Source organism: Delphinus delphis, chromosome 5 (assembly GCF_949987515.2).
Source record: "Delphinus delphis chromosome 5, mDelDel1.2, whole genome shotgun sequence".
Classification (NCBI taxonomy): domain Eukaryota; kingdom Metazoa; phylum Chordata; class Mammalia; order Artiodactyla; family Delphinidae; genus Delphinus; species Delphinus delphis.
Genome location: NC_082687.1, coordinates 134614473 through 134686561, shown reverse-complemented (window position 1 = coordinate 134686561; position 72089 = coordinate 134614473). Strand labels below are relative to the sequence as shown.

Sequence of the window (72089 nt, the reverse complement as noted above, 5' to 3'; positions counted from 1 at the left end):
TCTAGTTGCGGCGAGAGGGGGTCACTTTTTGTTGTGGTGCGTAGGCTTCTCATTGCGGTGGCTTCTCTTGTTGCGGAGCATGGGCTCTAGGGGCATGGGCTTCGGTAGTTGTGGCACATGGGCTCAGTAGTTTTCGCTCAAGAGCGCAGGCTCCGTAGTTGTGAGCCACCAAGAAAGTCCCATCTTCAATGTACCTTTTTGTGGATAAATGTGCTCACAACTACGGAGCCTGCGCTCTAGAGCCCGCGAGCCACAACTACTGAGCCCGTGCGGCCACAACTACTGAAGCCCATGCACCTAGAGCCTTGCTCTGCAACAAGAGAAGCCACTGCAATGAGAAACTCGCGCACAGCAACGAAAAGTAGACCCCGCTCGCCGCAACTAGAGAAAGCCCGTGCGCAGCAACGAAGACCCAAGGCAGCCAAAAATAAATTCTTTTAAAAAAAGGTCTTTAAAAACAAACAAACAAAAACCTGACAGACCTTGCACTTCTCTGATGACACAGTGGTTAAGAATCCGCCTGCCAGTGCAGGGGACACGGGTTCGAGCCCTGGTCCAGGAAGATCCCACATGCCGTGCAGCAACTAAGCCCGTGCACCACAACTACTGAGCCTGAACTCTAGAGCCCGCGAGCCACAACTACTGAAGCCCGTGCGCCACAACTACTGAAGCCCGCGCGCCTAGACCCTATGCTCTGCAACAAGAAGCCACCGCAATGAGTAGCTCCAGCTCACCGCAACTAGAGAAAGCCTGCGCGCAGCAATGAAGACCCAACGCAGCCAAAAAAATAAATATAAAAACTAAAAAAAAACCCAAAAAAACACTGACAGACCTACAATGAGAGATGGACAAATCCACCACTATAGCAGGTGACCACCACAAAGCCTCTCCCTGCATGACTGACTGCTCAGGCAGGTAAGAAGACTTGGGACATCAGACAGGGATGATTTAAGGGGCCACATTAAGGAACTCTCATCCATTCTTCTCTGAGTATTTATGCAACTATGGCTGTGGGAGGTAAGGAATGTGGGTGAAATGGGTGTGACGTACAGGACACTGAATAAATGGTAAGAATGACTGTGCAGCCCGCCCCAAGTTCAGGATGCCTTTAACTAACCAAGAATGATGTCACCCCAGATGACCGTGGGGTGGCATTTGTCCAGTAGCCTTTTTCCAGTTGGAGAGAATGTCTCAGGGTCTCCCAGGCATCAGGGACCCAGGCATCTTCTGCCACCTAACGAAACTCTCAGTCCAAATACAGAACCTATTTGGAAGTCCCAGTGTAGCTGGACCATAAAAATAAATTCCCGAGAGACTACGAAAGGGCCTGAGACACCTGTTCTCCAAGCTCCGCCTCAAGGGGAAGGGCTAACATTGTCCACGAGGTGGCTGGTTACTTTACAGGAATCTCGAACAAATGGAATGCCAACTCCCCAAGAAAGCTCAAAGACAAGACGTGCAAAACCATCATTTTTTTTGGCTCAGAAAGAGACGGTCACTTGTCCAAGGTGGCACATTAATAAGCAAGGGGCAGAGCCGAGAGCGGAACTGGCCCTCCGACCCCAACCCATGCCGTCTGCGCCACCCACTGTCTGCTGTACCGTCAGCTGAGTCGGGAGCTCGTCCCCCGAGCATCTTCCCTCCTGCTGGGCTCAGACAGCAGATACTGCCCTTGGGTCCCAAGGTGCAAATTTCATGCACCTAGTTGTCGCCAGTTCACCATCATGGTGCCCAAGACCCAAAATGCCTTTGTCCAAGGGACTAGCTTAGCTGAGGAAACACCCAGATGCAGAGGCCTCAGCAGTTCTGTACTAAGAGGATGGGGGCCAGTCAGATTGGAACCTTCCACACACCTCCTCCTCTCCCCTGCCCACCTCTCCATACAGCTTGCATCATCTAGAGCCTTCCCCACGCCCTGGCTGGGTTAAATGCTGCCTTCCTGTTTCCCACCCGCTCCACTTCCTCAGTCTCAGCACTTCTCGCTCACTGTGGCAGGGTCTGTTACACTGGCCATCTCACCCACTACGGTACAAGCCCTCTGAAGGCGGCAGCTGTGGAAGAGCTGGGGCTACAATGTCTAGCACATATTAGCTCTCCCATGTATATTCCAGTGTGCGAATGAACAGGTCAGTGACTCTCACCAGGGAACCAACTGCTTGGCGGTGTCCCGGGGACCCAGTACATCGCCAGCAAAATATTCGCTGAATGAACAACTGAACAAATACATAAGCGAACGCACTCTATGAAACGAGCTGGTCAGTGTCTGCTGGAGACTCAACAGACACCTGGAACGTGGGACCTCAGTAGAAGGAGGGACGCCTGCATTTGGGCTCCCTAATCCCACCGAGCCCCAGGGATTCCTCACACTTCTCCTCAGCCTAGACGGGGTCCATCACAGCCTATTCCCAACATCCTCGAGGCCAACCCGTGCTCACTGCTGCATCCCTCTATAGAGCGCTCAGCATCGTGGACTGCCGTTTAGAAAACTGCTGAAGACCAGGTTGCTGAGACAAGAGGCAGAGGTACGCCAGGTGCCAGCTGATGTTATGGAAATAGCTCTGGCGTCAGTCAGTTCAATGCTCCTAGGCAAGTTCCTGAGAGTTTTTTCAGCCCAAGTTTCCCCACCCGAACAATGATAATAAAATGACACCTGAAATGTGTGAAAATGAGGTAAGTGTGTTACGTGCCTGATCCCAAGTAGATTCTTGTTAATACAGACTTTTGCTTCTCATTTCACACACCCGATATCCTGTTATTGGCCAGCAGGTATAGGAACTCAGCTCGGGGGGTAACAGCAGAAACACGATCAATGCTGTTTTCACTTTTGGCCCCTTGAGTGACCTTTGAATTTGACCTATCCCATGCCACTCATATCCTAAGACTGATTTCCCCCTTCATGAGTTTGCTGAAAGCAAAGGTAACAATCCCAATTACCACTTATTAAAGAAAGGAAATGGGGCTTCCCTGGTGGCGCAGTGGTTGAGAGTCCGCCTGCCGATGCAGGGGACACGGATTCGTGCCCCGGTCCGGGAAGATCCCACATGCCACGGAGCGGCTGGGCCCGTGAGCCATGGCCGCTGAGCCTGCGTGTCCGGAGCCTGTGCTCCGCAACGGGAGAGGCCACAACAGTGAGAGGCCCGCGTACCGCACAAAAAAAAAAAAGAAAAAAGAAAAGAAAAGATATGTATTTCTTTGAATTAAAAGCATGTTTGCCTCAACAGACACCATATCAAATATAGGGACTCACAAAGAATTCCCCGTATTTCCACCAGCTGCCGTTTTCCACTTGACACTGCTGCACTGTCATCCACTGTCTGGCCAGGACAGGGACCATGGAGGGTAGGGTCCCCCCCTAGAGAGGGCACGTGCAGACCATCAGTCCTCAACTCTAGCAACCCCCGCCCTGTTTGGCTGCGTTCACAATGGTCCCGGGTATTATTCACCGGGTAACCCATGGCACCAGACACAATCACCCTTTCACTAAGCAAGAATGACAGACTTGGGGGGCGGGATGGATCTGAAACTGGTGGCTGCAGTTCCAATTCTGACAGACATCACAAGCAGGCACAGGAAGTTAGGGCAGGGAAGTGGGTCAGGCCCTCATTCCCCTTCTGTGCGATTACCGCAGTGACACCTCCACCTTCACTGCACACCCCTGCCCTGTCCATTTTCTGCGACCATATTTGCATTTTCTAAACCACAAACAGGGAAGTGTTGTTGACCTACTCAAACCTTTCCATGGGTCTCCATTACTCTGCTTCTTAAAAGTTTTCAGCAAACCACCCTTAACTTCAGAAGGCCTTGCTACCCGAAGCATGGTACCTGAACCAGCAGCAATGCCATTACTTGGGAGCTTGTGAGAAATGCCTAAGTCAGGTCCTTAACCATAGGATTAGAATCTGCATTTTAACAAGGCCCCAGGGGTTCAGATGCACTTTAAGTTTGAATATCAGCATTGCTCCAGAGGCTCAGGACAGGGCAAGAAGCAGCTCCGAGTAGGAAATGTCTTTAGCCAGTGGTGTGTCATTTTAAAAATTAAAAAAATACTTTTTCTGTCAAACATTCAAGTAAGTTGACTATTCAGAATGCATCAATACATTCCTTGGCAACAGGTACCCTACAGCGCATCCAGGTACAGCGCAGAACACAAGACCCCAGGTGGAGAAGCATGGACACACACAGAATCAAGTTTAAACTCTTCAAAGCCGTATGAAGACCTCCACAGCCACGCTTCCTATGTCCCTCATTGCCTCCCTGTTCTCTCACTGCACCCCAAAGCCCTCCCCACCATGCCACGCTTCTACCTGCCTATGGACCCCAGGGTCAGTACTGTACCCTTAGTCCCTGGGCCTGGGCAGTTGTGCCTATGCTTCCAGGCCCAGACCAAGAGTCCTTGGGTCTGAAAGCTTTTTCCCTCAGACTCCCCGATGCTCAGGTGACTCTCTCCTCAGTGCTCCCACCGCAGCATAAACACGGGGTATCCAAACCTCTTCGATGCCTTCAGCTGTCCTGGTTTACACTTATGATCCCACACTAATTACTACTAGGGCCACCCTTCACTCTCTTTTGTTTTCTTTTCTTTTTTCCCCATTTTTCACCGTGCCTCGCGGCCTGTGGGGTCTTAGTTCCCCAACCAGGGATCAAACCCACGCTTTCTGCAGTGAAAGCTCGGAGCCCTAACCACTGGCCTGCCAGGGAGTTCCCAACACCTTTCACTTTCAAAACTACCTCGGTTTGACAAATGACACGACCGCCCTAAACAGGCGCTCAGGCCTTGAGGCCCAGAACCATGGTCGAATCCTCGCACATCCACACCTAGGCCCTCAGCGTATCCCATCTGCACCGCCTTCGGGATGCAGTCCACACACGTGCCCGCGCCACAGCGACCACTCAGCCCCCAAGTGCCCCAGCTCTCCGCGGGCTGCTTCCCTCACTCTCATCCTTGCTCTACTCACAGTGATCAATTTTCAACACGGCAGCCGGACAGCCTCTGCGTATGTGGTCAGATCCTGTCACTCCTCTGGTTAAACCCTCAAACTGCTTCCCAAAGTGCTCCTTCTGCCCACCGTCTACTGCCTTGTCCCACAGCACTCGGGGCTCAGGCTGTTCCTCTCCTCTCTGCCCTGCTTGTCCGCCTGCCTGGAGTGTCCTTTCCCTAGATAGCCCTGTGTGTATTCCACACACCCATCTTTGCCCAGATGTCACTATATCAGAGATGTCACCTGACCATCCTCTATAGGACAGCAGTGCGGCCCCAGCACCCTATCTTCCAGAGCCCCCTTCTTGCTTTTTCTACAGAACTTACCACTATCGGTGTTATTTCTCCCCCTGCCTTACTACAGTCAGGCACTGTTCTAAGTTTCTTATGAATGTGAGATCCAAGGGTACAAGCACGTTGTTCCCTGATGTTCCCCAGTACCTGGGGACACTCAATCTGAACACATTTCCCAAATCAGAAGTATCTGACCTCCTTTTGACAATGACAACAATCAAGGAGACACTTTCATTCTGAAAAAAGTTTATATATCTCAACTTTTCTTGACCAACTCAGTGGCTTTGGTCATTTGCACAAAGACTCTAAAAACTGGCTTTCAGCGTTTGTTTTTCCGAGCCAATGAACTTCATCATGACAAGCTAGAGCTCTGACCTCAATCCCTGTGACGTCTGCTCTGATGACCTAGCCTAGACATCACCTAAACCTGGAAGATGCCTCCTACTATCAGTTTGGGGCCTACCGTGGCCAGCTGCATGCTTTCCTCCTCAACCCTGCCAGGCTTCTGCAGAGGAGCCCCTCAAACCATAATTATACTATATGAAATAATTTTAGCCCCAAGTCAGCAAACACATGTAGTACCTAGAACTCATCCCCCATTTCAGGTTACTCACCAGACAGGTTACAAGATGTACACCAGTTAACATGCCACAGAAAAATTATAATTCTGAAAAACCAAACAAACAAAACCAAAGCAACACAGCTCCCCTCCACTGATGTGCTGGACTGCAAAATCCCAAAATTCACATGCCACCACTCGACGTGCCCAACAGCCCTCTGGGCCTTCTCAATCTTATCCGAAGTAGCGGCATCCACACCCTTGATTGGGGTTTGGGTTCTTGCTTCGGCAGCTGCAGCCAAGTAGTGTCTTCCTTCCTTTTTCTTTTTTTTTTTTTTTTGCGGTACCTGGGCCTCTCACTGCTGTGGCCTCTCCTGCTGCGGAGCACAGGCTCCGGACGCGCAGGCTCAGCTGCCATGGCTCACGGGCCCAGCCCCTCCGCGGCATGTGGGATCTTCCCGGACCGGGGCACGAACCCGCGTCCTCTGCCTCGGCAGGCGGACTCTCAACCACTGCACCACCAGGGAAGCCCCATTCTTTCTTGCAGAACTCTGACTTCAAGTCTCTTTCTTGGCTCCCAAATTCCAGGAAGCATTAAAAAATAGCAAAGCACAACAGTACACTTTCAAACTTTAAAAATACAATAAAATCACAGTAACAAAAATAGGACCACACAGCAGTTTACAATCTAGGCCCTGTTCCTGTTCCTTTACGTAACGGCATTTACTTAAAAGCTGTCTTTTCCAAGCTGAATGCACCTGTCACAATCCACATATGACAATATAATACTGAAACCATCTACCATACTGGTACTGGAGATTTAGTGTCCAACAGGGCGAAAACGCAGAAAGAAACGTAGGGAGAGAAAACGAAAGACTCTTGGTTTCGGCCTCTCCAAGCAGTCATCCTCCTTACCAGCTGAACGGAGTCCATCAGCTGATAATCGAGAGTACGAGCGGGGGAAGTTCATCAACACGACGTAAATTCTAAGACTCTCATACCGAGGAGGCAAACAAGAAACCGCGACCACCCGTGCAAAATGCGACCACTTGCCCTAAGGTCATCTGAGACGGTGCAGGCGCATCGCAGCCGGTCTCTAAGGCGTCCCCTCTTCTTTTTTTGGCCCTACGGCCGGAGTTTTCACCCCAGCGACTGAGCTGGTCCACATTCTGCAAATATTTTACTAGAAGGGATATTTACGGTTCACAACAACATATCAAATCATTTTCTTCTAACTGCCAACGTTAAAAAAATAAAACGATATCTAAGCGAGAAGCTGAGCGGGGTATTATCCTCGTTCTGCCCCCGCCGCCCAGCGCGGAGGCTGCGATGCCGGGCTAGCCGGGCTCCCCTCCCCCCGCGGGCCGGGGCCCACCCGCCCCCGCGTCGTCAGTCACACCCGCTCCCGTGCATCCGCCGGTGCAGTCCGCGGCCCTCCTCGCCGTCAGCGCGGCCTCCGCCTCCTCCACCTCCTCGCACAGGATTATCACCCTCTCTTCCGCCGTGGCGCCGCACTGCGGGCGGGTCCCGGGCGCGGGCCTCCGAGACCCCCACCTCCCTCTCCCGCAGCCGGCGCGCCTTCAGATGCGCGCGCACGTGCTCGCGCTCGCGAACGGCAACGCCCCGGCGGGCAGGCGGGAGGCGTGGAGCGCGGGGCCTGGGAACCTCTCCCAGGCGTCGTCGGGCGCACGTTCCAGCTTCGCGTCTACGGGCCGCCTCGCGCCGCCACCGCCCCGCTGCCTCGGGGCCCGCTCACCGCCCCCGGGAAGGCGGCCGGCCGACAGCGAGCTCTGGGCGCGGGGTTGAGCTCCGCGAAGCGCCGCTGTAGCGGGCAACAGGTTTTTGAGTTTTGCTTGTTTTGATAAAGCTTTGCTTTTCGCCTGAAAGCCGCGAAAGCCACACCCAAAATGGCCCCCGCCCCGTGTACCGACGCTCTGTTGCTTTGCAGCCCCTTTCACGACACGCCGGGACCCCTTTACGGCCACGCCCCGGGTGGAAACACTGAGCTGGCGCGTGCCCGCGGGAGGGGGCGGTTGTGCTGTTGTCGCAGCCCTTCCCGTTCCCCGGTCACGGCCTTTCCCTTGCGTCTTGAGGGCATGGGTTTTAACTCTTGAGTTGTGATAGTGATTTTTCCACACCGGAAGTACTGAGTTACACCAGACACTGTGACCAGGGGCTGCGAAGGCCCCGGCTACCCGCCTTCCCCACCTCCCTGAACTCCCCAAAGCAAAGGTTGATTTGGCGCCTCAGCCCTAGCCACCTGGCACGGAGCGGGTCCTCAGGGAGAGTTTATTAAAACGAAATCGTTACCAAACTGATGTCTGCGAGGAGAGCTCTAAGCACCCTGTGTGTCAGGGATGAGTGATAAGTTCGTGTTCTCGCCCCGTGGCCCCTAGACACGGTAAGACTAAAGATCGTGTGCCCACGCATTCCCTGTCGGGGACACAGGACGCCTGGAGGCCGGCGGGGCCGCACGAGCAGCTTTCTCCCAGGGCTCGGGCCGTCTTCCTAGTGACGTGGCGACAGGCTGCTGCACGTGCTCGTTTGGGAACCAAGCTGAATGCCTGCCGGGCAACCACAGATCTGGGTGGAGGCCGTCTCTCCCACTCAGCCCTGGGGCACCTGTCCCAGGCCGTACCCCTCCCTCCCTAGCCTGCCCTCCTGGGGCCACTTCCCAGTGTGGCTCAGACACCCGGGGGCAGGCGTCCATTCCTGGGTCCGGGTGCCCGTCTGGGTGTGTGGGTGGGAGGCTTTGCTCCCTCGCCTCGCCTCGCCTTGGGGAGTCCCTTGCGCCAAGTGCCCAGGACCCTGAGGGGTGGAGGCGTCACTGTCCTGAGCAGCTGGGGGTTGTCGGGCGCGGGCCGCTGTGGCTCCTGGGGGGCCGGGGATGGCTGTGTGCGTGGGCTGGGTGCACGCGGGGTCTCGGCCGCCCCAGGACTCTGCACAAAGGGCCCCTCCTCCTCTCAAAGCCATTGATGGAGCTTCTCTGGAATTGTTTGCCAAAATCCCAAGGTAGAATCCAAGGGTCCAAGACCATTTGCATCCAGCACACGTTTTCCTTTTCTGTAGGAACTTTTTGTTGTTGTTTTTTAACCAGCACCACACCATGCTTCAGAAGGCCATGTTTCGTCTATCCTGGATCTCTACAGTGAAGTATTACAGTTGTACTATTCCCAGTCTGGCCTTGGCTTGCTCGGATAAAACTTTGTATGTATTTTGTAAGGCATAGATTCTAAATTGTAATGATGTCCTGTGCAAAAAGAAAAAATATTAACTAAATTGTAAATTTTATTGTTTTAACGTATATGCGTGTTTAGCGACGTTTACATTTTGAAATAAAATTTATGATCCATTAAAAAAAAAGATTCTGTGTGTGTGTGTGTGTGTGTGTGTGTGTGTGTGTGCCCTGCTTGCACAAGTGCTGTGGACTTGGGCCTCAGTTTTCCAGTGGATCATGTAAACAAAAAAAAATATTGTCTGCCATTCCAGTTCTGTTAATACAAGGATCAAGTCATTAGCCACTGTGGTTGCCCCCTCACCTCACTGTGGTGTGCCCTGAGAGGAATTCGGGATGGAACAATAGAAAGGATTTTGTGCTTTGGACATACCAGCCCCGAGATAGTTCAGATACGTATCTAAGGAAAAATTTCATTCACCTCAGATTCTTGCATCTTCCCATGCACAGAAAAGCACTGAAGTCATTAACTTGAGATGTCTCTTTCTTTGTGATTAGTGGTAATCTTTTGATATTTGAAACATGTTTTTTTTCCAGGAAAATAATTCGTATATAGCCTGGCTCCTCTGTTGCCTCTTTGGAGCAGATCCTTAAGAGCCATCTGAGAGACTGTTTCCCAGGCTATAGTCTTCAGTAAGGTCCCCAAATAAAACTGAACTCACAACTCTTTTTTTTTTTTTTTGAATTTTTTAGTTTTATTTAATTAATTTTTTTATACAGCAGGTTCTTACTAGTTATCCATTTTATACATATTAGTGTATACATGTCAATCCCAATCTCCCAATTCATCCCACCACCACCACCACCCCCTGCCACTTCCCCCTTTGGTGTCCATACGTTTGTTCTCTACATCTGTGTCTCTATTTCTGCCCTGGAAACAGGTTCATCTGTACCATTTTTCTAGGTTCCACATATATGTGTTAATATACAATATTTGTTTTTCTCTTCCTGACTTAACTTTACTCGGCATGACAGTCTATAGATCCATCCACGTGTCTAAAAATGACCCAATTTCGTTCCTTTTTATAGCTGAGTAATATTCCATTGTATATATGTACCACATCTTCTTTATCCATTCGTCTGCCAAAGGGCATTTAGGTTGCCTCCATGACCTGGCTATTGTAAATAGTGCTGCAGTGAACATTGGGGTGCATGTGTCTTTTTGTTTTTTTGTTTTTTTTGGCTGTGTTGGGTCTTTGCTGCTGTGCACGGGCTTTCTCTAGTTGTGGTAAGCGGGGGCTACTGTTCATTGTGGTGCGTGGGCTTCTCATTGCGGTGGCTTCTCTTGTTGTGGAGCACGGGCTCTAGGCGCGCAGGCTTCAGTAGTTGTGGCACGTGGGCTCAGTAGTTGTGGCTCTCGGGCTCTAGAGCACAGGCTCAGTAGTTGCGGTGCACAGGCTTAATTGCTCTGTGGCATGTGGGATCTTCCAGGACTAGGGATCGAACCCGTGTCCCCTGCATTTGCAGGCAGATTCTTAACCACTTGGCCAGCAGGGAAGTCCCAAAATGCCCATTACTGAAAATCTGAGAGTTTAAAAAGGACAAGAGAGGGGCCTCTAGGAACTGAGGGTGACCCCCAGCTGACAGCCAGCAAAGACATGGGGACCTCAGTCCTACATCCCCTAGGAACTAGATTCTGCCAACACCCTGAATGAGCCTGGAAGCAAAATCTTCCCAGAGCCTCCTGATAAGATGCCAGTCAGCAAACACTTTGCTTTTGACCTTGTCAGACCCAAAGCAGAAAAACCTGCTAAGCTGAATGAGACTCCTGGCTTTCAGAACTGTGATAATAAACGTTGTTGTTTTGAACTGCTAAAATTGTGGTAGTTTGTTACAGTAGCAATAGAAAACCAGTGCAGGAGGGGTCTGGTTGGAAGTGGGGCTTGAAGTTTAGTCTGCAGAACATTGATAGAAAGTTAGAAGAAAGTTGATCGTGAGCCTAAGGGTGGGGGAAAGTGAATACAGACCCACCCCCATGCCTTATTCTCCTCTGACCTCTCTCTCTTTTTTCTTTCTTCTTCTTTTTTTTTGGCTGCACTGAGTGGCTTGTGGGATCATAGTTCCCCAACCAGAGATTGAACTCAGGCCCACAGCAATGGAAGTGCTGAGTCCTAACCACTGGACCACCAGGGAATTCCCCTCTGACCTCTCTTTTCATTCATTTTGAACTCTCTCTGTGTCTCTCTTTGTCTGTGTGTGTCTCTCTCTTTTTATTTATTTATTTAGTTAGTTGCACCAGGTCCTCGTTGTGGCAGGCAGGCTCCTTAGTTGTGGTGTGTGAACTCTCAGTTGAGGCTTGCATGTGGGATCTAGTTCCCTGACCAGGTATTAAACCTGGACCCCTGCATTGGGAGTGTGGGATTTTATCCACTGCATCACCAGGGAAGTCCCTCTCTCTTTTTTTGCTAAGATGTGTGTTGCAAGTATCTTCACCCAATTGAGACTTGACTGTTTTTTCAAAATAGACTTTATTTTTTAGAACACTTTGTTTTACAGAAAAGTTGAGAAGATAGTAGAGAGTATGTGGTTCAACTTTTCACTTTGATGAAGGTTTCTTTGATAAACACAAGATTGTAGTTTAACATTAGAAAACAATTATGGTAAAGTATGGATACCATAAAATCTACCATTTTAACCATTTAAAAGTGTGCAGTTCAGTGGCATTTAGTATATTCACATTGTTGTGCAACCATTACTACCGTCAATCTCCAGAACTTTTCATCTTTCCAAATTGAAACTCTGCCCGTCAACCAATAACGCCCCATTCCCCTCCCCCAATCACTGGCAGCCACCATTCTGCTTTCTGTGTCTGTGAATTTTTTTTAATTAATTAATTAATTTTTGGCTGCGTTGGGTCTTCGTTGCTGCACGCGGGCTTTCTCTAGTTGCCGCGAGCGGAGGCTACTCTTCGTTGCGGTGTGCGGGCCTCTCATTGCAGTGGCTTCTCTTGTTGCAGAGCATGGGCTCTAGGCGCGCGGGCTCAGTAGTTGTGGCTCGCGGGCTTAGTTTCGCCGCGGCATGTGGGATCTTCCCGGACCAGGGCTCGAACCCGTGTCCCCTGCATTGGCAGGCGGATCCTTAACCACTGCGCCACCAGTAAAGTCTGTGAATTTTAATGCTTTAGCTTTAAAAAAACTTGAGGTGAAATTCATGTAACATGCAATTAATCACTTTAAAGTGTGGAATTCAGTGACGTTTAGTGTATCCACAATGTTGTGTGACCAACAGCTCTCTAGTTTTAAAGCTTTTTCATCACCCCAGAAAAACACCCATTACCCATTAAGTAATCACTCCACACTCCCCTTCCCCTCATCCCCTGGAAGTCACTAATTTGTTTTCTGTCACTATCGATTTACCTATTCTGGATATATTGTGTGTATTAGTCTGCTGGGGCTGCCACGATGGAATAGTACAGAACGGATGGTTTAAATGGCAGAAATTTATGTTCTCACAGTTCTGGCAGCTGGCAGTCCAAGATCAAGGTGAGGACAGGTTGGTTTCTCTGGGTCCTCTCTCCTCGGCTTGTAGATGGCCGTCTTCTCCCTGTGTCCTCACATGGCCTTTCTCTGTGCATGACCATCCTTGGTATCTCTTCTTCTTCTTATGAGGACACCAGTCATGTTTGATTAGGATCCCACCCTTACAACCTCATTTAACCTCAGTTACCTCTTTAAAGGCTACTATGGTCTGAATGTTTGTGTCTTCCTCAAAATTCATATGTTGAAATCTTAACTTCCAACGTGATGGTGTTAGGAGGTGGGCCTTTGGGAGGTAATGAGGGTTGTGGAATTCATTAAAGAACCCTCAGCTGAAATTGGAGTCAGGACAGGCCATGCATTGCCAACAACTCCAAACAGGAAGAGACCAATGCCTACATCTCAGACAGGAAGGTGTTGCCTACTTTACTATCCAGCAGGAAGAAAACTTCTCTCCACCAGATGACAGCCCAGCCAACCAGAGACTATAGCAGCCCAACCAATGAGAAGCCTCCATACTTTGGACTGGACTCCCAACTCCTCCGCTGGACTCTTTAGTTATTATAGCCCCTTCCAAATATCCCTCTTTCCCTATAAAAGCAATTTCCTCTTCCTTGTTCTCTGGATTTGCCTGTGGTACACCAAATGCAATTCCTCTGGTTATTCCTCAATAAACTCAGTTTTGCTCATAAAATAACTGGCTGTTATATTGTTAAAGTTGGCAGGGTGGAGTCCCCATAAATGGGATTAATGCTATTATCAATGAGAGCCCTCAGAACTCTCTAGCCCTTTCCACCATGTGAGGACTCAGTGAGAAGACATTGGCTATACACTAGGAAGAGAGCTCTCAGCAGAACTTGACCATGCTAGCACCTTGATCTTGGACTTTGATCCAATTTTATTTCTAGAACCCTAGATAAACTCTGCTACTGATGCTGAAAATTTAGCTTTAGATTCTTTCAAATCTATGAACTGTGAGAAATAAACTTCTGCTGTTTATAAGCTACCCAGTCTGTGGTATTTTGTTATAACAGCCCAAATGTTAGACAAAGTCTTAGTCACATTTGGGATTACAGTTTCAACATATGAATTTTATTTATTTATTTATTTTTCAGATTCTTTTCCATTATAGTTTATTACAAGATATTGCATATATTTCCCTGTGCTATACAGTAGGACCTTGTTGTTTTTCTATTTTATATAAAACAGTTTGTACTTGTTAATCCCAAACTCCTAATTTATCCCTCCCCCCTTTTCCCCTCAGGTAACCATAAATTGGTTTTCTATGTCTGTGAGTTTGTTTCTGGTTTTTTTTTGGCCATGCCACGTGGCATGTGGGATCTTAGTTCCCCCTCTAGGGATCGAAACTGTGCCCCTTGAGGTGGAAGCACGGAGTCTTAACCACTGGACCACCAGGGAAGTCCCTGTTTCTGTTTTGTAAATATGTTCATTTGTATCATTTTTTTAGATTTCATATATAAATGATATCACATGATATTTGTCTTTCTCTGTCTGACTTACTTCACTCAGTATGATAATCTCTAGGTCCATCCATGTTGCTGCAAATGGCATTATTTCATTCTTTTTTATGGCTGAGTAATATTCCATTGTATATATGTACCACACCTTCTTTATCCATTCATCTGTCAATGGACATTTAGGTTGTTTCCATGTCGTGGCTATTGTAAATAGTGCTGCTATGAACATTGGGGTGAATGTATTTTTTGAATTAGAGTTTTCTCTGGATATATGCCTAGGAGTGGGATTGCTGGATCATATGGTAGCTCTATTTTTTGTGTTTTTAAGAAACCTCCATACCATTTTCCATAGTGGCTGAACCAATTTACATTCCCACTAACAGTGTAGGAGGGTCCCTTTTTCTCCACAGCCTCTTCAGCATTTTTTTTTTAAATTTTTTAATTTTTTATTTTTTTTAACATCTTTATTGGGGTATAATTGCTTTACAATGGTGTGTTAGTTTCTGCTTTATAGCAAAGTGAATCAGTTATACATATACATATGTTCCCATATCTCTTCCCTCTTGCGTCTCCCTCCCTCCCACCCAGCATTTTTTATTTGTAGACTTTTTATGATGCCATTCTGACCAGTGTGAGGTGATAACCTCATTGTAGTTTTGAATAGCTTTTCTCTAATAATTAGTGATGTTAAGCATTTTTTCATGTGCCTGTTGGCCATCTGTATGTCTTCTTTGGAGAAATGTCTATTTAGGTCTTCTGTCCATTTTTCATTTGGGTTTTTTTTTTTTGATATTGAGTTGTATAAGCTATTTGTATATTTTAGAAATTAGCCCCTTGTCAGTTACAGTGTTTGCAAATATTTTCTCCCAGTCTGTAGGTTGTTTTTGTTTTGTGTATGGTTTCCTTTGCTGTGCATAAGCTTTTAAGTTTCATAAGGTCCCATTTGTTTATTTTTACTTTTATTTCTATTGCCTTGGGAGACTGACCTAAGAAAACATTGCTATGATTTATGTCAGAGAATGTTTTCCCTATGTTGTCTTCTAGGATTTTTATGGTATCATGTCTCATATTTAAGCCTTTAAGCCATTTTGAGTTTATTTTTGTGTATGGTGTGAGGGAGTGTTCTAACTTCATTGATTTACATGTAGCTGTTCAGCTTTCTCAACACCACTTGCTGAAGAGACTGTCTTTTCTCCATTGTATATTCTTGCCACCTTTGTCTAAGATTAATTGACTGTAGGTGTGTGGGTTTATTTCTGGTCTCTCTATTCTGTTCCATTGATCCACATGTCTGTTCTGGTGCCAATGCCATGCTGTTTTGATTACTGTAGCTTTGTAGTATTGTCTGAAGTCTGGGAGGGTTATACCTCCAGCTTTGTTCTTTTTCCTCACTATTGCTGGGTCTTCTGTGGTTCCATATAAATTTTAGGATTATTTGTTCTAGTTCTGTGAAATATGTCATGGGTAATTTGATAGGGATCACATTAACTCTGTAAATTGTTTTGGGTAGTATGGCTATTTTAATAATATTAAATCTTGCAGTCCAAGAGCATGGGATATCTTTCCATTTCTTTCAGTCATCTTCAATTTCCTTTATCAATGTTGATCAATCCTTTACCAAGTTCTCAGCATCTTTCCCCTCTTTGGTTAGGTTTATTCCTAAGTATTTTACTTTTTTGATGCAATTTTAAAAGGGATTTTTTTTTTTTTACTTTCCCTTTCTGATATTTCATTGTTAGTGTAAAGAAGTGCAACAGATTTATGTATAAACATATGAATTTTAGGGGACACAATTCAGTCTACTTTGGTCATTTCATATAAAAGGAATCATACAATATGTGGCCTTTTGTGGCTGTCTTCTTTCAGTTAAGATAATATTTTCGAGTTTCATCCAAGTTATCGCATGTATCAGTACTTCATTCCTTCTTATGGCTGAATAATATTTCATGGATATACCACAATTTGTTTATCCATTCCCCCATTGATGGCCATTTGGGTTGTTTCCATCTTTTGGCTATTATGAATAATGCTGCCCTAAACATTCTTGTAGAAGTTAATATTTTAATTTTGATGAAGACAAAATATAAAGCTTTCCTTTTATGCTTTCTTTGGGTCTTATTTTAAGAAATCCTTCTCTACCCTGAAGTCATAAAAATGTTCCTTTATATTTTCTTCTAAAATATTTAGTGTTTGGTTTTTCTTATTTATGGATAATCCATCTGGAAATGAGGTTTGAGGCAGGAATCTAATTGCAATTTTCTCCACATGTATAGCTAGTTAGCCTAGCCCTGTTTACTGAATATCCATTCCCTCTGGTCTGCATTGTAACATCTGTCATGTATCAAGTCTCTATTTTTCCTTGTGTCTGTATTTGTTCCATTGGTCTTTATCTCTGGGCTATGATCACACTGACAATTACTAAATTAGCTTTATAGTAAGTATTGATATCTGGTTAAATATGGCAGATTCCCTTCCTGGATCTTCTTCAGAAATGTCCTGACTTTTTTGCTTGTCGTTCATCTAAAATTTGAATCAATTTTTGAATTTTGACCCAAATGATCAAACAGACTCACCTGATGAGATTTTTGGGGGATTGAATTGATTTATTGGACCAATTTCGAGAAGAAGTACAATACTAATTCAGTCTACTTAGTTGTTCCTCATTGTGTTTTAATAGAATTTTATAATTTTATGCATAAAGATTTTACATCCGTTTTGTTAAAATTTCATACTTACCATTTGTATTGGATTGAATAGTGATCTTTCCCCAAATACATGTCCACTCTGACCCTCAGAATGTGACCTTATTGAAAATAGGTCTTTGCAGGTGTAATTAGTTAAGATGAGATCATACTGGATTAGGGTGGGCTCTAAATCCATGATGGGTGTCCTTACGTGAAGGCCAAGCAAAGATGCAGAAACACAGGGAAGATGGTCGTGTGACAACAGAGACAAAGATTGGACTGATGTAGCCACAAGTCAAGGAAGGCCAAGGACTGCCAACAATCACCAGAAGCTGGAAGAGGCAAGAAAAGATTCTCTCCTAGAGGCTTCAGAAGGAACATGGTCCTGCCAACACCTTTATTTCTGACTAGTACCTTGCAGGACTGTGAGAGAATCAATTTCTATTATTCTAAGGCACCCAGTTTGTGGCAATTATGGTATCCATAGGAAAATCATCCACCATTAAAAAATTTTTTTTGAATAAAGAAATGGGACCTTATCAACCTTAGAAGCTTTTGCACAGCAAAGGAAACCATAAGCAAAACTAAAAGACAACCTACAGAATGGGAGAAAATATTTGCAAATGAAGCAACCGTCAAGGTATTAATTTCCAAAATATACAAACAGCTCATACAGCTCAACATCAAAAAACCAAACAACCCAATCAAAAAATGGGTAGAAGACATAGATAGACATTTCTCCGAAGAAGGCATACAGATGGCCAACACTCACATGAAAAGATGGTCAACATTGCTAATTATTAGAGAAATGCAAATCAAAACTACAATGAGGTATCACTTCACACCAGTCAGAATGGCCATCATCAAGAAGTCTACAAATAACAAATGCTGGAGAGGGTGTGGAGAAAAAGGACCCCTCCTACACTGTTAGTGGGAATGTAAATTAGTATAGCCACTATGGAGAACAGTATGGAGGTTCCTTAAAAAACTAAAACTAGAGTTACCATATGACCCAGCAATCCCATTCCTGGGCATATATAAGGAGAAAAACTCTAATACGAAAAAGGTACATGCACCCCAATGTTCATAGCAGCACTATTTACAATAGCCAAGACGAGGAAGCAACCTAAATGTCCATCGACGGAAGAATGGATACAGAAGATGTGGTACATATACACAATGGAATACTACTCAGCCAGACTTACTCAGAAGTAAGTCAGACAGAGAAAGGCAAATACCGAATGATATCACTTATATGTGGAATGTAAAAAATAATATAAGTGAATTTATTTACAAAACAGAAATAGACCCACAGACATAGAAAACCAACATATGGTTACCAAAGGGGAAAAGTGGGGTTGGGGGATAAATTAGGAGTATGGGATTAACAGATACACACCACTATATATTATATAAAATAGATAAGCAACAAGGATTTACTGTATAGCACAGGGAACGCTATTTAATGTTTTAATCACCTATAATGAAAAAGAATCTGAAAAATATATATGTAACCGAATCACTTGGCTATACACCTGAAACGAACACAGTATTATACATCAACTCTACCTCAGTGAAAAAATAAAAAAAATCTTTTTGCGTATTACAAGTGATAGCTTTTAGAAAATATATTTCTTTGGGGAATTCCCTGGCAGTCCAGTGGTTAGAACTCCAAGGCTTCACTGACGACGGCCCGGGTTAAATCCCTGGTAAGGGAACTACGATCCCTGCGCGGTGCAGCCAAAAAAAAAGAAAAGAAAAGAAAAAGAAAAAGAAAAAAAAAGAAAATATATTTCCTCTGGTGAATAGAAACACTACTGACTTTTAGGTATTGATTTTGTTTCTAGAAAACTTGCTAACCTCTACTAGTAATGCTGATAATTTATCTTTAGATTCTTTCAAATCTATGATGTTTCAAAAACATTTCATTGGAATGTAATGATAATATCAGTGGTGGTTTTAAATATATGTCCGCAAATTCTTTGCTACTTCCCTTGTCCAGAGGTGGAACTTTTTTTTTTTTTTTTTGGCCATGCAGCATGCGGGATCTTAGTTCCCTGACCAGGGATGGAAACCACACCCCCTGAAGTGGAAGCGTCCAGTCCTAACCAATGGACTGCCAGGGAAGTCCCAGGTGGGGGAACTTGATTCCCCTTCCTTGGAGCGTGGGCCCAACGTGCTGAAGGAATACAGAAGAAGTGATGGTACATTTCACTTGTAATATCCAGTTGTCAAAAGACTGCAGCTTTTCAGGAATTCCCTGGCGGTCCAGTGGTTAGACTCTGCGCTCTCACTGCCCAGGGCGCGGGTTCAATCCCTGGTCGGGGAACTAAAATCCCACAAGCCCCTTGGTGCAATTAAAAAAAAAAAAAAGACTGCAGCTTTCACCTGTGCTTTCTCTGTCTCTCTTTGATCGCTCCCTTTAGGGGAAACCACCTGCCTAGGAGTTGGTACAAGACATCTGTATACGACTTGCATTCAGAAAAGGGAAGAATGGGAGGCACATGGCACCTCTAGCTGACAGGAGCCCTTAAAGTCCACAGGCGGGAGGGCAAAGCCCCAGCTCAGCCCATGCAGCACCTCCTGCTTTTGCTCTCTAAGGGGAACTACTCAGGGAGGCTCTTCCTTTTTTTTTTTTTTTTTCATTCTCCAAATATTTATTGAGCATCTAATATAAACCAGACAATGTGCTTGAAATACACTGTTAACAAGACAAAGAAGCTCCTTAACCCAAGGAACTCACAGTCTAGCATAAAGGCAAATAATAATCAAATAATCCCACAAATAAATCATCATAGACCATGATAAATGCTGTTTATCGTAAAAAGTCATGACAATCTGTGAGAGGATATACCCTGGGGGCTTGATGTTCTCAGACAGTAGGAGGTGACGTTTCTCCATGAAGAGACATTTACGTTCTGAAGCATGAACAGGAGTCGCCTAGGACAGGGGTAGGGGTAGGGGAAGGGGAAGGATGGCGTGGAGCCGTCCAAGCAGAGGCACAGCGTGTGCAAAGACCCCAGGGCGGGAGAGGGCACAGAGCACCTGAGGGCCTGAACTAGACCGGAGTGGCTGACAGCAGAGAAGAAACAGGAGAGTGGCCCGAGATGAGAAGGGAGCAGGGTAAGGACCTCGGCCTTTATCCCAAGAGAAATGGGGGCCACTGAGGTTTTTAAGCAGGGGACTGACATGCTAAGATGTGTACTTCATGATCACTCAGCCGCTCTGTGGAGAATGAACTGGAGAGGGCCAGAGGGGAAGTGCAGAGGCCAACGTGGGAGATAAACAGAAGGAAAAGAGAAAATGAGAGGGTGTGAGCAAGCCCATGTCGGTTGGGAGGCAAACCGGTAGAGATTAAGGACTTGGGCTCGGACTCGAGTTGCCCAGTTGTGTCCTGGCTTTGTCACTTACTCTGTGATCGTGAGCAAATTACCTGAGCTCACCTCTAAAACAGGGATACTATCTGTCTACCTCCTAGATTGTGTGAGGATTAAATGACCAATACATCTCAAGAACTTGTGGTATCTGGCACACAGGAACGTGCTGTGGCCCCAGGCCACACAGCTACTACCTAGAAACAGATAAATACTGGACTGCTCTGATTAAAGCTGGGGGTGGGCGGACCGGGCCCCGAGCCTTGTCCACCTGTCCACCCCTAACCACCACCTTGTCCCAGTCCCACCCACGCAGCCCTAAATGCCTGGGACTTCACAGACTCCCTGCCTGCCAAAGAAGGTTGGCTTCAGAGTGGCCTGTTGGAAGCCTGTCTCCTGGGCACTGTGTGAAAAAATGGGGTGACGGCAGCTGACCTGTTTAAGCGTTCCAGCACACAGGGCCACTCTCAACTTTATAACATAACTAGACTAAGAACCTCAGAAGGCTTTTGCTTCCCATACTTCATCTAAGGGAGTCTCTTCCTTCTCTCATCTTCCCAGGCCATGTATGAAATATGCCCTGGGAAGTGCACCCTTTTGGGGGTAACGCAGCTTTTTTTTTTTTTAGAAGACTTTTTTATTTATTCATTTTATTTATTTAATTTTGGGGGCTGCGTTGGGTCTTTGTTGCTGCGCGTGGGCTTTCTCTAGTTGCAGCCAGCGGGGGGTTACTCTTCATTGCGGTGCGCTGGCTTCTCATTGTGGTGGCTTCTCTTGTTGCGGAGCACGGGCTCTAGGTGCACAGGCTTCAGTAGTTGCAGCACATGGGCTCAGTAGTTGTGGCTCACGGGCTTAGTTGCTCCGTGGCACGTGGGACCTTCCTGAACCAGGGGTTGAACCCGTGTCCTCTGCACTGGCAGGCGGATTCCTAACCACTGCACCACCAAGGAAGTCCCGGTAATGCAGCTCTGGAAGCCTGCTTCCTGCTGCTGCAAGCGCCAGACTCAGGAGTTCCTCCAGACGCTGGACAACTGCAGGATTTGCCACACCTGGCCTGGAATTCCTTTGGCAATGTCATTTCTTCAATACCCTACGATGCTTCCTGTCTGTTTACTGTCAGTCAGCTCCAATGCGTGGTAATCACAGACAAAAATCTCATGAAGACTCTGGTTTTCTGTTCAGTGGTCTCTGTGCCCTGTCCTTCCTGGTCCTTTCAGCTCAGTGGTGTCCATGTGAACAAGTGGCTTTGATAGGAAGGTGACAGTTATCATCTGGTCTTTGTACTTGGCTGGCATTCACTGTCTGGGAAAGAACCTTTAAAGGAGATGCTTGAAAAAGATCTTGGGGCCTCGGTCTCATCTCATCTGGAAGACAGTTTCTTCTGGAGCCGTCTCTTATAACTGTTTCAGGTTGGGGTGCAGACATCCTTGCCATTTTCAACCCCAAATGACCAGTAGTGGCGGCCTCTTTGACCTCCTTCAAAGAAGCTACTCAGGAAGCACAGTTGAGTGACGACCTTCAGCTGCTGCTTCTTTGGCTCAATCATGGTGTTCATGCCAAGGCCATGCCCATCCTCCTTCAGAGACTAAGGTCAGGACTAAACTTACAGTGCGTGTCACTCCTGTTTCTCCCGTGGATGAAGCAAGTAAGAGCCTCGGGTGCTAAATTTCACGACAAGTTTCCATAACGCTCTCCACCCCCAAGCCCTCTCCTGGGCCTGTAGGAGCTAGTGAGCCATTGCTAGCATGTGCCCGGCTTCCCGCCCTCCACCCGACCTTGCTGCTTGCTGGACTGTCCACGGAGAATTAGGCAAACTTTGTACTCAGGCCTGTGGAGGGAAAGCTGCTCATTTCCCTGCGTTCCTCACGTATGCTCAGGAGTCGGGGCCAGCCTCCTCCCCTGGCAGTGGCTACACTACCTTGTCCTCCCTCTTGTCTAATGTGACATGCCTTTGGAGCCTTGCTGCTCATCTGAACGCCCTCTTCCTTTGTCGTCCTCCAACCCCCCTCCCCCAACCCACTGGATTCCCCTCGTTCATTGCAGGCTTTCCCAGCTGGCTCCTGGCTCTCCTCCCGCCCCATATCCTGCCGCCATCATCCTAGGTGAGTTCCACGCTCACACGGCCACCATTCCACACCTGGGCCCCCAGGTCCTTGGCCTCTTCATATCCAATAAGCAACTCCATGCCCCTTGGCCACTCATTCCCAAGGGTGACTTAGGGCTTGTTACTGCCCCCAATCTGCTCGGTACCTGCTCGGCCCTCCTCTTTTCTGACCCCATCCTTCCATCGCTTTCACTACAGTCGCAACCACCCTTTTTATTTTTTAAATAAGTATATTTATTTATAAATTTATTTATTTATTTTTGGCTGTGCGGGGTCTTTGTTGCCGCGCGCAGGCTTTCTCTAGTTGCGGCGAGCGGCAGCTACTCTTCGTTGTGGTGCACGTGCTTCTCAGCGCAGTGGCTTCTCTTGTTGCGGAGCACGGGCTCTAGGTGCGCGGGCTTCAGTAGTTGTGGCACGTGGGCTCGGTAGTTGTGGCTCGCGGGCTTTAGAGCGCAGGTTCAGTAGTTGTGGTGCACAGACTTAGTTGCTCCGCGGCATGTGGGTTCTTCCCAGACCAGGGCTCGAACCCGTGTCCCCTGCATTGGCAGGTGGATTCTTAACCACTGCACCACCAGGGCAGCCCCTGGCACCCTTTGTAAATTTATTTATTTTTGGCTGTGTTGGGTCTTTGTTTCTGTGCGTGGGCTTTCTCCAGTCGTGGCGAGCGGGGCCACGCTTCATCGCGGTGTGCGGGCCTCTCACTGTCACGGCCTCTCCCATTGCGGAGCACAGGCTCCAGACGCGCAGACTCAGTAGTTGTGGCTCCCAGGCCTAGCCGCTCCGCGGCATGTGGAATCCTCCCAGACCGGGGCACGAATCCGTGTCCCCTGCACTGGCAGGCGGACTCTTAACCACTGCGCCACCAGGGAAGCCCGGCACCCTTTTTAAAACCTCACTGGGCCCTCAGCTCCCTTGAACGGCTTTCTTCTGCAGCTCCCCTGCTCTGCACTTCCCCAGCATCCACTTACTGTGCACGGTCATGGCTGCAATAACGCCCTCAACACAACCCCAACCTCTTACTCCTGTTTCCTTTTATTTCCCCTCCACTCCTCTCTGTCAAAAATGCAGCCCTTACAAAAATAAACAAATGGGACCTAATGAAATTTAAAAGCTTTTGCACAGCAAAGGAGGCCATAAACAAGATGAAAAGACAACCCTCAGAATAGGAGAAAATATTTGCAAACAAATCAACTGACAAAGGATTAATCTCCAAAATATACAAGCAGCTCATGCAACTCAATATCAAAAAAACAAACAACCCAATCCAAAAATGGGCAGAACACCTAAGTAGACATTTCTCCAAAGAAGATATACAGATTGCCAACAAACACACGAAAGGATGCTCAACATCACTAATCATTAGTGAAATGAAAATCAAAACTACAATGAGAGGGCTTCCCTGGTGGCGCAGTGGTTGAGAGTCCACCTGCCGATGCAGGGGACATGGGTTCGTGCCCCGGTCTGGGAAGACCCCACATGCCGCGGAGCGGCTGGGCCCGTGAGCCATGGTGGCTGAGCCATGTGCGTCCAGAGCCAGTGCTCCGCAATGGGAGAGGCCACAACAGTGAGGCCACAACAGTGCGTACCGCAGAAAAAAACAAAAAACAAAAAACTACAATAAGGTATCACCTCACACCTGTCAGAATGGCCATCATCAAAAAATCTACAAACAATAAATGCTGGAGAGGGTGTGGAGAAAAGGGAACCCTCTTGCACCGTTGGTGGGAATGTAAATTGATACAGCCACTATGGAGAACAGTATGGAGGTTCCTTAAAAAACTACAAATAGAACTACCATACGACCCAGCAATCCCACTACTGGGCATATACCCTGAGAAAACCATAATTCAAAAAGAGTCATGTACCACAATGTTCATCGCAGCTCTATTTACAATAGCCAGGACATGGAAGCAACCTAAGTGTCCATCGACAGACGAATGGATAAAGAAGATGTGGCACATAGATACAATGGAATATTACTCAGCCATAAAACGAAACGAAATTGAGTTATTTGTAGTGAGGTGGATGGACCTAGAGTCTGTCATACAGAGTGAAGTAAGAAAGAGAAAAACAAATATCGTATGCTAACACATATATATGGAATCTAAAAAAAAAACCAAGTGGTTCTGAAGAACCTAGGGGCAGGACAGGAATAAAGATGCAGACGTAGGGAATGGACTTGAGGACACGGGGAGGGGGAAGGGTAAGCTGGGACGAAGTGAGAGAGTGGCATGGACATTTATACACTACCAAATGTAAAATAGATAGCTAGTGGGAAGCAGCCGCATAGCACAGGGAGATCAGCTCGGTGCTTTGTGACCACCTAGAGGGGCCGGATAGGGAGGGTGGGAGGGAGGGAGACGCAAGAGGGAGGAGATATGGGGATACATGTATATGTATAACTGATTCACTTTGTTGTAAAGCAGAAACTAACACACCATTGTAAAGCAATTATACTCCAATAAAGATGTTAAAAAAAATGCAGCCCTTGATCATTTGGGAGTTGCTAGGGACCATCACCAGTGAGGCTGCAGGAAAGTCCAAGGCTTGGGGGAGTCCAGTCTCAACTGTTATAGGTGGTAAAGAAACGTTCTTTGAAGAGGCAAAAAATACAGGTGAGTTTGGGAATAACAGAATGGGAGGATTTGTGAATCACAGAGAGTTTGAAGGAAGGAGGAATAGGGATATAAATCAGGAGAAAGGAACTACAGAGCATTACGGGGATCAGAGAAGGGGAAAATAGAAGTGACCGGGGGAGGGTCTTACTTTGGGCAGCGACTGAAGCAAGCCCTGTTTGCATTTATAGTTATCTGGCTACAGCGTTAAGCAGATAACAAATCCCCCCTTATCTCTGGAAGATGGTGGAATCTCGTGTTTATCGGCTGCCTGGAAGGGGGAGGGTGAAGTTGGGCTTTCTTTTGCCTTGGAGTCATTAGAGGGCAGAGGAGGGGCTTCCCTGGGGGTCCTCCGTACTTCCAATGCAAGGGGCTCGGGTTTGATCCCTGGTCGGGGAACTAAGATCCCACTTGCCATGCGGCGCGGCCACAAAAAAAAAAAAAAAAAAAAAAAGAGGGCAGAGGAGAGCAAACAGCTACGAATGAATGAGTAAGAAAGATCATTTTTCAGACAATGCCCTGAGCTAGTGGGACGTGTGATGAAAAGTGAGGATATAGGCCTCAGAGAGAAGGACAAGCCTTTCACCCAACACAGGATAGGAAAAGGATGAAAGTACCAGTCATCTCAGTCTCGGTTGTGTCATCCTAACAAAAAATACCCAGATCTCAGGGACTTAAAACAACGCAGGTTCTTCCTTGTTGGTGCTGCCTGTTCATCACTGGTTGGCAAGGAGCACCACCATCTTGAAGGTTGTTGGTCCCTGTGTCAGAAGAGAACCTTGGAGGGTCTCATGTTGGAGGCTGTGGCTTGGATGTGACTGTATGTTACTTTCCCTCACAATTCACGGCTAGAATGACTGACACACACACACACACACACACACACACACACACCACCACCACCACCACCACCACCACCACCACCACCGGGGGGCAAGGGAGTACAATCTGACTAGACGCGTGAAAGACGAGGAATTGGAATTTATTTGGTGAACAGCACTCACGATACCTCCGGCATTTTTACCGCAGATGAGCTTTATCTAGAAGTCATACAGAATGCCAGGGATGGAAATGAACCTCAGAGACAAGCCAGTACCTGCCCAAGATCACACAGAGAGCAGGCTGCCTGGGGGCCAGGTCTCCTGTTTCCCAGTCCCCTGGACTCCCGAGGTTTTATCTCTGGCAAGGTTAGAAACACTTTAGACTCACCTCCCTTCACCTGGAGTCAGACTTTCACTAATGCTGCCCACGCCCCCGGCCCCAGAGGTGAATGTGTCCGTGGCTGTTGCCAGTCCTACTGTAGTGTCCACTAGAGTTAAATCGGCTTTCTTCCCAGGGGTCATCTCAGCTGATGAAACCAGACGCAGAAGCCTCTTTAGCACTACTTTGTGATCTCCCGGGCCTGATTCTGATCAAGGGGGGGGGGGGGACCGGCAGATTTTGAGCATTCTGCACATTTTGCCTCCATCCGTATCTCTTCAGAGGTTGTTACATAATACCTGGTTTCTCTCTTCCTGAGTGCCTCTCCAGACCTCCACGCTCCCACAGCCCCCGTGCTTCTTTCTGTAATAGCGCTTTGATACAAGAGGACACTTGTCACATCGGAGCAAAGATAGACCTCAGCTTCATGGGGCCTCTGCTGTGTCAGGAACCTGTCCAAGAACCGCAACAGGCCTTTCTGCACAGCTTTCCATGACCTACCTCTGAACAGCCAGGACACGGAGAGAGCCTGGGGCCCATGAGGGACATATGGGTCTGTAATAAAAATTCTGGCAACTCTAGCTAGACTCAATTTAATATTATACAGCCCGGTAAGACTGCCTCTCAGAATGGATCCTTACCACATTCTTTGCTTAGAAAACACAAGATTCAGTCGCTCCTCCAGCTGCTAGCAAGCCGAGACTGATTTCAGGAGCTGGGGAAATTGGGCATTGTTGGCTGCATTGCAATTGTTACTGAAATCACAAGGAAGAGGAATTAAGGAGTGAAAATAATCTAGGACGATAGTTCTCAAACACTTCTGGGTGTGTAAGAATCACCTCTGAATACTTATAGTACAATGAAGGACATGCAGCCAGTAAAAAAAGAATGCGGGTCTGGATGTTCAGCTAGGGTTAACTTGCAAACTACAGTTTTAAGTGGGGGAAAAAAAAAACATTCACAGGTGTGTTTCTACTTACGTACAAAAAAGATCGGAGAGTTATATATGTACATGTGCAAACACACAGTATTTGCAAGGATATACAAGACACTGGTGAATGGCTGTCTTCCCAGGATGCTAGGGAGAAGAGGGGATCACTTTTTTTTTTTAAGAAGATGTTGGGGGTAGTTTATTAATTAATTTTTGCTGTGTTGGGTCTTCGTTTCTGTGCGAGGGCTTTCTCTAGTTGCGGCGAGCGGGGGCCACTCTTCATCGCGGTGCGCGGGCCTCTCACTGTCGCGGCCCTCTCACTGTCGCGGCCTCTCTTGTTGCGGAGCACAGGCTCCAGACGCGCAGGCTCAGTACTTGTGGCTCACAGGCCTAGTTGCTCCGCGGCATGTGGGATCCTCCCAGACCAGGGCTCAAACCCGTGTGCCCTGCATGAGCAGGCGGATTCTCAACCACTGCGCCACCAGGGAAGCCCGGGATCACTTTTTTTCTTTTGAATTCTGTGCCATTTGTATTACCTCTTTTAAAAATAAATTACCAAATGAAATGTGGTATCCTGAGACAGAAAAGAAGAATTACTGGAAAACTAGTGAAATAAGAACGAAGTGTAGTCTACTTAGCACAGGTCCTACTTTTGGCAAATGTAGCTTTTGGTGGCTGTTTTTCCTGGTTCTTCATTCATCATATCCACTCCTCCCCACTGCTGGCTTTTTCTCCTAGTGTTCCCTATGTGTGGGATGTCCCCCATTCTCTCCTCCTCCTTGGAAGCTGTACCCATCCTTCAAGGCCAAGGTCACCAGTTACTTGCTCTGAAATACTTTCCTTGCCTTCCCCCACTCAGTGCTCTAAGACATGGTATCCAGCTTGGGACAGACACATGGTTACTACTGTGTCACACTTGCTAGCAGCTGGATTCCCAGGAAGCAGACTTTACGGTGAAAACTAGCATACAGGTTAAGTTCTGAGGGATGCTCAACTGTAGACACAGAGGACTGGAGGACCGACTGTACTATGTCATCTGACATAACGAACTTGAGCAGCCCTGGATTTTGGTATCTGTGGGAAGCGGGGGGGGTCCTGGAACCAACCCACTGCTGATAGGAGGGACAACTGCATGCTCTTTCCTCAGCCAGTTTCCACAGCAGCACGAGAGATGAACCTTCCCTATGATCAAGGCTTACTGAGAGCCTCCAAAACCATAAGAAATTCACCCCCCATTTAACGAAGATAACATTCAACGAGAAAAATTTCATTTTTAAAGAACAATATTTCTCAGTCAATAATCTTTTAAGCCTTGTCTTTTCAAGCAAATGAATACTTTTATTAACATGGTAAAATTTTTTTTAAACACACGGTAGGGTTTTGACCTCAAATACTTGTCAGGTCTGCTACTGAAATGAACTTACAGCTAGACAACTTATGAATCTTGAAGACACCTAGTCCCTGTGCAGTTTAGGGTCCAAAACAGACAGCCCTTGCTTTTCTTCCCCAGACCCTCAAGGGCCTTTGCAAATATCGCTTTTATTTTATGTCCAGAATCCCCTGAAATGCATCAGGATATTACATCGATTACACAGAATACCAAGACCTATCTCGTCTCCTAGTCTAGGTTCCATGTCACATAAAGCTGAGTTACGTTGTCCAAACAATCTGACCAGACAAGTTACATCAGTGTGCCGCATAAAACCTAAAATTTGAACAAAATACATCTCTCCTCCTTTGGTCTCACATAGAAATTAAAGTCCCCAAACACACCACCATCCCGCAGCCCTTCTTTTGGTTCATCAGTCCCAGCCAGATCAGCCCCCTCCTCATTCCCAATTGAAGTCTGGTCCGTTCTTCAGCTTCGTTGGCAATCGCTGCATGGAGTCGTCTTCCAGAAATAATGCATTTCCTTCAACACCTTCAGAGCCGGAGAACTCCAACTGAGTCTCATCTGTTACACACAGACCCAAAGTTCCAGGGAGCTATCAGGTCACACAAGAAAGAGCAAAGCACCTCAAAAATTTAGAAATAACGAAAGCCCAGGAACAAATGTGACTGCTGCAACAGCTTACAATCTAGGCCCTAATTCTTGTGAGAGCATTTTCCAAATCAAAGGTACCTCCCCAAACAAAAACAATTAACAGTCAAAACTCATACTGAGGTCATTAACCACAGACCATAGCAGAAACGTAGTGTGAGGACAGAGTGTAGACAGAGAAAAAAAGAGAAAACAAAAGGCTCTCTGGTTTCAGCTTCTCCAGGGTGTCAGCCAATCTCCATCAGTTGACCAGAATCCACTGGCTGTAAACCTGAAGTGCAATTGGGAGAAACTCATCATTAGGAAGTGAGAAAACCCTCACAAACTCAGCCTCGCAGGACACCACCTCTTCTGCATGCCACCTGACCCCTTCCAGTCTTCCAGCAAAGTCTGGAAGCGTCCAATAATGGCCTTCCCTCTGACAATTCTGTATTTCTACCCCCCTTTGCTCAATGGCCTGTACCGTGATTTTCTTATTACCCTACAGTTATCCTACTGATCGTGACCTTTGGTTTCAACCAAACACGTACAAGTCAAAACCAACCAACCAACCAATGTGTTCCCCCAAATTACCAGAGACGTAACAAAAATAAATAAACGGTACCCACTAACACCTCCTAAAATGAAAATTGAGCACGCTTTTATTCTCTTCTCCCAACTCCCATCCCCCGCGAATCCTTAGTAAATAAACGTCCCCGAAGCTGACCCAAGCGTCGGGCGACGCCTGCGACCTCCGTGCGGCTCCCGCCGGTCCCCGCCTTACCGCCGACCCTCCTTCAGGACGACTCGCTCTTCTCTATCCGCCGGACCAGCTCCACCAGCATCTCTGCCATCTTCGCGATCTCCTTGGCCTTCTCCTCCGCCTTCTCGCACCGTTTGGTCCCTCTGCCCTCGACTCCGTCGTCCGCGTTCTGCAGATGGTTGAGCGCGCTCTCCTCCGAGGCCTCCACCTGCGTCTTGATCTGGATGAGCATACTATCCATCTCCCACAGCTTGCTCCGGTTCCGCAGGTAGGCTCTCCCGTGCTCGCGGCTCAGCGCCGCGATGTCCTCGCGCATCTCGTTGATGACCGGGAGCAGGAACTGCTCGAAGTCCTCCTCGGGCTCCAGCACCTCCACCTCCTCCGGCTCTGCCAGCTCCACGATGTCCAAGGGCCGCATCTTCCCCCGCTATTCCGGAACCGCAGGACACAAGTCGGCTGCAGAGAGAAAATGGAGACTCGCTATGCTTACCAACACACTTCCAGAATATTCTTTAAAACTTTTACCCCTTTTAAACTTTTAGCCTCACAGAAGCCACGGAATCAAGCGACTTACGAGCAAAGAACCGGAGGACAAAATGGAGTCGCGGCCGTCAACCAGCGCCCTGCGTGTTGCGGCCCCTTTCACGACACGGCCGTGCCTCTTTACGGTCACGCCGCTGGTAGAACTAGGTGCGGGCGCGCGCACGTCAATAGAGGGCGACGCAATCCGCTCTACCACGGCCGCGCGCGCACACACCCACGCGCGCGCGCACGCTCTCCCTTTTCCTCCCCTCCTCCTACTCCTCCGCGCTGCGCCCCTCCGCTACTCACCCCCGCGCGGACGTGAATGCACGAGCTCTCTTATCCCCCTCCCCCTTCACCCCGTGCTGCTCGCCTCCGCTACCCACGCACGCGCGGACGCGCACGCACGAACTCCCTTATCCCCCTCCCCTTTCACCCTTGTGGTGCGCCTAACGGCTACCCCACGCGCGTACGCGCGCACTCTCATGTTGCCCCTCCCGCTTCACCCTCGTCCTGAGCCTGGCCGCTACCCTGGCTTTGGAGGTGAGCCCTTCTGGTGCTCCCTCCTCCTAAAGGGTTTCTCTTAAAGGGTTTCCATCTTTTGAAGATGTCAACGCTGTCTTCCTACAGTAAACGGGGACAGCCCTACGTAATAATGTACTCAAAGTATGTGACATTCCTGGTCCATCGCTGATAGCCCCATCCTGTTTACTACCACGACTGGACCCCTCCCTAATGTCTTACTGGCTTATTTTCTTTTCTCTTTTTTTTTAAAAAAATATATTTTTATTTTATTTTAGGCTGCGTTGGGTTTCCATTGCTGCGTGCAGGTCTTTCTCTAGTTGAGGCGAGCGGGGGCTATTTGTTGCGGTTGCGCGGGCTTCTCATTGCGGTGGCTTCTCTTGTTGCGGAGAACGGGCTCTAGGCACACGGGCTTCAGTAGTTGTGGCACGCGGGCTCAGTAGTTATGGCTGGCGGGCTCTAGAGCACAGGCCAGTAGTTGTGGCACACGGGCTTAGTTGCTCCGCAGCGTGTGGGATCCTTCCCGGACCAGGGCTCGAACACGTGTCCTCTGCACTGGTAGGCGGATTCTTAACCACTGAGCCAGCAGGGAAGCCCCTTACAGGCTTTTTTTTGTTCATTTTCGGATAACGGTCAGACGTGTCTGGGTGTCTTTTCACCAGACCAACCCCCCCCCCCATCCCCAGGGTAAAAGGCCTGGTCTGTTTTATCCTGAGGTTCCACTGGCCTAGTCTTTACGCCTTTTTGTCGGGTCGAACGCTCCTTGAGGGACGTATTCAGCTCTATGTCTCTAAAGCCTGGAGCAGAACTTGGCATATGTTAGTAAATTTGCTTTACTCTTCACTTAACACAAAATTTTAAGGAAAGATAAGTTAATTTCATAGCCTATTGACCCAGTCACAAAAGAGAAATAAAAATGTCAGGAGAGCTTGCACAGGTGCATTGGTTTGGCTTCTGTTTTCCAGTCAAAATGGACACAACTCCCAGTTTTGAAAATAGCAGAGTTAATAATGAAGAGATACAATAATCATGAAAATGCTTTGTAAAGGGCTTCCCTGGTGGCGCAGTGGTTGAGAGTCCGCCTGCCGATGCAGGGGACACGGGTTCGTGCTCCGTTCCGTGGAAGATCCCACATGCCGCGGAGTGGCTGGGCCCGTGAGCCATGGCCGCTGAGCCTGCGCGTCCAGAGCCTGTGCTCCGCAACGGGAGAGGCCACAACAGTGAGAGGCCCGCGTACCGCAAAAAAAACCCCACAAAATAACAAGAAAACAAAATGTTTTGTTTTCTTGTTTGTAAATACCAAGCTTAGACATAGGTAAAGTGCTTATTTTTTGTTGACTTTCCACGGTTCTTTATATCTGGTTGCTCTTGTAAAAAATCCACGAACACGGGTTCGTGCCCTGGTCCGGGAGGATCCCACATGCGGCGGAGCGGCTGGGCCCGTGAGCCATGGCCGCTGGGCCTGCGCGTCCGGAGCCTGTGCTCCACAACGGGAGAGGCCACAGAAAAAAAGATTAAAAGGCAAAAGGGCCTACAGAAGACTGATGTCTTTTCAACCCTATTCCTTTTTCCTCTGTGGTATGTGGGATCTTCCTGGACCAGGGCTCGAATCCGTGTCCCTTGCATTGGCAGGTGGATTCTTAACCACTGCGCCACCAGGGAAGTCCAAATTAAATGATTCTTAATTTTGTTTTATTTTCATATTTTGGGGTCAATCCTTTTTTTTTTTTTTTTTAGGTCTCAAAAATTTTCATGGGGCTTCAGAAAGCTCCTTCGTCCTGGGCTCTGTGTAGCAGCCGCCTAAAGGGTAAAGAGAGCTTGCTGGGGGCAGGAGATAGGAGAGGGTGACCCAGAGAAGGTCCTCCAAAGTAGAAACCCACTTAAGCCCGGGACCTCCCCCTTCCAGAGGAAGCTGCTGTTGCCCAAGTTCCAAAAACTGGGCTGAAATAAGAAGTCCTGAGACCCCAGGGGAAGCAAGGGTGAGAGTGTCCTGCCTGTGCAACCCAGTGTTAATGGGTCACCTCCGAGGGAAACAGCCTGTAAGACAGTAACGAGATGTAACCTGAGCAAGGCTCTCTGCGCTGGTCAGAAACTCCAAACTGACACAACCAGTTTGGAAGAGTCTGAGGGATTTTTGTTTGTTTTGTTTCTGCAGTGGAGGATATCCGACATCAGGAGTAGCGGATCTGAATTCAATTCATAAGGCCAAAAACGATTCTGGCTGTGGGAAATGCAGGGATGATGGTTCCCGTATTAGAAACGATTTCGTCAATGGAAAAAGAAAGAAGTCTCACTCTTCTAAGAGAAGTTCACTAGCATAAATCAATTTAATAATAACTGTGTTAAGGCATAAAAGGGAGCAGGTATTATTATAGGCCCATTATTGGCCCCATTTTGCAGATGGAGAAACTGAGGCTGGGGGAGATGTAACATGGCTTGTAGGGGTCTTGTCCAGGTTCAGCTGGCGGAACCCAAGCTTGCTTGCCATCATATACAAGAGAAAAAGATGAGGACTTCGGTATTTTAAGTTCATTGAAATTAAGAAAGGCTGCTTTGGTTTTTTTTTAAGCTTAGCAAAGGAGTTAAAAGCAGAGTGACTTCATGTAACAAAATTCCCAGAAGACACATGTTCTCACCAAAGTCTTAATGCAGTATTGCTCTAGCATCGTGCTGGGCATGAATTGCTCATTTCACCAAGCAGGTGTCAAACATCACATCAGGAATAAGTTTCCTCTTGAAAGCCCCTGGAACCAAATCATTAACGAATCAAGAGGAATCACTTAGGGATATGAGAGATTTTCAAATGGCGAACACCTTGGGAAAAGAGGGTAACTGCGGAAGAAACAAATGACATTCAAAGACTAGATACTGCGAAGATGTGGAGATTATTATACGTACTCAAGACCACCATCAGCGGAATTACTGAAAGTAGTTCCTCCTCCTTCCCCCTGTAATATCCTAGGGAGCGATGAATCGAGGGGAGAATGCCTAGCACGAACCCCCAAGCTCCTGCCTCTGCCTCTTCCCACGTGGCAGAGACACACAGCCACAAAGCCACGAAGCTGAAGAGGACACGCGTGCCATCGGCTCAGGCCACTTCACACACGCTGACGGAAGTGTGTACCTCAGTGGTCTTCAAGCTTTTCAGACCAGATGCCTTTATCAGAAAAAGTGTGTGACCAGCACTCCTGTGACCGAGCAGGACCCTACGAGGCCTTCCCCAAAACAGATCCCCGCCCACGTCCTCCACCTGCCTTTTGTTTGTATAAAAACTTTAGTCAAAGAATAAATTTAATCAGAGAAGTGAGAAAATGCAGAAAAAAAGGAAAACACTCAAGCCAGACAAAATAATAATACTTTAGCCATTCAACAAAGTCAAGGACCTTTAGTTCCTCCTCAGGGGCTATAGATAATGTTCTGAGCCATGTCCTTTGAGCTGTTTTGCAGATCCCGAAACCTCCACCAGGTGGAAGACGTTAGCTGACCCCAGAAGAAGCACTGTAGACCCCAGACCGGTTGGAACCAGAAGGTTGATGATGTTGACTCCCAATTACCTCACCACCAACCAATCAGAAGAATGTCCACGAGCTGACCACACAGCCCACAACCCCTCTCCCTCACCCTGGCATTAAAAACGTTTCCCTGAAAGGCTTCAGGGAGTTCGGGTCTTTTAACCACTGGCTGCCCTGGACTCCTTGCTTGGCGTCTGCAATAAACGCTGCACTTTCCTTCAGCACAAGCTGGTGTCAGTAGCTTGGCTTCACTGCACACAGGTGAGTGGACCCAAGTTTGGTGCAGTAACACTTCCAGTACATGTTCATTGGTTCATCTAAAACTATAGTCACAATCTGTACTGGTAACGTTAAGTAGATTAACATACACAAGACAGAAATGTAAGGGATGAGAGGAAGTAGTTTTAATAGTTTTAAATAATTATTTCTTTTCACATAGTCCTAAAAAGTCTTTTATTCTCTCTCTCACACACACATAGGCCTAGTTAGCTGATAATATTTTTCAGTGAAAGTGGTGGGATTAAATACGCTTCATTATTTTGAAAACCTTGGTTTAACACCTCATGATAGAGCAAGGCGAAGGTCTACTTATATATCCAGCTTACGTTGATACCTGCATTTAATGACTCCTGAAGTTAAGAAGAAAAAAACAAACCTCACAAAGATCCTTGGGTCCAAATAGAAGAAGAAGGTCATCCACCAGCCTTATTAAGCCCTGATGCTGAGTTCTCAGTTCCACCCACCAGATATGCAAAGGTTTTTTACTGGAAATCATTTGCTAGAAATCCATCTCCCCAATTCGTTCTTGCAAACTAACTGCTGCATTTTAACAAATGGATCCAAAGTCTAGTGTAAGTTTTAATTTGGAAGAATTTTAAACAGAATGAAAAATTCTAACCTTCAACATGCTCAGACTGGAGAATTTTTTTTTTTTTTTTTACTTTTTAAAACTGAGAAACAAAGGGCTTTACAGATAATTTTGGGAACATTACAGATGTCTGTCATTTTAGAAACCTACTGTGCTAGAGGATAATGGTCTCTTTTTTTTTGTCAGAATTATATTTCAGTTTAATTAAAGACATAATTTTTTCTTATTAGTTATCTATTTTATACATATTAGTGTATATATGTCAATCCCAATCTCCCAATTCATCCCACCACAACCCCCACCCCACCACTTTCCCTCCTTGGTGTCCATACGTTTGTTCTCTACATCTGTGTCTCTATTTCTGCCCTGCAAACTGGTTCATCTGTACCATTTTTCTAGGTTCCACATATATGCGTTAATATATGATATTTGTTTTTCTCTTTCTGACTTACTTCACTCTGTATGACAGTCTCTAGATCCATCCACATCTCTAAAAATGACCAATTTCGATCCTTTTTATGGCTGAGTAATATTCCATTGTATATATGTACCACAACTTCTTTAACCATTCATCTGTCGATGGACATTTAGGTTGCTTCCATGACCTGGCTATTGTAAATAGTGCTGCAGTGAACACTGGGGTGCATGTGTCTTTTGAATTGTGGTTTTCTCTGGGTATATGCCCAGTAGTGGGATTGCTGGGTCATATGGTAATTCTGTTTTTAGTTTTTTTAGGAACCTCCATACTGTTCTCCATGTTGGCTGTATCAATTTACATTCCCACCAACTGTGCAAGAGGGTTCCCTTTTCTCCACACCCTCTCCAGCATTTGTTGTTTGTAGAGTTTCTGATGATGCCCATTCTAACTGGTGTGAGGTGATACCTCATTGTAGTTTTGATTTGCATTTCTCTAATACTTAGTGATGTTGAGTGCTTTTCATGTGCTTCTTGGCCATCTGTATGTCTTCTTTGGAGAAATGTCTATTTAGGTCTTCTGCCCATTTTTGGATTGGGTTGTTTGTTTTTTTAATATTGAGCTGAATGAACTGTTTATATATTTTGGAGATTAATCCTTTGTCCGTTGATTCGTTTGCAAATATTTTCCCCTGTTCTGAGGGTTGTCTTCTTGTCTTATGTTTTCCTTTGCTTTGCAAAAGGTTTTAAGTTTCATTAGGTCCCATTTGTTTATTTTTGTTTTTATTTCCGTTACTCTAGAAGGTGGATCAAAAGAGATCTTGCTGTGATTTACGTCAAAGAGTGTTCTTTCTATGTTTTCCTCTAAGAGTTTTATAGTGTCCAGTCTTACATTTAGGTCTCTAATCAATTTTGAGTTTATTTTTTTGTATGGTGTTAGGGAGTGTCCTAATTTCATTCTTTTACATGTAGCTGTCCAGTTTTCCCAGCACCACTTATTGAAGAGGCAGTCTTTTCTCCATTGTATATCCTTGCCGCCTTTGTCATAGATTAGTTGACCATGGGTGCGTGGGTTTACCTCTGAGCTTCCTATCCTGTTCCATTGATCAATATTTCTGTTTTTGTGCCAGTACCACATTGTCTTGATTACTGTAGCTTTGTAGTATAGTCTGAAGTCAGGGAGTCTAATTCCTCTAGCTCCATTTTTTTCCCTCAAGACTGCTTTGGCTATTTGGGGTCTTTTGTGTCCCTGCACAAATTTTAAGATATTTTGTTCTAGTTCTGTAAAAAAATGCCACTGGTAATTTGATAGGGATTGCATTGAATCTGTAGATTGCTTTGGGTTGTGTAGTCATTTTCACAATATTGATTCTTCCAATCCAAGAACATGGTATATCTCTCCATCTGTTTGTGTCATCTTCGATTTCTTTCATCAGTGTCTTATAGTTTCTTGAGTACAGGTCTTTTACCTCCTTAGGTAGGTTTATTCCTAGGTATTTTATTCTTTTTGCTGCAATGGTGAATGGGATTGTTTCCTTAATTTCTCTTTCTGATCTTTTGTTGTTAGTGTATAGGAATGCAAGAGATTTCTGTGCATTAATTTTGTATCCTGCAGCTTTCCCAGATTCATTGATTAGCTCTAGTAGTTTTCTGGTGGCATCTTTAGGATTCTCTATGTATAGCATCATGTCATCTGCAAACAGTGACAGTTTTACTTCTTCTATTCCAATTTGTATTCCTTTTATTTCTTTTTCTTCTCTGATTGCCATGGCTAGGACTTCCAAAACTATGTTGAATAATAGTGGCAAGAGTGGACATCCTTGTCTTATTCCTGATCTTAGAGGAAAGGCTTTCAGTTTTTCACCATTGAGAATGATGTTTGCTGTGGGTTTGTCATATATGGCCTTTATTATTTTGAGGCAGGTTCCCTCTATGCCCACTTTCTGGAGAGTTTTTATCATAGTGGCTGTTGAATTTTGTCAAAAGCTTTTTCTGCATCTATTGAGATGATCATATGGTTTTTATTCTTCAATTTGTTAATATGGTGTATCACATTGATTGATTTGCATATATTGAAGAATCCTTGCATCCCTGGGATAAATCCCACTTGATCATGGTGTATGATCCTTTTAATGTGTTGTTGGATTGTTTGCTAGTATTTTGTTGAGGATTTTTGAATCTATATTCATCAGTGATACTGGCCTGTAATTTTCTTTTTCTGTGGTATCTTTGTCTGGTTTTGGTATCAGGGTGATGGCAGCCTCATAGAATGAGTTTGGGAGTGTTCCTTTCTTTGCAATTTTTTGGAAGAGTTTGAGAAGGATGGGTGTTAGCTCTTCCCTAAATGCTTGATAGAATTCACCTGTGAGGCCATCTGGTCCTGGACTTTTGTTTGTTGGAAGATTTTTAATCACACTTTCAATTTCATTACTTGTGATTGGTCTGTTCATATTTTCTATTTCTTCACACAGGAGAATTCTTATAGGTGACACAGACTTTAGAAAGAAAAGCGTATCAGAGGGAAACATTTCCAACACCCACCAGGAAGAGACAAAGTGTGTTTGTTTTCCTAAAAATAACTATTAAGTTAGCATATTCCTTAGTATGAAATATATTCTAGACACTTGTCATTATAGAAATGGTCAATACTGTGCATCATGTCTTTTTGTGAAAGAAGAATGTGCAGCACACCTTTCAGTTCGAATTTTTAACGACTCTGCCATGAGATAAGCAGTGAGTCATCTGAATGGTACAAAACATTTCTATGGTCACTCTCTGTGATGGTTTTAAAAAAGGTCCGCAAGTGTTCTGACAGGCCTCCACGCACACCTGGAGTTTATGTCTCCTGCTCTTCAACCCCGGCAGGGTTTTGTGATCACCATTCAAGACCAATAGAGCAGGACTTATAAGCTAACTGAGAAAAGACCCTGGGGCTTCTGCAGGTGTATCTTGGGCCTCTGCTCTGGGCACCTCCAGCCATCGTAGGAGAAGTCTGGCTACCCTGAGGCCACCATGTTCAGATACCAGACAGAAGGAGATCCGGAGGAGTGCCAGCTGTTCTAACCCCAGCTGTTAGATGACTGCAGCCTCCTGAGAGACCCAAGCCAGAACTGCCTTGCCGGACAGCACCTCCACTGCTGACTCACTGCAACAGTGAGAGATAACACAAGTGTGGTTTTATCTACTAAGCTTTGGAGAAATCTGTTACACAACACTAGATATTACACATATATCAACTCATTTAATTCTCACAATAACCCCATGAGTTATCGTCAGCCCCCTTTAAAAATGAGAGGGCAGGGTTTCCCTGGTGGCGCAGTGGTTGAGAGTCAGCCTGCCGATGCAGGGGACACGGTTTCGTGCCCCGGTCCGGGAAGATCCCACATGCCGTGGAGCAGCTGGGCCTGTGAGCCGTGGCCGCTGAGCCTGCGCGTCCAGAGCCTGTGCTCCGCAACGGCAGAGGCCACAACAGTGAGAGGCCCGCATACTGCCAACAAACAAATAAATAAATAAATAAAAATGAGAGGACATTGAAGCCTTGAGAGGTTTCAACTCTGTTAGAACATCTGGGATTCAGTCCCCACATGGCCGGACCTCAGAGTCTATGTGCAGTGACTGCGGCCTCTCAGAAAGAAGAGCGCAAATGCAAGGATCAGAAGCAGTGGAAACTGTAGATCCTGGTGGAAGACGAGATATGGGAGGTGAAGGAAAGGAAGCCTCCAATAGAGCCTGGAGGTTTTGAAGAAACACAGGAAACGAAGTTAGTTTAGGGAGGAGGATTATGAGTTTGGATATTGTTTAGTTGGGTGTGTCACTGGTACCCACAAAGGAAGATGGCCCACAGGAATCCGGGGGCAAAGTCCAGGCCCCGGAAGTGCGTTCTGGAATCAAGTGGCTTCTGAAGATGAGATCATAAAGGGAAAGGGTGAAAAAAAAAAAAATAAAGGGAAAGGGTGTTCAGCCAGAAGAGAAGAGGAAGAAGGACAAAGGCTTAGGGAGCGCCTCCTTGTTTAGTTTGTGGTACACGTGACCATTTGTGATTAAGCTCCCAGAGTTTTCAGAATTTTTAAATGTGTGCTATACGGCGTCTGTGGATATACAATGAGATAACAGATTCCACAAAGCAGACAACATTTACTAATCTTACACTTGCATAAGAAGTTTATGAATTACTGCCTTGAGAAACTGGATGTTCTGTCAATAAGCCAAACCTAGAGCAGATGCGATGGCACAGAGACTGGCAGAAATAAATGCTGGGAACACTAATAAACCACTTGTGGATCTCAGGTATCCCACGGAATGAATATATTCATTTCAGATGAATATCCGGGTTTGGGGAGACTTGACATCTTTTTCACATGGTGGACCTTCTTTAAGAAAATGATTACATGACACCAAAAGCAAAGGCAACAAAAGCAAAAATAAACAAGTGGGACCACATGAAACTAAAAAGCTTCTGCACAGCAAAGGAAACCATCAACAAAATTAAAAGGCAACCTATGGAATCCCAGAAAATTTGCAAGCCACATATCCAATAAGGAGTTAATATCCAAAATATACAGGGAATTCATGCAACTCAAGAGCAAAAGTAAATAAATAAATAATTTAGAAATAGGAAAAGGGCCTGAATAGACATTTTTGCAAAGAAGAAACACCAATGGCCGACAGGTACATGAAAATGTGCTCAACACCACTGATCATCAGGGAAATGCAAATCAAAACCACAGTGAGCTATCTCCTCACACCTGTTAGGATCGCTATTATCAAAAAGGCAAGGGCTTCCCTGGTGGCGCAGTGGTTGAGAGTCCGCCTGCCGATGCAGGGGACAAGGGTACGTGCCCCGGTCTGGGAAGATCCCACGTGCCGCGGAGCGGCTGGGCCCGTGAGCCATGGCCGCTGAGCCTGCGCGTCTGGAGCCTGCGCTCCGCAATGGGAGAGGCCACAACAGTGAGAGGCCCGCGTACCGCAAAAAAAACAAAACAAAACAAAACAAAAAGGCAAGAGACAGCAAATGCTGGCAAGGATGTGGAGAAAAGGGAACCCTTGTACACTCTTGCTGGGAATGTAAACTGGCACAGCTACCATGGAAAACAGTATGGAGACACCTCAAGAAATTAAACATAGAATTACCATATGATCCAACAACCCCACTTCTGGGCGTACAAAGGAAACAAAATCATTATCTCAAAGAGATATCTGTACTACCATATTCATTGCAGCCTTTATTCACAATAGCCAAGGTATGGAAACAACCTAAGTGCCCACTGACAAATAAATGGATAAAGAAAATGTGATACACACGTGTGCGCGCGCGTGCACACACACACACACACACACACACACACAGAGGAATATTACTGTTTTTTTATATTCATTCATTTTTAAATATTTATTCATTATTTAGTTGTGGCAGGCGGGATCCTTAATGGTGGCATGCAAACTCTTCGTTGCGGCATGCAATGTGGGATCTAGTTCCCTGACCAGGGATCAAACCCAGGTCCCCCTGCATTGGGAGGTTGGAGTCTTATCCACTGCACCACCAGGGAAGTCCCCATTGTCTTAAAAAGACGGAAATCCTGCCATCTGTGACAACGTGGATGAATCTGGAGGGCATCATGCTAAGTGAAATAAGCCAGACAGAAGAAGAAAAGTGCTGTATGGCATTATTCTTCTGTCAACTTCCCACTGAAAGTTCTTTCTTCTAGGCTATAACAGTAAACTGGCCACCATGGCTCCATTCCCACATAGCCTTCCCCTCACCGCTGGAATTTTAGGCATAAATCTGACGGTCTCACTCACTACCTTGCTTAAATGCTTTCATTAGTTACCCACTGTCTAAAGAGTAAAGCTCAAATGTTTTTGTGTGGCTATTCTCATTTTTGTTTCCCTTCCCCAAAATTCCTTCTCCCCCCAAATGTGGAAATTCCGTAATCTTTTCTTGGCCATTGAACTTGGGCCGGGCACCTGACTCTGGCCAGGCCACCCTAGACATTTTGACTTGGGACTGACACTCGGTCGATTTCTCTTTGGATGCCTGCAGCGTGCAAAAGCTCAGAAGCGGTTACTGGCCATGTTTTCTGCCAAGTGAACCAGAAGAGTGGAGAAATCCAATTATAAGAGAGAGAGAGAATGAAGGTGGGCAGCAAAGCTGAGCCCAGAGGTAGGAGACCGAGTCCTCAATCCCAGCTCTTCTTTGGGTCTAGTTGCATCCTTGTCCTGGAGTCTAACGTCAGACAAGTCAGACTCCTGACAATAAATCCCCCCTTGTAGACGGATGTGACCTGAGTTCCTGATACCTACCTGCACCTAAGTCAGTCCTAATTCCACTGCATATGGCGACTTGGCGGTTCAGTCACAACCTGCCTTGCTGGCTTCATCACCCAGTGTTCTGACCACCCCTTCATCTCACTGCACACTCCCTCCTCTGCATCGAAGCCACCTGATCACGCCAGTCTCTGTGCTTATCATCCTTTATATTTGCCTCTTTAGTTACATTTACCACAGTACACTGTAGAATTCCTATTTGTTTATATATTACGTTGTAAGTTCTTCAAGGACAGTCTTATTCATCTACATAGCTCACTGCCTAACACAAATGTTTGATAAACCAGGTTATTCCAACAAATGAAGTGAATTAGTATTTGCCACACAGGCTCTAGCAAGTCTGCCCCCCAAAAGATTTGACCAACCTACTGTCTGATTATTTAAAAAGCAGTCTTTCATGAATAATGTAATTTTGTGTTTGAACAGAAGAGTAACATATATGAAATAAACTGACCAGGGAAAGCAGCACGAACTTCAGAGTCCCTAACCCTAATCCAATGCAGGGCACATGGGTTCAAGCCCTGGTCCGGTAAGATCCCACATGCCACGGAGCAACTAAGCCCGTGCGCCACAACTACTGAGCCTGCGCTCCAGAGCTGCAAGCCACAACTACTGAGCCTGTGTGCTGCAACTACTGAAGCCTACGAGCCTCCAGCCCATGCTCCGCAACGAGAGAAGTCACCCCAATGAGAAGCCTGGTATCGCAACGAAGAGTAGCCCCCACTCACCGCAACTAGAGAAAGCCCGCGCACAGCAACGAAGACCCAACGCAGCCAAAAAGAAGTCTCTAAAAACAAAACATTCTCCAAAAGAGCCTGACTAAATCAGAAATCTGAATGCAGAAACTGTAATCTTACACCTGTCACCTACTCCCTTCTCTTCTTTCTCACTTTTTACAGTTATTCATCCTGCTAAATTCTTCAACCTTTAAATATACAGATGCCGACCGCTCTTGTGATATGTGCCGTTTGCACTGAAGTGTTTGTTCTTAAACAAGTTGGATTACTCAGCCTTACAAATAAAAAAGCTACCCTATCAGCTAATTTTAATACTTAGGGTTTTTTCCTGAAAAGCTCTGTAACCTTGAATGTATTTCCAATTGGGTTAGTTTTTGTCCGTTTGATTCTAATGGATTACGTACTACCTGGAAGCCAGAGGAAAACCAGAGATGTGTGTGTTTTATTTTATGCTCAACCTAGTAACCAAACGAAAATAAACCACAATTTCTTTATGCCAAAGCTGGTTTATTGAACTTCATGAGGGCAAAGTTACAGTGATGCTCTTCCATAACAAAATTATTTAACTCTAGTTTAGATTTCAGGAGGAAATGTACTAGCAATACACTGTCAATACAGCATTGTCATGAATAGCTAACTTCACTAGAATCTGATTCGTTTCCTTTGGTGTTCTCAAATTATGACTTTTCCAAAACATAGCTGAGGTTTTCAACTAAAGGTCACAGTTAAAATAAATTCATGCAGGAGTTACAAAATGTGTGATTTGTGCTTTAAAAATTAGTAATTAGTTGTTTGATAGCCACCATTTTGTAAGTGATTTCTCAATAGTCTGTGTTTTATAAATATTCTGGAAAATATCTAAAAGTTTTACCCCATTCAACTGATCAGTATGTTCTTTTTAAAAGTAAAAACAAATGTAGAAAAAATTAAAACAATACATCACTACAAATGGGATACAAATATTTTAAAATAAATATTAAAGTGAAAAAATAAGTCCTTTTACAGAACTTTAAAGGATACTTACTACTAACTTCTTACAAAAAGAAATAAAGTTAAATTACCTTTTTAAAAACATGAGTAATAACAGCACTGAAAAAAAAAGTGCTTGGAAAGTCTGTAAACTTTCTTCCCCCACTTTAGAAAATGTTTTGATAAGCAATAAACAGATTTCCTTCTTTAAAAAACTGTTCCGCCCATGACAATTATAACAGCTGTCATTGTTTTACTATAAAAATAGTTGCAAATCAACACTAATTTAGACAAAGTCAAACCATTTTTAATTCTACCATGATAAGAAAAATGGATTAATCTTCTTAAAAGCAAACAAAGCCAATTTGTTTTTCCTTAAGCTCTAATGTTTAAAACAGAATAATTATTTCCTGTAATTATTACTTTCCATTAGTTCATTTAATAGAATTATCTTGTTTTCATAAGTAAATTATCCAGTCAGGACCACCATCATGATTACACAAAAAATCCTAAACTAGATTACATCACATATTTAAATGGTTTCCCACATTCTAAAAATATTTTAAGTATAATCATCTTTTGGCTTAATTTCCTCTAAAATTATTAAGTTCAGCAATCTTTCAGAATTAGTCAATGTGCACACTTCAGATAAAGTTCATGGCTTACATTCCATTCACGTAATAGCTTCACATGCAAGCTTACTATTTCCTATGTGCAAAGTCTTAAATTCAAAATAAAAGTAATTAGGCTAAAAAAACTTTTTGAAATATTCTTTCTACCACCAAGGGATAGACTAGATATTTTTCAATATCTAATTTATTTTTTATACTGAGGAGGAGCAGTTTGTTGTGACCATAAAAATTTAAAGATTTAAACAACAGAAGTACTGTAATATACTATTACAGAAATAAAATGTAGACTCAGAGCAATTACAGGTATGCCCTCAGAGTTACAATCCAAATGGAAGATGATTCGTTTATTCAGCCTTTAGGCATTAAATTGATTGGGGGCCGGGGGAGAGCAAGAGATACTATGTCTGACACACAGCTTGACCAAAAGCCAGGAATAGGTCTTTTGTGGTAGCCAGGAACCATGTTTAGCTATTTTTCCCCAAATTACATCTCCTCAAATCTTTCAATTAGTTTTTCAATGTTTAAAGGTATCAAAATAAAGTATAAAGCACCTTACTATCTGATTTACTTTTGCATATTGTGTAGAGTTTAGTAAGAAAACAATTCAAATTACTCTTTTAAAAATAACAATGATTTTTTTTTTGTAGACCTGATTGATAGTGATTTGAAATATTAAGCATCTAGAACTGTTGGAAAGGTCATTCTTTATGGACTGAGAACCAGAAAACATTCTAGGCTCTCTCCTTCCACTGGAACTAAAGTCTTGGCTCTAAAATGTACCAATAATAATGCATTTAAGTACATTAACAATACAAAGAAAGAACTCTAGGGAGAGGCAAATACCAGTTTTTATCCTATTGAGAACACTTCCCATTCAAAGCACATACGAGTAAGTATACTAAATCCTTACTATATTTTTTCAATTGCAGGAACACAGGATTAAACAAGCACTGACTCTTAAAATCCCATCATACTCTCATTTGAAGCCTCCTCATGGGGCTCTCAATGGAAAGATGTTCTGATTCATCCTAACTCTGCTTCACGTCAACCTCTGAAAACTAACTTTTTCCTTGTGTTGTCGCAGTGACAAACTTGATGAAGTAGATACAAAATACAAAAATAAGCATGACGATGATAAACAGTAAAGTGTCAGGATGCTCCATGACATCTGAGATTAAATTCTATGACTTATCACTGTCACACTTCGAAAGTATTTCTTTAGTCAAAATTAGATTGTACAATAAAGACTGATTTAGCACCAGCAAGTCACTGCAGGCTTTGGTTCAGGCTTCAGGGTAATTCCGTTATCAGGGGGTTGACTAAGCATTAACGGTTTATGGCTTTTCAGCTTATGAGCCAAGGTCATAAATATAGCTTCCACATGGTCATTATCATTGGGGTTTTTAGCAGAGGTTTCAAACAAAGGCATACTGTACGTGTCAGCAAATTTTTGTGCCAAGTCTGTGGGTACCTGAATGGCACTCCTCAAGTCACATTTATTCCCAACAAGAATCCGTGGTATGTCGCTGGCTAGCAAATGCTGTTTGCATTCTTCTATCCAAGATGGCAGGCTATGAAAACTCGCCATGTTGGTCATATCGTACACGAAGACAACAGCATGTACGTTTCTGTAGTAGTGCTGGACCATGCTCTTTCTGAATCGTTCTTGTCCTGCTGTGTCCCATAACTGGATCTGGAAGTGGGGGAAAAAAAGAGGAAAACTGAAAGTTTCATTCCAATTATACATACAGAAAACTTTAACCACCTTTGCATGGTCTTTCCTACTTCTTCACTTATACTACTTTGCTCCCTTCCATGATGCCTTTTCAGTGTTATTTAAGGGATCCAAATGTCATGATACTAGTCTAGTTACCTCATCATTAATGCAAGTGTCAGAACAAAGACTTCAATCTAGCACTTTAATTTCAGTAAATCAAGTTTGTTTAGAAAAATTATACCTCAAAAATTGATTTTAGGGCTTCCCTGGTGGCGCAGTGGTTGAGAGTCCGCCTGCCGATGCAGGGGACACGGGTTCGTGCCCCGGTCCGGGAAGATCCCACATGCCACGGAGGGGCTGGGCCCGTGAGCCATGGCTGCTGAGCCTGCGCGTCCGGAGCCTGTGCTCCACAACGGGAGAGGCCACAACACTGAGAGGCCCACGTACCGCAAAAAAAAAAAAAAAAAAAAAAGATTTTAAAACGCTAAGAGAAACAGATACCAGGTTTTAACAAACATGTGAAGTGTCTAATTCCTGCAAATTTGGTTACAATATGCCCTTCGCTACATTTCACTCATCTAATTTAAAATAGTAGACTTAGGATAGATGTGAAAAGTCATGAGATCTAGCCCCCAAATATATATATATATATATATATATATATACACACACACACACACACATACACATCCTATAAAATCCAGGCCCCTTTGAAAATTTTAAATGAATAGGAAATCACTTATCTATCCTAAACATCTCTACCAATAAAAATATTCCAATACCTCCTAATGGAAATATGGGGGAGTTGGGGAAAATGATATTTGAAATAAAATAAATAAATAAATAAAAATACATAGGAATTTCTTGGCATTAAAAAAAAATCTTAAAAAAAAAAAAGACAGAGCATTTGGCACATGCCTTTTGCACTTCTCTCACCACACCCGTTCTGCCTGGAATGGAATATCATGCTGGGAGGCTCAGCAGCCACTTTATAAGCATGAAGAAGAAAGCCACACACAAGAATGACAGAGCAGAAGTCTAGCATAGATAGAATACTGCTGACGGCGTACCACCGTACAGGCTGCTGCCCCTGGTCTCCTTATTACACGAGAAAAATAAAACCTTACATGGTTAAATCACCATAGTTGAATTTCTCTTACATGTAGCTCAGTGCTATCCTAAAATTATTTGCTATGTACACTGTTCAAAACCTTTACTGCTTACAGTCGCATTTACTCAGGAAAGTACAGGTTCTGCCTTGATGCACTCCTAGAGACCACTTCACAAAGTACGTTGTTAAAAAATACCCACTTTGTGATGTAAGCAACACAGTTGACAGATGGGCCATAAAGACTCAGTATCAAATAAATCAGAGGTAGAAGCCAACAGTTGTCAGCAAATTAAGAACTAATAACATCTAAGACTCTTTAAATCAACAAAAATTTATTAAATACCTACTGTGTATCCACCCGTAGGTTACTTACACCACTAGGCCTTTGCCTCCTCAACAGTAAAAGTAAAATTTAGTTTCAGACCCTATAAAATAAGCATTCATAGACTAGCTACACTAACTACGCAAAGAACTAATAAAGTAAATTATAATTTTTTAAAAATACAACTTTCCTTTTTAAGAAAAATACTTTTTTTTAATGCCAATTAACATGTTAAGAATAAAAACACTCAGCATACAACTAAAACTGTTTCAAGCTATAGATGTCAGAATTTATTGCAAAGCTACACGGTGTACTATCAGCATACGATTAGAAATACAGATCAGTGGAACAGAACTTAGAGTCCAGAAATAAATCCATATCATCTATGGCCAATTGATTTTCTACACGAGTGCCAGGACAAGTCAGTGAGGGAAAGCACAGACGTTTCAATGAACGGGGCTGGGCCAACATGCAAAAAATGAAGCTGGACCCCTACCTCACACCATATACAAAAATTTATTCAAAATGGATGAAAGATCTAAATTTAAGTTAAAACCATAAAAATCTTAGAAGAAAACATAGGGGTAAATATTTGTGACCTTAGATTAGGCAATGGTTTCTCAGCTATGACACCTAAAGCAGAACCAACAAAAGAAAAAAATAGATAAACTGGACTTCATCGAAATTAAAAATGTGCTTCAAAGGGCATTATCATGAAAGTGAAAAGACAGCTCAAAGAATGGGAGAAAATACCTGTAAATAATACATGTGTTAGGGGTCTAGTATTCAAAATATTTAAGACCTCTTACAACTCAATAATAAAAAGACACATAACCCAATTAAAAACATCGGCAAAGGATGTGAATAGATGTTTCTCCAAAGAAAATATACAAATGTTCAATAAGTACATGAAAAGCTGCTCGACATCATTAGCCATCACACAAATGCAAACCGATAACAAGTGTTTGCAGAAACGTGGAGAAGTGGAACTCTCATGCGTTGCCGGTGGGGATGTAAGTGCAGCCACTTTAGAAAAGTTTGGCAGTTCCTCAGCAAGTTAAACAGAATTTTACTTAGCCATAAAGAGGAATGAAGGGACTTCCCTGGCGGTCCAGTGGTTGAGACTTCGCCTTCCAATGCAAGGGGTGCGGGTTTGATCCCTGGTTGGGGAGCTAAGATCCCACATGCCTCGTGGCCAAAAAACCAAAAAACATAAAACAGAAGCAATAGTGTAACAAATTCAATAAAGACCTTAAAAAAAAAACAAAAGGAATGAAGTACTGACACACACTACAACAGGGATGAGCCTCCAAAGTACGCTGAGAAGAAACCAGACACAAAAGGTCACATTTCTATGCTTCCACTTGTATGAAACATCCGAAATAGACAAACCCATAAAGACAGAATACAGACTGGTCGTTGCCAGAGGCTGGGGAATGGGGAGAAACGTTAATGGGTGAGGGCTCTTACTTGGAGTGATGGCAATATTTTGAAACGAGATAAAGGTGGTGGTTGTACAACATTATGAATGCACTGAATGGCTCACTTTAAAATAGTTACTTTGATGTTATTTGAGTTTCACTTCAACAAATTAGGGGAGAAAAAGAGAGAGAGAGAGAGAGACAGTTTTCATAGGACCCAGCAATTCCACTCCTAGGTGTATATCCAAGAGAACCGAAAAGATATGTTCACACAAAAGCTTGTACACCAATGTTCATATCAGCATTATTCATAATAGCTAAAAGGTGGAACCAAACCAAATGTCCACCAACTTATGAATGGATCAATAAATATGTCCATATAATGCAACATTATTCAGCCATAGGAAGGAATGAAGTACTGACACATGCTACAACATGGATTACTCTTGAAAACATTATGCTGAGCCAAAGAAGCCAAGACACAAAAGGCCACACACTGTAAGATTCCATGTATATGAAATGTCCGCCATACGGCAAGTCCCTCGAGACAGTAAGTAGATTAGTGGTTGCCAGGGTCTGAGGGAACGGGAGGAATGGGGAGTGACTGATCATGGGTATAGGGTTTCTTTCTGGGGTGATGAAACGTTCTGGAGTTAGACAGTGATGATGTTACACAGGCTTGTGAATATACTAAAAACCACTGAATTGTATATTTTCAAATCTTAAATATCTCAGTTTTTTAGAATGAGAAAACAAAACCCACTTCAAACCGTCTCTTTAACATTCAGAAAGAGATTTGGGGAATAATTTGGATGACCTACATAAAAGCTGTCCAGAGAAACTGGAACAGATCTTTTCCTTTTTAGTAACATTCTTGCAGCTCAGGTATTCAAAAATCATTTCATCGATGGATACAAACGAACCTATATACGAAACAGAAACAGAGTCACAGATGACAGATGTATAATAGAAAACAAACTCTGGTTACTAAGGAGGAAAGCGGGGGGCGGGGGGGAGGGATAAATTGGGAGATTTGAGCTGAAACAGACACACTACTATATATAAAAAGATAACTAATAAGAACCTACTGTATAGCACAGGGAACTCTACTCAATGCTCTGGAATGACCTATATGGGAATAGAATCTAAAAAAGAGTGGATACACGTATAATAGATTCACTTTGCTGTACAGCAGAAACTAACACAACATTATAAATCAACCATACGCCAATAAAAATTAATTTTAAAAAATCATTTCGATGAAGAATGATTTATAATGTTTTAAGCAGAGTATATTTTTAAGTTAAAAGAATAATAAAAAACATACAAAAAGGAAATATACCAAAACATTAACAATGGTTGTCTTTAAGGCAATTTCCCCCTTTATTTCTACTTTTCTCTGTTTTCCACAACAAACATACATTTTTTCTATTTGTTTTAACAAACTAAAGTTTAAAAAAAAATTATGCTGAATTTAGACCTGCCTCAAAGAACCGTAGACGTCCTCAATAAATGCAAGTGGTGATGATTAGGATGTTTATTCCTAAGAAAACCACTTGCTTGTTTTAGGCTAGGACTGACTCAACGTAACCCTCTTCCCATCAGTCCTGCTCAAAACATTCTAACCATATCAAGACTCCCAGGAAACAAGAAGTCGTAAATAATAACTCTGCACACTTTATTGGAGAACCGTAAAAGTAAATACTATGTTAAGTGAGGCACTCACAAAGAAGTACAGCTGTCTCTCAGTATCCATGGGGGATTGGTTCCAGCACCCCCCAAATACCAAAATCCACGGATGCGCAAGTCCTTTATATAAAACGGCGTAGTGCCGGCATTTAACCTACACGCACCCGAATACTCTAAGTCATCTCTAAATTACTTATAATACCTAATGCAAAGTAAATGCTATGTAAATACTTGCCAGCAGTGGGCAAATTCAAGGTTTGCTTTCTGGAACTTTCCGGAATTTTTTTTCCTCAAATATTTCCCCATGGATATATTTGCCCCTGGAGGGCCGAGTGTAGCTAAAAGGAAGCTTCAAAATTTCACTCACCGAATTGCTAGAACCAGTGAAGGCATAGGACACAGACACACTGTCATGCTGCCTGCTGCCTTTCAGGTCTGCACAGGACACTGAGGTGAGGGCAAGCGGGCTGCGGAAGGAGCAGTGAGAGACCCGGCAAAGAAAGGACAGGACAACTAATAAAAACTGTCAGCCACAGAAGGCTAGAGAAAGCTTTGACTGAAAGAGAGAGACACATATAGATACCCAGTGGGGAACAAACCTCACGATAACCTAGAAACATCTTGAGCGTTAGCTATGAGTGGAGTGGTTCACAACGCTTAAAAAAAAAGAGAAAATGACACTCTGGAACCTAAGGAAGTGACATGCTTTCGTCCTGGGAAATATTAAGTTAGGAAGTATTTTCAAAGCAATTTTTCCCAGTTTAATAATATCTTCAGAAAGAAAATGGCTCATAGGTGGTTCTACAAGATATTACTCCCATTTTAAACATCATAAAGGTAACATAAAATATACATTAATAATATTTCATGAATCTCTACTTTAAATTCCACTATCAAGCTCCAACAAAAATGACAACCTAATTGCTAAATACTAAGGGCAGAGTCTTTTTTTTTTAATGTCTATTCAATGCTTTGCCCAGTTTTAATTCTTTCCTTTTATTATTGATAAAGTGTGTGCGTGTGCGTGTGCGTGTGCACATATAGATTCTGGACACTAGACCCTTGTCAGGTATATGATTTGTAAATATTTGCTCCTATTCTGTAGGTTGTCCTCTTATTTTCTTTCTTTCTTTCTTTTTTTTTTTTTAAATAAATTTATTTATTTTTGGCTGCATTGGGTCTTCGTTGCTGCACGCAAGCTTTCTCTAGTTGCGGTGAGCGGGGGCTACTCTTCGTTGCCGTGTGCAGGCTTCTCACTGCGGTGACTTCTCTCATTGCGGAGCACAGGCTCTAGGCATGCGGGCTTCAGTAGTTGTGGCACGCAGGCTCAGTAGTTGTGGCTCGCAGGCTTAGTTGCTCCGCGGCATGTGGGATCTTCCTGGACCAGGGCTCGAACCTGTGTCCCCTGCACTGGCAGGCAGATTCTTAACCACTGCGCCACCAGGGAAGTCCCAAAGAGCAGATTCTTACTGTTCATGAAAGCTCTTTTTAGTAGTTTTATGACCAAAATGGGAAATGACCTGGCTAAACTGATTTAATGCTTTTTTGCTTGACTGAAAAGGATAAAGGTATCAACCCAGATGACCTTTCTTTGTTTGATCAGCTATCAAATTTCCTCTTCCCCTGTTCTTTCAAAGAACACGTTTTTATTATTTTTTTTCTAAGCAGCCTATATAAAAGATCATCTGGTAATTACATAAAAGCTTCTATTAACAACTTGATGATGTAAATCAACATCATAAGGAGTGTAAGTAACATTTCAAGAGAACTCTTTTTGCTTTGGGTATACAGAGTAGAAATATGTATATCTGATGTATAGATCCAAATGGCAAATTTTAAAATTTATTTTAAATTTTAGGGGTTTTTAGCTGCCCTAACAAGGAGAAGTAACAAATTTTGTGTGACTATTTGAAAGGAATACTTCAAGGGAAGAACTGAATTATAGCCTAATGAAAGGAATAGGAAGAGAGTAAGCAGGGAGAGAAAGGAAGCAAGAGCTGGGAGCCCTGGGTTGTAAATTCCAGCACTGCCGTCTCCACATCACCACCACAGTTTAGGGATGGGCATGTGTCACAATCCCCAGTCAGAACCACGGAGTCTCCATTGTAGAACTGGTGTTGGAACTGGCAGAAAGAGAACTTTACTTCCGGGATTCCAGTTATGTGAAACAATAATTTTCATTTTGCTTTGTTACTTTGAGTAGAGTTCTGACACAGACTCTAAAGCAAAAGATCTTGATTACTGATTAAAGATTCCTGGAAAGTAAATAATTCTATCACATCTCACCACCTGAGTACACACACCAACGCTGCCACCTTCAAAGACGAGGTACAAGAACCACAGGCTTTTGAAATCAGGCTGGAAGAAGAATGGGCCTCCGGCCTGGTTCCAGGGACACTTCAGACAGTAGAACGGCTTGGGTCTGTGAAAATGAGTATTGCTTGTACCATACCGGCCTCACCAAACCACTGCCATACAGAATCTCTGTCAGACTAGACCCAAACATCCTAAAGTTTTCTGAGCTAAGGAGTCACAAATTAAGGTTCTTTTTAGGGTACCCCAACAGTTAATACTCTCATTCTCCGAATTCCAATGCAAAGCAAATCAAGAGGACCAATGTGGTATCTCCCTAACCACCATCACCACGTTTTTTGTTTTTGTTTTTGTTTTTACGCGGGCCTCTCACTGTTGTGGCTTCTCCCGTTGCGGAGCACAGGCTCAGCGGCCATGGCTCACGGGCCCAGCCGCTCCGCGGCATGTGGGATCTTCCCGGACCGGGGCACGAACCCGCGTCCCCTGCATCGGCAGGTGGACTCTCAACCACTGCGCCACCAGGGAAGCCCCATCACCACGCTTGAAGATGAATTATCAATTTAATTCTAGTAAGGTAAGGTGTGAGATGATGTCTTATACAATATGCTTTGACTTATAAACATTAGATTACTTTTAATAAAGATCACGACAGAACAGTGGAGAAGCGGAAATAATCTGATGTACCTTTGGCTTCAGCATTCACTGCGTATCATCTTCATCGCCCCATGACACAAAGCTCTACTCCGCTCCCTGTGCGTGTTAACCAAATGGGGCATTTCGTTCTCATCTATCTATGCTCTCCAGCTTCAACTTCATATTCATGATTATCTCCTCCAATTCCACACTTCTGGCTGCGAATGTGACATTTCCATTTGAGTACACCACCATCTCAACAAAGAAATGACTAGGAGAAAACTTTTTATGGAGCCTCTCAAAATTCCATCTTCCACATTGTATTTCTCATCTCTACTGAAGGCATACCTACCTCCAGTCAACCAGACCCACACCCTCAGCCATGTGAGTCCTTTCATCACCAAAAGCCAGTTACTGAAGCCTTTGGCTTTATCATCAAAATGCCTCTCTTACCGCCTCTTTCTTTCACTAGCTTCCCTTATACACGCCGAGTCGGATTTCCAGAGCAGCCTAACAATGGATCTGCTGCCACCAGGTAGGCAGCACTTATCCAAGTCCTGCATAGTTTAGAAACTGAGCCACACACTGGAAGACGTCTATGGGGTTATCAGACACACGTCCTGTCCTGAGCAAGACGGAGTAGACCTAATAGAAGAGGTGGAGGGCTTCTCTGGTGGCTCAGCGGTTAAGAGTCCGTCTGCCGATGCAGGGGACACGGGTTCGTGTCCCGGTCCGGGAAGATCCCACATGCCGCGGAGCGGCTGGGCCCATGAGCCATGGCCGCTGAGCCTGCGCGTCTGGAGCCTGTGCTCCACAATGGGAGAGGCCACAACAGTGAGAGGCCCGCATACCGCAAAAAAAAAAAAAAAAAAAAAAGAGGTGGATGCATATATAGAACAATGAGGAAAGAGAGAGAGTTTAAAGGCGCAGGTAAGGTGCTAAAGGAAGCTGATAGAAGGAAGAAATAGAATTGAGAATGAGAGGCAGGGAGATTCCTAATACAGACACACTGAGTTGAATAAGGAAGAATTACATGTGGTGAAATATGGAAAGGGGGGATATTCCAGGCAAATAGTGGGAAATGTAAGAGGAAAACATAGGGATCAGGAAATAATTGGCTGGACTATAGGGTACTTGAAGGAAATTAATGGGGAAAAAATGTTAAGTTAGAAAAGAAGTCTGGAGCAAGAGAAGGAAGGCCTTATGTTCATTTTAAAAGTTGGAACTTTACGAAATAACGGAGAAACTCAGAGCACCTGAGGCAGGGGAGATTACTCTCCCCAAAGTGCTACACTCAGCTGGCATTTGGCAACAATGTTCCAAACAGATTAATTGAGGACTGGGGTTGGGTGAAGTTGAGCCGCTGCAACACAGCAGAGGGTAGAAAAGATGAACTAGGATTCCGAAGGAAGGGTGAATGAGAGAAATCATCCAGGTAGAAAACTAAGTGGATTTAGGGAGCAAAGGAGAGAGGCGAGGCCTCCGGGATGAGGGTAACACCAGGACCACCTAGGTCACGTCGAGGAGAAACAGGAGAGGCAGATTTGACAGGGACGAGGAACTCACTTCGGAACTTTGAGGGGAGGGAGCGATTATCCAAATAGCCACGTCTACAAAACAACAGGAAACGCAGAATGACAGAGGAGGAGAGAGGTCTGGGCCAAACAAAGATTTGGAAGTTATCCTCACAGAAGTGACAGGCGGAGTCAAGAGACTTCCAAAGGAGAGGATGTAGATAGAAAAACAGGTCACGGGGCAGATCGAGTCTCTCTCAGGATTCATCCTCAATCGCTGCCACATTTATCTTCCTGGAACACTTGGACGTTTTTGCCACACACACAAAATCAAGCTACATCCTAGCTGTTTTCCAAACTCTTCAGAAACGTTGCTACCAAAACCTTCACAGTCTTCTCACTTGCCACTTTCCCACGGGAACCTTTAACCCTGCTGGAGCATCCTGCTGGCGTTCCCCATCAAAATCTCCCTCCAAGTGAGAACGATTCTTCCACCGACAACCAAACCAATAACTTGGCACTCACCTACTGCCTGATTTTGCTAGTCATCTTTTTTTTTTTTTTTTTTTGCGGTACGCGGGCCTCTCGCTCTTGTGGCCTCTTCCGTTGCGGAGCACAGGCTCCGGACGCGCAGGCTCAGCGGCCATGGCTCACGGGCCCAGCCGCTCCGCGGCACGTGGGATCCTCCCGGACCGGGGCACGAACCCGAGTCCCCTGCATCGGCAGGTGGACTCTCAACCACTGCGCCACCAGGGAAGCCCTGCTAGTCATCGTTTTAGGTATATAAATCTTACCCCATCTAGGACAGCAAATCATCTACGGAGCATATCAGGGTCAGCAAACCTTTTCTGTGTGTCTTAGCTTTGCAGGCCTAACAGTCTCTACCACAACCACTGCTCAACCCAGCCACTGCTGTGCAAAGCAAGCACGATATGTAGACAAATGAGCCGAGCTGTGTTTCCATACAACTTTATTTAGGGGCACTGAAATTTAAATTTCATAAAATTTTCACTTGTCATGAAATCTTAGTCCTTCGATTTTTCCCCCCCAACCATTTAAAAATGTAAAAATCGGGACTTCCTTGGTGGTCCAGTGGCTAAGACTCCGTGCTCCCAATGCAGGGGGCCTGGTCAGGGAACTAGATCCCGCATGCCGCAACTAAGAGTTCTCAGGCCGTAACTAAAAGCTCCTCCCGCATGCCGCAACTAGAAGATCCCGCGTGCTGCAACTAAGACCTGGCGCAGCCAAATAAATCAGTTTATTTTTTTTAAATGTAAAAATCATTCTTAGCTTGCAGGCCATATAAAAACAGGCAGCGGTGCACAGATGGTTACTGGACTTATTGTGGTGATCATTTCATAAAGTATGCAAATATCAAATCACTGTGTAGTACACCTGAAACTAACATAATATTGTACGTCAACCATATTCCAACTTCAAAAAAACTAACAGAAAAACAAATTAAAAAAACAGGGAGCAGACCGTATTTAGCCCTCAAGCATGGTTTGCTGATTCCTGCACTGAATCATAATTCTTTGTGCCTAACAAAATGTCTTCTTTCCAACAATTACTCATTAAATGTTTGACCAATGGGGCAGGAAGTCCTGGTTGCTTTCCTTTAGTTAATATTAATGTGGGAAAATTGCATATCACTACAAATAACAAGTAAGCTATCTCAAAGTTCAAATAGGAACTGAAGATCCCTAGTTGAGAAAGAGATTAAATCCAACACTAGGTTCTGTTGGTGTCTGCCGTCATCACACGCTGATACGAAAGGGGTACGGCTATGGGGATACACACACAAGGAAGGAGCATAAGGATTAGAGCCTCGATTTGAAAATCAAATGTATTTTTATTGAAGGAATTAATTTTATAATTTTATTTAACTTCCAAAATTCTGCAAACAAGATCTTACTCTTTCAATTATACATATATAGGACAGACTAACACATATAGACTTAATTACATTTCGTAAAACATTTTAAGTGATTCTGAAATAGCACTGCTGGAAGACATGCTCTCTGAAAAATTTCCAGGCCACAAAACATTTAACACAGTATCTCACTTAGCTAATCCCAGTAGCTAAGCCTTCGATGTTACGCACTGGACATATTTTATATACTTCTAATATGCTGTAAGTATCTCTTAAATTTGCACCTGATTCATCTGTGATCTTAAAGTATAAATGGCAACCCGGAGGCAGGTAAAGGGCCACTGAACCCCAGCTCCTCCCTTGCCTGCATCCCCTCTATTTTGTTATTATCCTGCTTCCACGTGAGGGGAATTTCTCTTCCCTTCAGCTGTGTGCCTATGCCCTGCTCGAGCTCTGTTTCACTCTCTGGTTGTGCAGCTGCAGAACTGGTGGTGCCAAAGAGAAAAAGTGATGTTAAACCACCAGGGAAGAAGAATCTTCTTAAGATGACCAACTATGGAGCCAGGTGCCTTATATATGTTCTCATCTATCCCTCATATTAGCCTGATGTGGTACTATTATCCCAATTTTTCAGATGAGAAAACAGTCTCCGAAAGATTAAGGAAACTGCCTAGCGACTAGAGTAACCAACCACCCCGGCTTGCCCGAGACGGAGGGAGCTCCTGGGAATGTGGGACTTCACTTTTAAAATTGGGACAGTTTGGGGCAAAGCTGATCATCTACTAAGGACACACAGCCCTTTCATAGGTTCAGATTTGAGCCAGGTCAGTTGGACGCCAAAGCCCATGCACTTTTTCTCAGAACTCCTTCTTCTCCCAAACAAACTCCCTCTCAAACCTCAGAAAGAAGTCCCACTACTTTCCTCCCCTAAAGGTTCCTGGGCCCAACTTAATTCTGATGTTAAAGAGCCTCTTATTCTGCTTTTTCTTTGCAATGTATACAAATCTTTCTTAACTCACTAATACGGTGCACCCAAAGGACCACCACTCACAGCTTGAATGGGACAATGAAAAATTAAAGTGAAGATTAAAAGGCAGGGGCTTCCCTGGTGGTGCAGTGGTTGAGGGTCCGCCTGCCGATGCAGGGGACACGGGTTCGTGCCCCGGTCCGGGAAGATCCCACATGCCGCGGAGCGGCTGGGCCAGTGAGCCATGGCCGCTGAGCCTGCGCGTCCGGAGCCTGTGCTCCGCAACGGGAGAGGCCGCAACAGTGAGAGGCCCGCGTACCGCAAAAAAAAAAAAAGAAGATTAAAAGGCAAAAGGGCCTACAGAAGACTGACGTCTTTTCAACCCTATTTCTCCTTTACTATCATTAGCAGTAAAACCCCTTTGGGGGTGGGAAGGTGAGGCAGTGGTTAGGCAACTAAAAAATAAATTGTTTGTGCCTCAAGGATGTGAGGATGGGAATGAAGTGAGCCTATTTTTTCCCCATGGGGGACTGAGGTAAAGATGAACATCCTAATTTAAAGTGAAAAAATAAATGCAGTATAAGGAAGGCAGAGCAGTTCCTCGGGTCCACGTGTTTTAAGGGATGGTATCAGCAGGTAGCTGAGGGGTTAGTGGTGGCTCAGACTCAAGAAGTGTGTCTAAGGATTACATCATCAGGAGGCCTCAGCCCTGTCACTGATCCTTATTCTCCAACGTCCCCATTGCAACCCCTCAGAACCCCAGGCTTGGCCTTGGGCTTACTACCTTCTCCATTGTTACTGTGCCTCCAGTCTCGGGAACCACCAATAAGACTTGAAAGCGGGTGGCACTGAGAATGTGCTCTGGCAACTCAAGTAGAAACCAAGTACAAATTACAGAACGTTTCTGCAGGAAAACAGGTTCTTCTCAACCACTCAGTGTCATACCAAAACTACTGTAACAAAACTGTATGCAAAAGAAGATCTAAGTACTTCCTCAAAGGCAAAGGGGCATTACTTCCACAGTACCTAGGGCAGTGCTAACATGAATGTTTAACAAATAGTATTTCCTAAATGAACTTCCCATGCTTGAGAAATTTCACTGTTTTTCCTTCGGTTTTACTTCACTAACTCCCAGCATGTGAGACACAGCCCATGAGTCAGTGGATACGCCCTACACTCTGGCTACTCAATGTGTCGTCCACAGACTAGCTGCATCTGCAACACCTGAGACATGACCGAATTAGCATTTGTATTTACTTAAAAAAAAAAATCCCCAGGCAAATCTCATGCACATCAAAGTTGGAGAAGCACTGCTTTAGAAGTTTGCTATATACAGATCCTTCCAATCCCCAACTCCCATCTCCACACCAGCGTCTGAAAAGATGGAGCGCACGCCCCGCACCGGGCCAGCAATTAACCCACGCAGCGGTTGGGACCCTTGTCATCCCCGGGACAGCCTTCCTCCTTGACAGTCTGTCATCCGCTCACCTTGATACGCTCCCCATCAATCTCCACCGCTCGTTCTCGGAAATCCACCCCGATAGTAGCCTCGGTGCGGTCGGGGAAGCGGCCGGCGCAGAAGCGGTAGGTCAGGCACGTCTTGCCCACATTGGAGTCGCCAATCACGATGATCTTGAAGATGCGGGAGCGAGCCGGAGGCAGAAACCCTGAGGCCCCTGACATCGCACCGCTGGATGAGAAGCTCGCCTCGAGCGACGACTCCATCTCCGAAGCCATTCTCCTGCCCCGCCCCAAACCGAGGCGGAGGAAAGGAGACGCAGAGAGGCTGGGAGATTACGCCACCGTCGGCGAGCTCGCCCAGTCCGCGGGCTCCGTCGCTCAACGTTCCGGGAGCCACCGCCCTCCGGGCCGCCAGCGCGCGTGCGCACCTTCCCGCCCCACCCCGCCCCGCGCAGGTGTGGCGTCCCCCCAGACCAGCCTCGCCGACCCTCCCGCCCGGCCCGCGGCTCCACCCCGGCGTCACTCAGGCCTGCGCCGTCTACCTGGGAAGGGACGGGGCCTGTCGGGGGCTTGAAGGTGGCGCGGAGGGCCAGCTGCCGAGAGGCCGAGCAGAGCGCCCCAGGCCCGGCACCCTGGCTGGCCGGGCCCCGCCACGTCCAAGGCTCCCGCCCCCCGGAGGAAGCCGCGCGAGCACTCTGGGGGCGGGGAGAGAAAGACTGCTGAAGGGAAGGAGGTGCCACCAGGCACTCTCTCGCGAGAGGGCCGAAGAGCCGTTTCGGCGGGGGCGTGTGCCTGCTGAGGACGTGTAAGGTCTCCGGAAGCTTCGGGCGTCGCGTTCGGCGCTCTCACCGACGTATCGGTGGGGCTTCCCCGGACCTGGAGGTGGAGGCGGGTTCCCTTGGCTTGCAGCCGGGGGCCGGCTGCTCTCCCTGCCTCCTCCGGGCTCTCGGGACCGCGGGCGTTGGGACAGTGACAGGGGCTGGGGAGGTGGAGGGCTGGGGGGTGTGAGGCTCCGCCGGAGGCCCGCCGGGCGCGGGAAGCCGTTAGAAGCGAGCGTCGGGCCGCGCGGAGCTTGAGTCTTGGCAGGAGCATGGCTGTCAGTGAGCGGGCGGGAGTTGGAGGCCGCCCGCCGCTTCCGCGCGGAGGCTTTCGTTAGGCGCGGGGCACCGGCCCAAGAGGTAGAGCAGGTGGACCCTTTGGCGGCATTGAACCCGGGAGCTGGTACTAGACGGCCTCTCTGGTGAGAGTAAAATCCACTGTGCCTTGGGCTTTCCTGTTGGCCCAGTGGTTGAGAGTCCGCCTGCCGATGCAGGGGACGCGGGTTCGTGCCCCGGTCCGGGAGAATTCCACGTGCCGCGGAGCGGCTGGGCCCATGAGCCATGGCCGCTGAGCCTGCGCGTCCGGAGCCTGTGCTCCACAGCGGGAGAGGCCACAACAGTGAGAGGCCCGCATACCGTAAAAACAAAACAAACAAACAAAAAATCCACTGTGCCCTAGTTGTGCCTTCGTGCCTGGGTGACGGTAGCGGAGCCATTAAATATTACTGAGCGCACACAGAAGTTCTCTAGATACATATATCCGAGGAAAATGGTAATAGGCGCGACCACCCAGCATTAAAGAAGAGTCTCTGGATCACTGAGACTCTTCTGAGGAAACCTACATTAAGTCATAGAAAAGGTCCAAAATGTGCAACCATATCGCTTTTTGTGAGAAGTTTTGTTTTGCAAGCCACGACTGGGGTTTGGGGGTGTTTTGTTTTTTCTGTTTGAGCACGTAGTTATGCCGTTTGGAAATTCAGGGACTGTGGAGAGGACAGGCATGCCTTAAATAGAATGAGGGCAACAGTAGAGCACTGAAAGTCCTAGGGAAGGAGATAGACTGCTTATTTCTTAAATTTATTTATTTATTTTTGGCTGCATTGAGTCTTCGTTGTTGGGTCTTTGTTGCGGTGCGCGGGCTTCTCATTGCAGTGGCTTCTCCTGTTGCAGAGCACGGGCTCTAGGCACGCGGGCTTCAGTAGTTGTGGCACGTGGGCTTAGTAGTTGTGGCTCCCGGGCTCTAGAGTGCAGGCTCAGTAGCTGTGGTACATGGGCTTAGTTGCTCCGCGGCATGTGGGATCTTCCCGGACCAGGGCTCGAACCCGTGTCCCCTGCATTGGCAGGCGGATTCTTAACCACTGTGCCCCCAGGGAAGCCCCTAAAGTGCTTATTTCAATAGATAAAATGAAAATGTGGTCAGAGAGAATTTGTGGTAGAACCTGAGCAAGCCAAGTTGCCAGGAATTTGCAAAAGCCTTTAATATACAATAATTTCCGTTGCAATAGAAAAACTTTATACAGTTACTGATGTACCAACTTATGTTAGCCGGGGGAAAAAGTTTACACACCTGGTTGAATGTGTTTGCCAATTATATTTATTCAGTTTCCTGTTACAAAACCAGAACATGGCCTGGAAAATCCTCATTGTTTACCTGTGACATTATTTCCATGAAGAGTAATCATCCCAGAAACCATTAGAGGCCCTTGGAGTATATTCATCTGACCTATTCTACCTACCCCATTTAAAGGATAGCATCTGAAGATTTAATAACAAAAAGCAGTTGAAGCATTCCAAGCTGGATAATCAGGTAATTTCTAAGGATGGTGGATAAAAGCATCGATGTCTCTGCATCCAAGACCCTTGCTCTCTCTTTGTTGTATTCTGGCTTTTTTGGTTTAGCTCGTGCTAAACTGCATTAGAAATTATTTTCCTTGTCTATTTATCCGATCCTTTTCATATTTCACATCCTAGCTCAAAAGTCTCATCTCTGTGAAGCTTTTCCTGCTTACTTCAGCTCAGAATGTTCTTGATTTATTCTAAATCTAATACGCTTTTTGGGGTATTGCTCATTGGGCTTTGGAATACTGTCTTTGCTGTTTAAGTTTCATGGTTATGTGCTGTGCCTTCCAACTAGATTGTCAACTCTTGACTACTGACTGAGAGCTCATTGTTACTCAGCAAACGATGAATAAATGAGTGAGAAATTTCTTGTGTAAGCCTTGTCAATTTGAACCCTTTGCCAGTTATACACAGTTCAGCACCACTTAGGTGGAAAAATCATTGTAGACGCTTGACATTGTTCTGAAGAGTTTTATGTTTTTCAATCTGCAGTTTGAGAGGCTACATATGTGACTAAAGTGTATGTCACTCCTCTTAATTGAATAACCCCAGAACCACCAGGTTTGATGCTTGAAGGAGAGTCTGCTGTTGGGAAGAGTAGATGGATTATACAGCCCTGTTTTCTGAGAATTCACTTTGTTCTTGGAGTTTCTCACTACTTGCTGCCACTACCGCTTGGCCTCAAAGTATAAGCATGTTAACCCTTCTTTCCTTAATACTTCAAAGCTGAGGAGAGACTGAATTTGGATCCTTTAGCAGTACCACTGGAATATTATACATAGTTTAGGGTAAGATGGGTATTTAAAAGTACTTTCCTAATAGAAAAAACTGAATGGATATTAAAAACATAAAATAAGGGTAATCATGTACAAAATATAACTACTCACGTTCAACTTTTGTTTACTACAGAGATGCCACCTCCCTGTGGCAAAGGCCATTTTTTAACTGGTCTTCCCAAGGAATAGCTCCTAGACAGCTTCACTCTTTAAGTTCTGGCCTGAGCACAGAGGACAGGAGAGTTCATTTGCTTGCCTATATAAGGGTTTCTCAACCTTAGCACTACTAACATTTTGAGCCAGATAATTCTTTTTTTTTTTAATTGAAGTATAGTTGATTTACATTATTATGTTAGTTTCAGGTGTATAGCATAGTGATTCAGTATTTTTGCAGATTGAACTCCATTATAGGTTATTGCAAGGTAATAGCTATAATTTCCTGTGCTATACAGTCTATCCGTCTTGCTTATCTATTTTATACATAGTAGTTTGTTAATCCATACCTCTAATTTCTCCCTCTCCCTTTTGGTATCCACAGGTTTGTTTTCTGTATCTGTGAGTCTCTTTCTGTTTTGGATATACAGTCATTTGTATTAATTTTTAGATTCCACATATAAGTGATATCATATAGTATTTGTCTTTTTCTGTAAGCCAGACACGTAATTCTTTGTTGTGGGCAGCTGTGCTGTGCATTGTAAGATGTTTAGTAGCATACTTGGCTTCTACCCACTACCTTCCAGCAGTACTCCACCCCTAGTTGTAACAACCCAAACCATCTCTAAACATTGCCAGATGCCCCTGGGGGGGGGGGTAAAATTATGTCCCCTCCCCCCTTTCATTGAGAATCACTGGCCTATATAAGGGCTCTTCTGACAATTCTGGTTTCCTGTCCATCCCATTTGACAGCAGGAATCATCTCTCCCTTAAAGACAGAACTCCAGTTCCCCAGAGAAGAACAGCTTTGGTCTTGTTGGCCTCCACCAGGTTACCGTATCACTGGTTAATGGTAACCCCAAATATCTTACGAGAGATACTACATTATAAATAACAAGGACTTTAATTTTAGTACCTAAACAGCAAATTACCATCAACATTTTATAGGTAAGTTTACTGAGTTTCAGAATTCTTCAAGTCATATCTTCATAAGTAGGGTCATTGAGGATTTATGAAAGTTAACTATGTATTATGTAAATAGCACTGTGCTAGTGATTGGGGCAGGGGAGAAGACTTCACAAATTCTAGATGTGTTCAAGTGTGGAGGCAGACTAGGAGCTAGGATGGAAGGCCTTCTTGTAGTGGACAGTAGAGATGAGTGTGCCTCTGGTAGTGGCATTCTAGATAATAAACTCAAATTATGAGTAAGCAAGACTTACAAATATTTGATATATGTGCAAAGTGCAGTCGCAGTGGCCTCTGTTGTTCCCTTTCTCATTCTCTTTCTCCCTCCTCACCTTTAGAATGTTTGATTATATAGCATTCCCAGTATTTGACATATCAAAGGCAAGCTACAGACAGTAATTTTTAAGAGGATCTAAAGTAGGAGATTTAAATATTAAACTTTCTAACTTGCAGGTAGAGAAGGTACTTTTTTAATGTGCATGTTTATAAAACTTTATTTTTAAAATAAATCACAGAAGAATCTCAATTTTAAGTTATACTCTCTGATACCAGAGCAATGAAAACATAAGGGTTTTTTTTTTTTTTTTTAAATTTTAAGTAAAAGGATGAAAAAATCCATCTACTGTACTTGGAAGCTAAGAGGAAAATCTCTTATATAATTCTCGTTCAAGGAGAAAATCACAGTTGCTGATTTACAAAGTATTTAGAAATTAATGACAATGAGAACAATAAAATTGAAACATAAAGATTCAGCTGAAGTAGTATATAAAGGAAAATCACAGATCAATATTTTAATATTAACCAATATAGAATGAATTAAAATATACCAAATGGTCTACCTATCACTTATACAGTACTTAATGTGTCAGACAATGTTGTGTTCTGAAAAAATTTACTCATTTAATCTTCACAATATACCTATGAAGCAAGTAATATTTTCCCTCTTTTACATATAAAGAACCAAAGCTCAGAGAGGTTAAGTGTCTTTCTGAAGTTTATTCAGCTAATAAGTGATAAAGTCAATAATCAAACCCAATCTTTGAACCACTACACTATACTGCCTCTTACCTTAAATGAGAAAAACACATAAAGTTTTAAGGAAAAGCAGGTAAAATAATTAATAAAGCAATGAATTAGAATCCAGAAATACAGATCAAAAAAGGAAAGAGCTGGTTGTTTGAAATGATCAATAAAATAAATATGGCAAAATAAAAATAGCAAAGATTTTTAAACAGGAGAGATGATGTTAGAAATTAAAAAGGAGATATATTCAGATACAAAGGGAATTTTAAATATGAGCGAATACTATGTGTAAGTCCACGTATTCATAGAAATATTTTATTGCGCACCTACCACATAACAGGCAGGCCCTGTACATGTCACTAAGGATACGGTGGTTAGCAAAAAGATGCAATTTGTGGAATTTGCTTGACAGGATACCAGAGAAGAAGGAATTTACTCCAAGAAGATTTACAGAAATCTTGAGTCTTTGGCTGACTGCTAATCTGACCATGTGTAGAGTAATACTCCACAAGGCCAAGCAAAGATCAACTACCAAGGAAAGAACAATTACCCGGGAGCTGTAAATTGAAAAATTCCCAGAGCTCATAATGGACTGAACAACTTCAGAGTTACCAGCTGGAGTAAAGACCTCATTGAACATCTGAGGAATTCAGTAGAGACACCTGAAGGCTTATGCCTTTAGTAATAGGGCTACCCTAGCCCTAGATTAAAAGCTACTCTCGGTTTAACCTAACAACGTTTAAAAACAAGCCTTGAAAGGTTAAAGCTGATCCCCAATAACTTAACTTCCTGCCAAAACAAGACTCAATACTTAAATACACACACACAAAATTAAGACAGTCAGCAATATAATGTTCACAATGACCAATATACAATAAAAAATTACTAGATATGTGAAACTTCAGCAAAATCTGATCCATAACTGGGAGAAAAATCAGTTAACAGACCAACGATGACAGAGATCAAAGAATTAGCAATAGGACCTTTAAAAAGGGCTGACAAGCAAATGTGAACATTATGATAAAAATGGGAGATATGTAAATGAATGAAATGCAACTTCTGGAGATGAAAAATACAGTATCTGAAAATTTAAAAAATCAATGTAGAAGCTTAACAGCAAATCGGACACTGTAGAAGACTGGTGGGAGAGTGAGTCAAGATGGCGCTGTGGGAAGACGTGGAGTTAGCATCTCCCCACAACTAGGGCGCCTGCCAGCCGCTGTTGGGGGACTCTGATGCCCAAGGAGATGGGAGGAACCCCAGAGTGAACTGATAGGACATAGGGGGGCTGAGGGGAGAGGAGAAGTGGAAGCCAGACAAGATCAGCGCCCCTGAGGCTGGGGAGATCAGGAGAGAGAAAACTACTAGAACTAATCAATGAATTTGGCAAGGTTTCAGGATACATAATTCATGCACAGAAATCTCTGGCATTCCTATACACCAACAACAAAAAATCAGAAAGAGAAATTAAGGAAACACTCGCATTTACCATAGCAACAAAAAGAGTAAAATACCTAGGAATAACCAGCCTAAGGAGGCAAAAGACTTGTACTCAGAAAACTATAAAACACTGATGAAAGAAATCAAAGATGACATAAACAAATGGAGAAATATACCATGTTCTTGGATTGGAAGAAGCAATATTGTGGAAATGACTGTACTACCCAAAGCAATCTACAGATTCAGTGCAATCCCTATCAAACTACTAATGGCATTCTTCATAGAATTAGAACAAAAAATTTTACAATTTGTATGGAAACACAAAAGATCCCGAATAGCCAAAGCAATCTTGAGAAGGAAAAACTGAGTTGGGGTAATCAGGCTCACTGACTTCAAACTATACCACAAAGCTACAGTAATCAAGACAGTGTGGTACTGACACAAAAACAGACATATAGATCAGTGGTATAGGACAGAATGCCCAGAGATAAGCCCACGAACATATGGGCACCTAATTTAAGACAAAGGAGGCAAGAACATACAATGTAGAAAAGTCAGCCTCTTCAATAAGTGGTGCTGGGAAAACTAGACAGCTACATGTAAAAGAATGAAATAACACTCCCTAACACCATACACAAAAATAAACTCCAAATGGATTAAAGACTTAAATGTAAGACCAGACACTATAAAACGTTTAGAGGAAAACATAGGAAAATCACTCCTTGACATAAACGACAGCAAGATCTTTTTTGACCCAGCTTCTAGAGTAACAGAAATAAAAACAAAAATAAACAAATGGGACTTAATTAAACTTAAAAGCTTTTGCACAGCAAAAGAAACCATAAACAAGACAAAAAGACAACCCTCAGAATGGGGGAAAATACTTGCAAATGAAACAACAAAGGATTAATCTCCAAAATATACAAACAGGTCATGGAGCTCAGTATGAAAGAAACAAACGAGCCAGCTAAAAAATGGGTGGAAGACCTAAATAGACATTTCACCAAGGAAGACATACAGATGGCCAAGAGGCACACGAAAAGATGCTCAACATCACTAATTATTAGAAATGCATATCAAAACTACAATGAGGTGTCACCTCACTCTGATTAGAATGGCCATTATCAAAAAAGCTAGAGACAGTAAATGCTGGAAAGCATGTGGTGAAAAGGGAACCCTCCTACACTGTTGGTGGGAATGTAAATTGATACAACCACTATGGAAAACAGTATGGAGGTTCCTTAAAAAACTAAAAATAGAACTACCGTATGACCCAGCAATCCCACTACTGGGCGTATACCCTGAGAAAACCATAATTCAAAAAGAGACATGTAGGGGCTTCCCTGGTGGCGCAGTGGTTAAGAATCCGCCTGCCAGTGCAGGGGACATGGATTCGAGCCCTGGTCCGGGAAGATCCCACATGCCGCAGAGCAGCTAAGCCCATGCGCCACAACTACTGAGCCTGTGCTCTAGAGCCCGTTAGCCACAACTACTGAGCCCGCATGGCACAACTACTGAAGCCTGTGCCTAGAACCCATGCTCCGCAACAAGAGAAGCCACTGCAATGAGAAGCCCACACACCGCAACGAAGAGTAGCCCCCGCTCACCGCAACTAGAGAAAGCCCATGCACAGCAACAAAGACCCAATGCAGCCAAAAATAAAATAAAATAAATTTTAAAAAATAATAAAAGAGTCATGTACCACAATGTTCATTGCAGCTCTATTTACAATAGCCAGGACACGGAAGCAACCTAAGTGTCCATCGACAGATGAATGGATAAAGAAGATGTGGCACATATATACAATGGAATATTACTCAGCCATAAAAAGAAATGAAACTGAGTTATTTGTGGTGAGGTGGATGGACCTAGAGTCTGTCATACCGAGCGAAGTTAAGTCAGAAAGAGAAAAACAGATACTGTATGCTAACACATATATATGGAATCTAAGAAAAAAAAAAGGTACTAATGAACCTAGTTGCAGGGCAGGAATAAAGAAGTAGACATAGAGAGGGGACTTGATGACATGAGGTGAAAGGGCGAACCTGAGGCAAAGTGAGAGTAGCATCAGCATACATACACTACTGAATGTAAAATCGTTGGCTGGTGGGAAGCAGCAGCATAGCACAGGGAGATCAGCTCTGTGCTTTGCGATGACCTAGAGGGAAGGGATATGGGGATATGTGTATGCATATGGCTGATTCGCTTTGCTGTGCAACAGAAACTAACATGGTATGGTGAAGCAATTATACTCCAGTAAAGACCTATTTTTAAAATAATTGCTGGACTTGAAAGCAGCAATAGAAGCTATTCAAATTATAGCACACAGGAAAAAAGAGTTTCAGTTTCCTGGGGAACAATAAATACGAAGTGCTCTGGGCTTCCCGGGTGGCGCAGTGGTTGAAAGTCCACCTGCCGATGCAGGGGATGCGGGTTCGTGCCCCAGTCCGGGAAGATCCCACATGCCGCGGAGCGGCTGGGCCCGTGAGCCATGGGTGCTGGGCCTGCGCATCCGGAGCCTGTGCTCCGCAACGGGAGAGGCCACAACAGTGAGAGGCCGGCGTACCGCAAAAAAAAAAAAAAAAAAAAAAAAATCAACGATATAGAGGACTCGAACAATTTTATCAACCAACTTGACCTACTTGATATTCACAGAGCACTACATCAAACAGTGGCAGAGTACACATTTATTTCAAAATGCATATGGAACATTCACCAACATAGACCAAAAACTGGGAGATAGTTCTGAAAATTCTCAGTAAATTTAGAAATGACTGAAAGTATCAGCCAAGGTCAATCAGAAAATAGAAACCACAGTGATCCGACCATGCAACGTTTAATATAGAGAATTATTAACTATGATGGGATTGGGGCAACAAGGGGTTAGCTAGTAGAAAGCGAAGAGAACTGTAAATATAGGAATATCAGATATAAGAAGCAATTACTACCCCTAGGGCTGAGATAGATTCCCCAAGGTACCCCGGGCCTTGCCCCCAGCTGCAGCCTGAGATCTAGACCTCGTTAGAGAGGGCAAGGCCATGGCTTACTGACTGGCAGGGAATTTGCTTCGGTTGTGTGCCAGTGAAGCATGCTAGAAATCCACCTTCTGGAATTTACTGAAAATTTACCCTCCAGGGTACCAGAGAAAGCTGTTCATGGGTCGGTGTCTTGTGGGAGCCACTCTGCTCCAGAAGTCTGAAGGTGGATCTGGGGAAGCTGCTGGGTGCTGGGAAATTGCCCAGAATGCAGGAGCCTGGTGCTGGGGAAGCCCCTTCACTGTAGGAGCCAGGCACTGAGAAGCTATCTGTAGTGCAGCAGCCAGGGAAAGGCAAAGCACTGCAGGACGGGGGGTGCGAGAGAAGCTATGTGTGTGTCAAGTGTCAGGCAAGAAAGCAAGCAAGAACTAAGAAGTAAAAGTCTTCCCAGCACCTTCTACTGACATAACGTCGTGCCATCTGGCAAAGGAAAAATATTCAAAGAGCACAGTTCCCGTTTTAGAACAGGCAATGAATCTAGGAGAGAAAAGAATTCTTAATAAATTGCTTAAGGAGAAAAATCTTATCTGTCATCATCTCTGCAGATACTGAAAAGGCATTTGATACAAAATTTAACATCCATTTTTAATTTAAAAATCTTTGGTAAATTAGGAATAGGATACTTCCTTTACAAATAAAGAACATCGAATATCTTCTTCCAGAAGCATGGCTGGTAAGGCTCTTTGAGAGGTCCTGCTCTGGCAGAATGGGTATAATCTACACGAGATATGCTCTATAAGGCACAAACCCTTAGCCCAGGCTGATCAGCAAGCAGATAGGAGGACATATCAGGATAAGTCCTGTCCGCAGCCGCAATCTTGATACACAGCCCTGGACCAGTTGCCAAGTGGAAAGCCGTGCATGGGACTCCCTCCCTGAAACAAGACTCCCTATGGGAGCTGAATTAATTTTAAGTCTGTGTTGCTCCCCGCCTATGAGCAGAAACAGAAGCAAAACTTCTCTGGAAGGAAACATCCCCAATTTAGGTCAAGAGGACTCCCAAGATTAAGGTCAGGCAATGAGCTCACAGTCAAAGAACTACAAGCACCAAGAAGCCAAACTTCTGTGAGTGTCTGCAGAAATAATATTCAACAGATACAGAACTCCAAGGACCATAGTAGTGGAGCTGATAGCGTGTAGAACAACTATACTCCAAATGTTAAAAATAAAGTAAAGGATGTAATGACAAAAGATGAGCAAGGCCTAATGAATAGGCAGAGGGGGAGGCAGGTGGGAGAGGGTAGACTTTCTACACATGAGAAGTGTAATTGTTGTAATGACAAAACTCAGTGCAAAGATTAAAGAAAAAATGAGATGCAAATGAAAAGAAAGTTAATAAATGAGAAGATTTATCTGAAGAAATTATCTAGGGTATACTACAGAGAGGCAAGGAACTAAAAATATGAAAGAGATAATTAAGAGATGGACACTAGGATGAGAGAGCCTGTCATATAAGTAATTGTAATCTCAGAAGGACAGAATAGAATAAAGGAGAAGCAATATTCTCCCCCAACATTTTATAAAACATTTTAAACATACAGAAAAGTTGAAAGAATTGTGGAGTGAACACTCATCCCCAACTAAATTCTAGAATTAACATTTTGTTACATTTGCTATATCACTTATCTGTCCATTCTTTTACCCATCCATCAATGCATTCTCTTTTTTTTGATGCATTTTAGAGTAAGTTGTAGACCTCACCTCTAAAGATTTCAAGGCGTTTCCATTAACTAGTGTCCAATACTGTTTTATAGTTCTTTTTTCCCACCTAGGTAAAATTTACATACAGTAAAATGCACAAATCTTAAATGCATCATTCAGTGAGTTTTTACAAGTGCATATATGGGTATAACACAAACTCCTATAAAAAAATAGAACATATCCATCACCCCAGAAAGTTCCCTCATGCCTCTTGTCAGTCAGTCAGTCCCTGCCCCTTACCTCCCACTGATTACAAATGTTCTAAATGAGATGCAATATTTAAAGAAATAGTACTATGACTTTTGCAGAAAGGATGAAAAACAGGTACCTGCAGTTTTAAGAATCACAACATAACCAGACTTCCCTGGCGGCGCAGTCATTAAGAATCCACCTGCCAATGCAGAGGACACAAGTTCGATCTCTGGTCCGGGAAGATCCCACATGCCGCTGAGCAACTAAGCCCATGCGCCACAACTACTGAGCCCGTGAGCCACAACTACTGAAGGCCACACGCATAGAGCCTGTGCTCCACAACGAAGTGCCGCAACTAGAGAAAGCCGCCGTGCAGCAATGAAGACCCAATGCAGCCAAAAATAAATAAAATAAATACAAATTTAAAAAAAGAACTAGAAAAAGTATTTTTTTTAAAAAAAAGAATCACAACATAACCAAAGCAGGGTAAATAAAAAGAAATGCATAATGACACATAGTAAAGAAACCTAAGAACTCACAGCAAAAGATCATAAAAGCAGCCAAAGAGAAAGGACAGATCAGAACAATTAAAATGACAACGGATTTCTCATCAGCATCAATAGAAGCCAAAAGTTAATGGAATAATATCTTTCAAGTGCTGAAAGTGAGCTAGAATTGTGTACTCACCCAAACTATTGTTCAAGAACAAGAGTAAAAAAGAAACATTTCAGTTAAATGAGAACTGAGAGTTTACCTCAGAGACCTGCATTAAAGGAACTCCTAAATGATATATGAGAAGCAGTATTTCAAACAGGTTAAGAATATTTAAAGTCTGCTTGGTTTGAATCCCTGTTCTGCCATTTGCTAGTTGTGGGATATTAGGCAACTGAGTTAACATCTCTGTGCTTCAGTTT

The 72089-nt window shown here is 44.5% G+C and overlaps 2 protein-coding genes across 3 annotated transcripts; both read right to left on the bottom strand.

Moving 5' to 3' along the window:
• Positions 1–28231: 28231 nt before the first annotated feature.
• MRFAP1L1 (Morf4 family associated protein 1 like 1) lies at positions 28232–30354 on the bottom strand. 2 transcript variants are annotated; one of them, XM_060013020.1, is made up of 3 exons: positions 30286–30354; positions 29733–30167; positions 28232–29240 (listed from the first exon to the last, which is right to left on the bottom strand). In XM_060013020.1, exon 2 carries the CDS (start codon positions 30127–30129, stop codon positions 29746–29748), a length of 384 nt encoding a protein of 127 aa, XP_059869003.1. In that variant the 5' UTR covers positions 30130–30167; positions 30286–30354; the 3' UTR covers positions 28232–29240; positions 29733–29745. The 2 variants fall into 2 exon arrangements, with proteins under 2 accessions (XP_059869003.1, XP_059869002.1); XM_060013019.1 differs by lacking the exon at positions 30286–30354 and having other exon boundaries at positions 29733–30263.
• A 12748-nt stretch (positions 30355–43102) lies between these two features.
• RAB33B (RAB33B, member RAS oncogene family) lies at positions 43103–60119 on the bottom strand. Its single transcript, XM_060013018.1, has 2 exons — positions 59260–60119; positions 43103–45904 (listed from the first exon to the last, which is right to left on the bottom strand). The coding sequence occupies exons 1-2, from the start codon at positions 59506–59508 to the stop codon at positions 45464–45466; spliced, it is 690 nt and encodes a 229-aa protein (XP_059869001.1). The 5' UTR covers positions 59509–60119; the 3' UTR covers positions 43103–45463.
• Between the last annotated feature and the right edge of the window lie 11970 nt (positions 60120–72089).

Excerpts from the sequence above, each read along its gene's own strand:
- MRFAP1L1 (XM_060013020.1), bottom strand. The coding sequence starts at position 30,129 with ATGCGGCCCTTGGACATCGTGGAGCTGGCAGAGCCGGAGGAGGTGGAG.
- RAB33B (XM_060013018.1), bottom strand. The coding sequence starts at position 59,508 with ATGGCTTCGGAGATGGAGTCGTCGCTCGAGGCGAGCTTCTCATCCAGC. Across the intron at positions 45,905-59,259 it reads TTGATGGGGAGCGTATCAAG|ATCCAGTTATGGGACACAGC; the intron begins GTGAGCGGATGA and ends CCCCACTTCCAG.